The sequence below is a fragment of the Strongylocentrotus purpuratus genome, unplaced genomic scaffold (assembly GCF_000002235.5).
Source record: "Strongylocentrotus purpuratus isolate Spur 01 unplaced genomic scaffold, Spur_5.0 spur5_scaffold_11, whole genome shotgun sequence".
NCBI lineage: Eukaryota > Metazoa > Echinodermata > Echinoidea > Camarodonta > Strongylocentrotidae > Strongylocentrotus > Strongylocentrotus purpuratus.
The window spans coordinates 26,733,066-26,805,154 of NW_022145596.1; the positions used below are offsets into that span (position 1 = coordinate 26,733,066).

A 72,089-nucleotide genomic window follows, 5' to 3' on the forward strand; every position below is an offset into this window, starting at 1 on the left:
AAGCATGTTTTACATTTGCAAATATCTTTCTTAAAAAGAAAGCCATGGACTTCTAAGAGGTATCATTATGTTGCGCTTGAGCTTCTCTATCTGTTCTTGACATCGGTTTATCTCTCTCATCATTATTTCTTGCGCAATCGAAAGAACACGATTAAATCGCGTATATACTGTCATTTTGCGCTATAAAAGAGCCTATTTGAAGCATGTTTTACATTTGCAAATATCCTTCTTAAAAAGAAAGCCATGGACTTCTAAGAGGTATCATTATGTTGCGCTTGAGCTTCTCTATCTGTTCTTGACATCGGTTTATCTCTCTCATCATTATTTCTTGCGCAATCGAAAGAACACGATTAAATCGCGTATATACTGTCATTTTGCGCTATAAAAGAGCCTATTTGAAGCATGTTTTACATTTGCAAATATCCTTCTTAAAAGAAAGCCATGGACTTCTAAGAGGTATCATTATGTTGCGCTTGAGCTTCTCTATCTGTTCTTGACATCGGTTTATCTCTCTCATCATTATTTCTTGCGCAATCGAAAGAGCACGATTAAATCGCGTATATACTGTCATTTTGCGCTATAAAAGAGCCTATTTTGAAGCATGTTTTACATTTGCAAATATCTTTCTTAAAAAGAAAGCCATGGACTTCTAAGAGGTATCATTATGTTGCGCTTGAGCTTCTCTATCTGTTCTTGACATCGGTTTATCTCTCTCATCATTATTTCTTGCGCAATCCGAAAGAACACGATTAAATCGCGTATATACTGTCATTTTGCGCTATAAAAGAGCCTATTTGAAGCATGTTTTACATTTGCAAATATCTTTCTTAAAAAGAAAGCCATGGACTTCTAAGAGGTATCATTATGTTGCGCTTGAGCTTCTCTATCTGTTCTTGACATCGGTTTATCTCTCTCATCATTATTTCTTGCGCAATCGAAAGAACACGATTAAATCGCGTATATACTGTCATTTTGCGCTATAAAAGAGCCTATTTGAAGCATGTTTTACATTTGCAAATATCTTTCTTAAAAAGAAAGCCATGGACTTCTAAGAGGTATCATTATGTTGCGCTTGAGCTTCTCTATCTGTTCTTGACATCGGTTTATCTCTCTCATCATTATTTCTTGCGCAATCGAAAGAGCACGATTAAATCGCGTATATACTGTCATTTTGCGCTATAAAAGAGCCTATTTGAAGCATGTTTTACATTTGCAAATATCCTTCTTAAAAAGAAAGCCATGGACTTCTAAGAGGTATCATTATGTTGCGCTTGAGCTTCTCTATCTGTTCTTGACATCGGTTTATCTCTCTCATCATTATTTCTTGCGCAATCGAAAGAACACGATTAAATCGCGTATATACTGTCATTTTGCGCTATAAAAGAGCCTATTTGAAGCATGTTTTACATTTGCAAATATCTTTCTTAAAAAGAAAGCCATGGACTTCTAAGAGGTATCATTATGTTGCGCTTGAGCTTCTCTATCTGTTCTTGACATCGGTTTATCTCTCTCATCATTATTTCTTGCGCAATCGAAAGAACACGATTAAATCGCGTATATACTGTCATTTTGCGCTATAAAAGAGCCTATTTGAAGCATGTTTTACATTTGCAAATATCTTTCTTAAAAAGAAAGCCATGGACTTCTAAGAGGTATCATTATGTTGCGCTTGAGCTTCTCTATCTGTTCTTGACATCGGTTTATCTCTCTCATCATTATTTCTTGCGCAATCCAAAGAGCACGATTAAATCGCGTATATACTGTCATTTTGCGCTATAAAAGAGCCTATTTGAAGCATGTTTTACATTTGCAAATATCTTTCTTAAAAAGAAAGCCATGGACTTCTAAGAGGTATCATTATGTTGCGCTTGAGCTTCTCTATCTGTTCTTGACATCGGTTTATCTCTCTCATCATTATTTCTTGCGCAATCGAAAGAACACGATTAAATCGCGTATATACTTTCATTTTGCGCTATAAAAGAGCCTATTTGAAGCATGTTTTACATTTGCAAATATCTTCTTAAAAAGAAAGCCATGGACTTCTAAGAGGTATCATTATGTTGCGCTTGAGCTTCTCTATCTGTTCTTGACATCGGTTTATCTCTCTCATCATTATTTCTTGCGCAATCGAAAGAACACGATTAAATCGCGTATATACTGTCATTTTGCGCTATAAAAGAGCCTATTTGAAGCATGTTTTACATTTGCAAATATCTTTCTTAAAAAGAAAGCCATGGACTTCTAAGAGGTATCATTATGTTGCGCTTGAGCTTCTCTATCTGTTCTTGACATCGGTTTATCTCTCTCATCATTATTTCTTGCGCAATCAAAGAACACGATTAAATCGCGTATATACTGTCATTTTGCGCTATAAAAGAGCCTATTTGAAGCATGTTTTACATTTGCAAATATCTTTCTTAAAAAGAAAGCCATGGACTTCTAAGAGGTATCATTATGTTGCGCTTGAGCTTCTCTATCTGTTCTTGACATCGGTTTATCTCTCTCATCATTATTTCTTGCGCAATCCAAAGAACACGATTAAATCGCGTATATACTGTCATTTTGCGCTATAAAAGAGCCTATTTGAAGCATGTTTTACATTTGCAAATATCTTTCTTAAAAAGAAAGCCATGGACTTCTAAGAGGTATCATTATGTTGCGCTTGAGCTTCTCTATCTGTTCTTGACATCGGTTTATCTCTCTCATCATTATTTCTTGCGCAATCGAAAGAACACGATTAAATCGCGTATATACTGTCATTTTGCGCTATAAAAGAGCCTATTTGAAGCATGTTTTACATTTGCAAATATCCTTCTTAAATAGAAAGCCATGGACTTCTAAGAGGTATCATTATGTTGCGCTTGAGCTTCTCTATCTGTTCTTGACATCGGTTTATCTCTCTTATCATTATTTCTTGCGCAATCGAAAGAACACGATTAAATCGCGTATATACTGTCATTTTGCGCTATAAAAGAGCCTATTTGAAGCATGTTTTACATTTGCAAATATCTTTCTTAAAAAGAAAGCCATGGACTTCTAAGAGGTATCATTATGTTGCGCTTGAGCTTCTCTATCTGTTCTTGACATCGGTTTATCTCTCTCATCATTATTTCTTGCGCAATCGAAAGAACACGATTAAATCGCGTATATACTGTCATTTTGCGCTATAAAAGAGCCTATTTGAAGCATGTTTTACATTTGCAAATATCCTTCTTAAAAAGAAAGCCATGGACTTCTAAGAGGTATCATTATGTTGCGCTTGAGCTTCTCTATCTGTTCTTGACATCGGTTTATCTCTCTCATCATTATTTCTTGCGCAATCGAAAGAACACGATTAAATCGCGTATATACTGTCATTTTGCGCTATAAAAGAGCCTATTTGAAGCATGTTTTACATTTGCAAATATCTTTCTTAAAAAGAAAGCCATGGACTTCTAAGAGGTATCATTATGTTGCGCTTGAGCTTCTCTATCTGTTCTTGACATCGGTTTATCTCTCTCATCATTATTTCTTGCGCAATCGAAAGAGCACGATTAAATCGCGTATATACTGTCATTTTGCGCTATAAAAGAGCCTATTTGAAGCATGTTTTACATTTGCAAATATCCTTCTTAAAAAGAAAGCCATGGACTTCTAAGAGGTATCATTATGTTGCGCTTGAGCTTCTCTATCTGTTCTTGACATCGGTTTATCTCTCTCATCATTATTTCTTGCGCAATCCAAAGAACACGATTAAATCGCGTATATACTGTCATTTTGCGCTATAAAAGAGCCTATTTGAAGCATGTTTTACATTTGCAAATATCTTTCTTAAAAAGAAAGCCATGGACTTCTAAGAGGTATCATTATGTTGCGCTTGAGCTTTTCTATCTGTTCTTGACATCGGTTTATCTCTCTCATCATTATTTCTTGCGCAATCGAAAGAGCACGATTAAATCGCGTATATACTGTCATTTTGCGCTATAAAAGAGCCTATTTGAAGCATGTTTTACATTTGCAAATATCCTTCTTAAAAAGAAAGCCATGGACTTCTAAGAGGTATCATTATGTTGCGCTTGAGCTTCTCTATCTGTTCTTGACATCGGTTTATCTCTCTCATCATTATTTCTTGCGCAATCCAAAGAACACGATTAAATCGCGTATATACTGTCATTTTGCGCTATAAAAGAGCCTATTTGAAGCATGTTTTACATTTGCAAATATCTTTCTTAAAAAGAAAGCCATGGACTTCTAAGAGGTATCATTATGTTGCGCTTGAGCTTCTCTATCTGTTCTTGACATCGGTTTATCTCTCTCATCATTATTTCTTGCGCAATCGAAAGAACACGATTAAATCGCGTATATACTGTCATTTTGCGCTATAAAAGAGCCTATTTGAAGCATGTTTTACATTTGCAAATATCCTTCTTAAAAAGAAAGCCATGGACTTCTAAGAGGTATCATTATGTTGCGCTTGAGCTTCTCTATCTGTTCTTGACATCCGTTTATCTCTCTCATCATTATTTCTTGCGCAATCGAAAGAGCACGATTAAATCGCGTATATACTGTCATTTTGCGCTATAAAAGAGCCTATTTGAAGCATGTTTTACATTTGCAAATATCCTTCTTAAAAAGAAAGCCATGGACTTCTAAGAGGTATCATTATGTTGCGCTTGAGCTTCTCTATCTGTTCTTGACATCGGTTTATCTCTCTCATCATTATTTCTTGCGCAATCCAAAGAACACGATTAAATCGCGTATATACTGTTATTTTGCGCTATAAAAGAGCCTATTTGAAGCATGTTTTACATTTGCAAATATCCTTCTTAAAAAGAAAGCCATGGACTTCTAAGAGGTATCATTATGTTGCGCTTGAGCTTCTCTATCTGTTCTTGACATCGGTTTATCTCTCTCATCATTATTTCTTGCGCAATCGAAAGAACACGATTAAATCGCGTATATACTGTCATTTTGCGCTATAAAAGAGCCTATTTGAAGCATGTTTTACATTTGCAAATATCCTTCTTAAAAAGAAAGCCATGGACTTCTAAGAGGTATCATTATGTTGCGCTTGAGCTTCTCTATCTGTTCTTGACATCCGTTTATCTCTCTCATCATTATTTCTTGCGCAATCGAAAGAGCACGATTAAATCGCGTATATACTGTCATTTTGCGCTATAAAAGAGCCTATTTGAAGCATGTTTTACATTTGCAAATATCCTTCTTAAAAAGAAAGCCATGGACTTCTAAGAGGTATCATTATGTTGCGCTTGAGCTTCTCTATCTGTTCTTGACATCGGTTTATCTCTCTCATCATTATTTCTTGCGCAATCCAAAGAACACGATTAAATCGCGTATATACTGTCATTTTGCGCTATAAAAGAGCCTATTTGAAGCATGTTTTACATTTGCAAATATCTTTCTTAAAAAGAAAGCCATGGACTTCTAAGAGGTATCATTATGTTGCGCTTGAGCTTCTCTATCTGTTCTTGACATCGGTTTATCTCTCTCATCATTATTTCTTGCGCAATCGAAAGAACACGATTAAATCGCGTATATACTGTCATTTTGCGCTATAAAAGAGCCTATTTGAAGCATGTTTTACATTTGCAAATATCCTTCTTAAAAAGAAAGCCATGGACTTCTAAGAGGTATCATTATGTTGCGCTTGAGCTTCTCTATCTGTTCTTGACATCGGTTTATCTCTCTCATCATTATTTCTTGCGCAATCGAAAGAACACGATTAAATCGCGTATATACTGTCATTTTGCGCTATAAAAGAGCCTATTTGAAGCATGTTTTACATTTGCAAATATCTTTCTTAAAAAGAAAGCCATGGACTTCTAAGAGGTATCATTATGTTGCGCTTGAGCTTCTCTATCTGTTCTTGACATCGGTTTATCTCTCTCATCATTATTTCTTGCGCAATCCAAAGAACACGATTAAATCGCGTATATACTGTCATTTTGCGCTATAAAAGAGCCTATTTGAAGCATGTTTTACATTTGCAAATATCCTTCTTAAATAGAAAGCCATGGACTTCTAAGAGGTATCATTATGTTGCGCTTGAGCTTCTCTATCTGTTCTTGACATCGGTTTATCTCTCTCATCATTATTTCTTGCGCAATCGAAAGAACACGATTAAATCGCGTATATACTGTCATTTTGCGCTATAAAAGAGCCTATTTGAAGCATGTTTTACATTTGCAAATATCTTTCTTAAAAAGAAAGCCATGGACTTCTAAGAGGTATCATTATGTTGCGCTTGAGCTTCTCTATCTGTTAGCGTCATCGGTTTATGGTTTTCATCTTTATTTATTGCGCAATGTTTAAAACGATGTGTAGAGCTCTAATACCAAGCATAAACTGTCAAATTGCTCAAATAGAACCATTTGAGGCGTATTTGTTAGTTGTTCATCACATTTGCAAATATCTTTCTTTTAAAAGAACGCTGTGCTCTTCTGAGTGGTATCATTATGATGCGCTTGAGCTCCTCTACCTGTTAGCGTCATCGGTTTATGGTTTTCATCTTTATTTATTGCGCAATGTTTAAAACGATGTGTAGAGCTCTTATACCAAGCATAAACCGATGTCGCGAACAGGTAGAGAAGCTTGAGCGCAACATAATGATACCACTTAGGAGACCATGGCCTTCTTTTTAAGAAAGATATTTGCAAATGTAAAAAAAGGCTTTAAATGACTCTTTTTTTGCGCAATATGACAGTATTTACGCCATTTAATCGTTTTAACATTGCGCAATAAATAAAGATGAAAGAGATAAACCGATGACGCTAACAGGTAGAGGAGCTCGAGCGCAACATAATGATAGCACTCAAGGAGACCACAGCAATCTTTTTAAGAAAGATATTTGCAAATGTAAACTAGATGGAATTTTGACTGCGCGCAGTCGAAAATGATGCCTCCGCCATAGAGCAATTTAAACAAGTTTGGAGTTTAAATCTCCAGTGGTTCTTGAGATATCATGATAACAATCTCAATGTATGGAATTTCATAAGTTGACCTCTGTGACCCTTGACCTTTGACCTACGTGCTCCAAAATCTAATCAGATTGTCTTCCTATGGTGATACACACTATCATTAAGTTTGAAGTTTAAATCTCCAGTGGTTCTTGAGATATTATGATATGGTGATACATACTATCATTAAGTTTGAAGTGAAAATTCTCCAGTGGTTCTTGAAATATCGCGATAACGATCTCAATGTATGGAATTTCATAAGTTGACCTCTGTGACCCTTGACCTTTGACCTACGTGCTCCAAAATCTAATCAGATTGTCTTCCTATGGTGATACACACTATTATTAAGTTTGAAGTTTAAATCTCCAGTGGTTCTTGAGATATCATGATAACAATCTCAATGTATGGAATTTCATAAGTTGACCTCTGTGACCCTTGACCTTTGACATACGTGCTCCAAAATCTAATCAGATCGTCTTCCTATGGTGATACATACTATCCTTAAATTTGAAGTTTTTACATCTCCAGTGGTTCTTGAGATATGATAACAATCACAATGTATGGAATTTCATAAGTTGACCTCTATGACCCTTGACCTTTGACCTACGTACTCCAAAATCTAATCAGATCGTCTTCCTATGGTGATAAATACTATTCCCGAGTCTTAAGTTTAAATCTTAAATGGTTCTTGAGATATTGTGATAACGGTCAAACGGGACGGACGTACGGACGGACAACCCGAAAACATGATGCCTCCGGCACCACCTTCGGTGGCGGAGGCATAAAAAGGCTTCAAATGACTCTTTTATCGTTTTCACTATTGCGCTAAATAAATAAAGATGAAAAACGAAAACCAATTGTCGCGAACAGGTAAAGGAGCTCGAGCGCAACATAATGTTACCACTTAGGAGACCACAGCGTCAGAAAGATATTTGCAAATGTAAAAAATGCTTCAAATGACTCTTTTATTGCGCAATATGACAGTATATACGCGATTTAATCGTTTTCAACATTGCGCAATAAAAAAAGATGAGTAGACTTTACAACATTTCTTATATTTGCAAGATGAAGCTGAAAGTCCCATGCAGGTAAATATTAAACGACCACCTATTAATTCACTAAAATGGAAATGGAACTAAGTTGATGTTGCAAGCGTATAGTGTGGAGGGTATATTTTATTCTGGTTCTGCACTTAGCAAACAAATATTGATATCTTTCCTTTCTTTGTTTACAAAGGGAATTTGTCCTTATTTACAGGAGGTCCTGTGTGAAGAAGAGCGATGTCTAATGCACATTCAAAGCACTACATGATCATACATGTAGGGTAAAACAGGAACCCTCATCAATTTTTTTTTTTGTTTTTTGTAAGTGGTCCTTTTACTTCTTGAGCAATGCAGATGAAGAAGAACACAAAATAAAATTAATGAACGTCTGTTTATAGGATGTATTATGGTTGATGTGTATCCATTATTACCACTTTTAAATTGAAGTACCTACATTGTCTTCTCTCATGTAGGATGATGCTTCTCTACAGCGGATGATGAAGGCATGCTGGTTTACAAACTCAGGAGAGGAACAAATAACAGATATTGACAGGATCATATCTAGAGATGCGAGCCTACTATATACTTCATACGAGCAAGTGTGCTAATATACATGCATGTACCCCAAATAAACTATTGTGGAACACATATCATGTAGAAAGTTATAGATCTGACAAATATATTTTTCATTGTCCAATGACTTGTAAAAGAATACTTGACTGAATTGAGATCAATTGTGATTTAGATTAAAAATAAAATGTCAATATACATGAAATATAAGTCTACATAACGTATGTTTCAATAGCATTATTTCCAGTTCATTCTCTGTTCCAAGTTGTTTGGTCATTTTATGTCCCATACTTAAAGAGAAGGTTGAGTTCTGGGAAGAGGTGAAAAATAATTTGTGAGCATTACTCATTCTTATTATGCAAGTGTGGGAGAACATCAGTTAAGACATGTTCCCTGAAAAGCATGGCTCTTCAAATGCCTTCATATTCTAAATATGCATGTAACATCGTAAAAATCGGGGGGGGGGGGTGGCTTTTTACGCCACGTGTTCCTGTAGTCCCATATACATCTTTCTGTGCAAGTGTATGTAACTTTACCAAGACTTGGCCAAATTTCTTATCATTTTGATGATTCCAGAACCTTGCAATACACACAAATTCTCATATGCTAGATGATCAACCTTTTCTGGTCGGTTCCACACCGTTTCTTTCACAATGCAATCGCATGACCAGAAACCAACTTCATCTTTAACCGAGTATTATTCAATTATGACCACGAGTTTACATTGCAAGTAAATTGTACATGTACCGGTATTACTTATTTCATACTTTTCTGATCGAAGCTCCATCAGGCCTATTGTCTTAATGGGATCATCAGAAATAATCTAACATGTGGTCAGTAACTAGTCTTGTAGGAAAAATAGTTTAGGTTTGCCCACTAGAATCCCAAGTGAATATTAGTTCTTCCTCTTTTTGTCAGAGCAGGTATCAGGGTGTATGTTATTAGTTGTCGTTTATTTTCTTATACACTTATCTTATTTTATTTTTTTCATTTGAACAGACTTGGGTTATCATCACAGCCCTTTCTTCTGAAAACTAGCCTACAACTTCATCGATGAATGCAGAAGACATCTACATGAGACTACGTCTTAAAGATGCCACCCTCATATAATGAAAGAGGACAGTAGAGATGGGTTTAAACTTGAATATTTACATACTATTTATTTGTATCATATGTTTGTAGAATACCACATTTAAAAAAAAAAGCTAATGAATTTATCATCTTGTCAACTTTCAAATAATTAAAGATAACTAATCATCAATGAATAAACATTAACATTTTAACAATGTCAACTACCATCTTATAGGATGAAACTGAGGGCTGGGCAGAAATAAATTTCCTTGAAATTTGAGTGATAAAGATCTATCAGTCTATATCAAAGATTGAATTAATTAATGATATTTTAATTATAATTATACATGTTGAAATTCATTTACCTCAGTCTATGGACTTCTGTATTCTCCCAGTTGATAATAGTAGATAGAGGAGCACTGATCAGAAAGGTCCTTTGGAATGACCCTGTATCAAAGAAAGATGATGTATATGTGGAGGCAAATTATTTTGCAGTTTTATGGAGTAAAGAATGAAATGAGTAAATGAATGAAATGAATGAGTAAATGTGAAATGAGTGGATGGTGAAAGAGGGAATTGTATCATTTTGAAAATTCCTTTGAGCAGAGCTTTGTTCCTCTCCCCCATTGTCTCTCTCTTTCCCCTTCCTTTCACATCATTTTTCTTGCTCCATACCCCACCCCTCCCCCCTCCCATATAGGTATTACCCATAGTAAGAGCGCTTCAAACAATGCATCTACCTCCTTATAGAGAGAATAGAGGAACGCGATGGTCTGGATAGTTTTCCCCAATCCCATCTCATCAGCCAGGATATAGCTTCCTGAGTGAGCTCCTAAAGGGATTACCCAACCAAGTACCAAGTAAGAATGGATTAAGGTGATTGTATGCCGATTAGGTATAAATTAGCAGCTGAGAGTCAGAGGGGCGTTAACTCTCATCATTTAACACAATTAATGACATTCTGGCTCCCAGTACATCAATTATTCTGAGGCTGAGCAGCAAGCATCATCAATTACCACATGCTAAAAATGTACATCTGTCGTTGGCTCCAGCTTCTGTATGGCTCTTTGTTCTCTCTCTTGGTTCTTGCCTTTCTTGTTCTTGCCTTTTCTCTTTTTCTTCTTCAATGGCTCGCCAAACATCAGGGCTCTGGAAGAAGGATGACAAAGACATTTTTTTTTTTTAATTCCAAGTCCAAACAAAATTAAAAAGAGCAACAATCATATTAAACTGAATGGTCTTGGTGGGTCTAAGACAATGTTATGACTGTAAAATAAGGAATAAGGGTTCTTATCAATAATAATAATAATCCGGTTTTTTATATAGCGCTCAATACACCGATCCAACGATGTACCTAAGCGCTTTACAGATATATTATTACCCCGGTCATCGGATTCAGGCTTACCCGCACACAATGTGTGCACATTTTCCACTCCCTGGGGAGCATTCCAGCCAGTCGCCATTTTACAGGCGCACACTTATCAAATGATATATTTTCAATATTCCCTGAAAATAGAGTATGGCACTGGTTTTTTTAACTTATACCAAATGTGTCCACAAATGGGTCCAAAATGAAATTATGTTTACTCACTTCAAACTTGTATTTTTAGGATCAGGACTAATCATATTTTTGAGAAATGCAAATTCTGGACCTTAATCTATCTCCTTATTTATTCACCAGATATGAATACTTTGAGTTTTTACAATTTTATTGTGAACTATAGCATAACTTTAACTGTGATATTAAACTCATTTGCTATTAACTACACCTTAAAATATGTTGGGTCTTTAAGAATATGTTTCAGAGATTATTCATGCAAATTTTTGAGCGGACACTTTTTTTTTTGGGGGGGGGGGGGGGGGGGGGGAGTCCAAAAAAAAAATCGCAACGACTCAGCCAGCCGAAAAGTCGCTAAATGGGGGGGTAAGCGGACACTTTTTTTTTTTTTTTGGTCCCAAAAAAATCGCAACGACTCAACCGAAAAAGAAAAAAAAAAAAATTACCCCCATGGCTGACCTAAGAAAAAAAAGTGTCCTCTCACCCCCCCCCCCCCGCTTATTCAGCGGTCGGTTGAGTCGTTGCGATTTTTTTGGGACCAAAAAAAAAAAAGGGGGGGGGGGGGTTTTAGGGATTTTTTAGGGGGGTTTAACCCCCCAAACATCCCCCCCTGCGTACGCGCCTGTAGGAGGCTGTTTCAAACGACAACATTTTTTAATGCTCTTGAATAAGTATTTATTTATTTATTTAATTGATGACCGATTGATGAATGGATGGATTGATTGGTTGGTCGGTTGATTGGTTGATAGATCTTAACTCTTGCTGTGCCGATATCACAGGTGACAAACAATATACAGTGTAGGTTAAACATGTACCGTATTTGCCGGCGATAAGGCAGCAGCGCCGCACCCTGTTACACCCACAAATGTAATAATGCCCACAAATGTAATAACGCCTACAAATGTAATAACACTTTACCCACAAATGTAACAACACCCACAAATGTAATAACACTTTACCCACAAATGTAATAATTTCACCCACAAATGTAATAACCACTTTACCCACAAATGTAATAATTTTGAATCACCCACAAATGTAATAATGACTTTACCCACAAATGTAATGAATTTGAAGTGATATTTTGAATCACCCACAAATGTAATAATGACTTTACCCACAAATGTAATAAATTTGAAGAGATATTTTGTCGAATTTGTTCAAAACAAAAACCCTGTAATAAAGCATGGGTATAACTACCACCTAGCTAACTACCCCGGACATCTACCCCCAGTCAACTACTCCCTCCCCGGACATCTACCCCCAGTCAACTACTCCCTCCCCGGACATCTACCCCCGGACATCTTACCCATTCCAACTACCCCTCCCCCTGGACAACTAACTCCCCTCCAACTACCCCCCCCCCCCGGACATCTACCCCCAAGCAAATTAAGGTAGTTGGGGTAGTTTTCAGGGTGGGGGTAGTTGGCTGGGGGTAGTTGGAAGGGGATAGTTGGATTGGGGGGGTAGATTTCCGGGGGTATTTGACGGGGGGGTTGATGTCTGGGGGTAGTTGCAGGAGCGTAGCCACGGGGGGGGGGGGGGGGGGGGGGGGGGTCACGTGCCCCCCTAAAATTTCCAGGATCGGTTGAAATTTTGTAGACCACTTTTTTTGACCTCGATCGATTTAATTTATGTTCCCCTTCCCCCCCCCCCCCCCCCCCCCCCCCCCAATATCAAACTCTGGCTACGTGCCTGGGTAGTTGCCCGGGGATAGATGTCCGGGGGTACTTGACTTGGGGTAGATGTCCGGGGGGTATTGTCCGGGGTAGATGTCCAGGGGTAGTTAGCTGGGGGGGGGGGGGGTTGTCTTTCTAGGGGGTAGTTAGCTGGGGGTAGTTGGCAGGGGGGTAGGTGTCCTAGATTCTCGATTAGAGATTAATTCTGACATTTCTTTCGGGGGAGTCCCCTCTCTCGTGGTTGTACCTCCATGGTAATGAGCAGTGTCAGAACACTAAAGTTACAACAAATCACAGCAATAAACAAAACTGTGACGGAGACGTTCTTAATATTGAGCACTTAAATCAGGCAGATATATCAATTACTTCATTGTAGTACAATATCCAGAAAGACCAGAAGATATTGTAGAAATCAAAAGCATAGAACAATAAAAGCAAGTGGCAAGGACTGCTTCTTCTGTTACGAAAGTGTGTACTGACCAAAATCAGGTAGGTTCATGTTATTTATATACAGTGATCTATGGGAGTTGAGTGTTTCAGAAGTAGGGAAAACTGTAATATAAATGTGTTTTGTTTGTATTTGCCTTTGAATAAATTTCGTTCTCATGAATTCACACCGTGTACCGCGTACCAATTGGTAGTCTTCAGTATAAGTAATTGATACGTTCATCACATGAAGAAAGGTAATTCATTCACGCACTCATGAAAATATAACATCGCAATCCAACTTTCCAATGTCACTAATAGCGTACATAATTATAAATATATGTTACATATCGTGAACATATTTCATAATCACATGCATAAAACAATCAGCGACAATATTTAAATACATTTAAGGTCACTTATTCAATTACTTTTTTTTCTACGAACATTGAATTCCAGGATATTTGTGGGCGTTAGAATATTTACATGATTAAGTAATCGTTGACGGTCAACGAACCATCGAATCGGTCCCTCCTCTGTGTGTTATATATATGGACCATTTTGACTGATTCGTCAGTTCGTGTGACCGCCGACCAATCATTTATTTGTGACATGTTTTATCCACATATGTAATAATGTAATTTATTTTTAAATGAAAAAAAAAAGAGGAATAAGATGGTGGGTCTTAGTTTCGAAGATTTGTTTAAATTTCTATTTCCTTTGAAATAACCGGGTCTATAGGAAAGACTACGCTCAATACCCATACACATATACACAACTAGGCGTTGTGGCGTGCGCCTGTAATCCAGCTAAAAGTGGAAGTTACAAACTGATTCAGCCGAGGACGCAGGTTCGAAACTGAGTCACGTCTTTCGGATGTTGACGTTTAAAGGTCGGTCCCAGACGTAAATAATCATATCTGATTGATACACGTCTGTAAAAACCCAATACACACACACACACAAGTTATTCCACAGGAATGAGATGGTGAGGTCTTAGTTTGAAGATTTTCTTTTCTTAATAACCGAGTCTGAAGTAAAGACTACTTTCTAATCCCATGCTTTATTACCGGGTCTTAATTTGGAAGATGGAGGGGTCTTAGTTTAAAAGGTTTTTTTTTTTTTTTTTTTTTTTTTTGTTTTTTTGTTTTGTTTTTTTTAACTTTTGAAAAACCGGGTCTGGAGGAAAGACTACGCTCAATACTTATGTTCTTCCACAGGAATAAGATGATGGGGTCTTAATTTTGAAGATTTTTAAAAAGTTTTGAAATAACCGGGTCTGGAAGAAAAACTACGCTCTAAACCCATGCTTTATTACCGGGTCTTAGTTTGGAAGATGGTGGGGTCTTAGTTTTGAAGATTTTTTAATTTTTTTGAAATAACCGGGTCTGGAGCAAAGACTGCGCGCTATACCCATGCTTTATTACAGGGTTTTAGTTTTAAATTCGACAAAAATATCCCTTCAAATTTATTACATTTGTGGGTAAAGTCATTTTTACATTTGTGGGTGATTCAAAATTATTACATTTGTGGGTAAAGTGGTTATACATTTGTGGGTGAAATTATTACATTTGTGGGTAAAGTGTTATTACATTTGTGGGTGATATTATTACATTTGTGGGTAAAGTGTTATTACATTTGTGGGTGTTATTACATTTGTGGGCATTATTACATTTGTGGGTGTAACACACCCCCAACTTTGACATTTCGTAGAGGAAAAAACAAAAACGGACAGCCCATTTATATTTCACACTAGTGTCGGGTTGCGGTTCTAACAGATAATTCCTAGTACTCTTAACATAGAGGCAGCCCAGCAGACATGTTGTAGGATTGATAACTACTGGCTAACTGACCAGGTTTTAATGTGTAAAAGCATTACAGCATTCTATGTAGCATTCCACATACATTCCATGCAAAGTAGAAAAAAATCAATAAATATTCATATAGTCCCATACAAGTATAAATCAACATCACAAAGTATTCCTGAATATTCAAACATAAACAAAGGGTATATATTGAATATTCATAGTATATATTATACTATATAAGCTCGACTGTATCAGGTGAACATTGAAACCAATGAGAGAGAGAGAGAGAGAGAGAGAGAGAGAGAGAGACAGATGAAAGGATGGTGGATGAAAAGGGTGAATGTGAATGAGGGATGACCTATTAATATGAAAGGGATGAATCATGGATATGAAGGGGATTTTCAGAAGTTCGAAATAAATCCCTACACAAGCTTATACATTTTTTATGTATGCATACATTTGAGGAAGATACTACTTGTATATGTTTAGGATCATTAAATAAGGTATTACTGGTAATGCCCTTTTCTTTTATACATATATGTACTTTCTACACAGATTAGTTACGTGTACTAAGTGCCCTTTTTAAAAGGTATTTTCAAATGAAAATCCATATTTCCCATGTTGTTTTAGAAAAACATTTTAATTTGCTTGATTTTATTAACTTTATATACCTGTATCATACCCGTGTCATGTACATGTACATTGGGTATTGCTTAAGTGGGTGATTTTTAGCTTTTGTAACCTACCAAATAGTTTAGATTGACCATACAATCTTTGGTTATATGACATAATTTGGAACAACCTCTGTAAAAATGAAAACCTGATGATTTGCAAACACACAGCAATGTAAATAGCAAGAGGAGAGGTTGAAAAGTTGAAATTTGCTACTCTCACATCCATCTTTGCCCCTCATTTGAACTAGTTAAATTATGAAAATGTCTGTTAACAGTTTCATGTAACATCCGAAACGTGCTAACAGCATACCAGAAAGTGCTGTTAAAATGGCTGAATATTTTGTATGAGTCACTTTTATTAAGATTTTTTCTGATAAATTACAACTAAGGATATACTAAAGCAGCCAGCCATGCTTTGCATCACAATGAGTGGCTTCAATATTTTATGTTTTATAAGTCAATTTTGCAGACAATTCAGATATTTAACGGAAATTTGATTTTTCGCATCATATTTCTTCATATTTTTATATTTTGATCTAAATGAAATTATCAAAATAGTGTTTGGATTGTGCATTGTGAAATTGTAACTTGCACATATGATCGAAAATTAGTTGAAATTTGCAAACTATGTGTTAACAATCAAATAGTGTAACGTCCGAAACACCTTTCTTGAGCTTACACAAAATTATTGGATTTGAAAGACCCGATTTGTGTTTTGACTTGTGTTAAGACTTATAATAACTTATTTCATGATTTATTCACTCCATATACCCTCAAATATGAATTATCATTTATTTGGTATTTTTTGTTTCGGACGTTACATTTGTTTCGGACGTTACAACTGTTAACGGAAAATTGGTTTTAACTATAAAATAGTATTGTAATGATGTATTGCAAATTTCTTTTTTTTTGGTGGGTAGCCCCCATGAAATGTTTTTAAAAAAATACAAAAGATAGGTCCTGCAGTTCATATATTTTCTGCTACTTCAAATTGAAAGTTGTTTCGGACGTTACAAAATCGTTTACGGAAAATGAGACAACTTTTTCAAATTTAGAGTATATTTCTAATATAAGCGCTACTGAAATAAAATTATATTTTCTTATAATTTAATGACTTGGAGTAACTAATAAGCTTATGGTATTCAAACCATAAACAGTCTCATTAATTTATTGTTCTGGTGGGTTAAATGAGGGTCTACATTGTTTACGGAAAATGTAACGTCCGAAACACCATTTTCAATTGCACTGTTCCATCAAAATACAGGAGTTAATTCAAATTACTGTTAACTTTCTTTAAGATCCACCCATGCTCATCAAACATCAATAGAAAAAAAAACATTGTTTGTGGGTATATATTTTTTTCGGCTCCAACCAAAAAGGTATGTAAATTTTGTTACAAAATTCCATAAACAAATGGCTGTTCAGGGATACCTCATGCATATAAAGCAATGTTGAAAAGTTTTTATTAAGCTATGGGAGGTCAATCTAGGTCCATGCTACAATAAAAAGTTGTAATTGATTTCTAATTCTTTATCTTTGAAAAGTTTCAGGCTCTCAAAGGGCCATTTAGCTATTTGGTCAGAGTTAAAAAAAACCAGTGCCGTATTTCAGATCTTCGAGAAGAAATAACAAATTTGTTGGCCTCTTAGGTCTTCAAACTAATACCCTGATTAGGTGGTCTGTTGATAACAGACCACCTATTGATTTCGTCAGAATTTTCTTTATTTATTTTTATTTCTTCCCGTTTTTTGTGCCCCGGATAACTCAAGTTTGGTTTAGTTAATCTCATTAAATTTCGGCACAATTATAGGTCATTGTAATGAGACGTGACAGGAACATTTTCAAGGTCATTAGATTATCGTGACGTCATCCAGGCGCCATTTTGAGAAATCACGTTATCCATCATATCTTCATGATGCATAAACAATGGTCATTCATATTCATATTACATATACTTTAGGTCAAAGGTCAACAGGTCATGTCATCAAAGGTCACATAAAGGTCATGACGCGCGCGTACGTGTGCGTCAAAATTTTAAAAAGCTCAAAATCACCTAACTACTAAAGGAGAGTACGAATCAGGTCATTTTAAGCATTTCAAAATTTTCCGTCCGTACGTGTCCCCGCGCGCGTTGTGCGCGCTCACAGCACGCGGAAAAGGTCAAATTCAAAATGTTTACATGATTTGGATTCCTCTTACCGTAATTGACAATTTACATTAATTTCAGTCACTCTTGACCTTTCATAAGGCCGTGAGCGTGCGTCAAAGTTCAAAATCCGCGCGTACTGCTATGGGCAATATAATGCAAATTTGATCAAAAACATGCCATTTTAAAAATCGAAATAGCTCTTCAGATAGTCCATTGACCCCCAATTTTTATATCATGGTTGGAGAAAGCATGAGTTGGAGATATGATTTCATACCACCCTGACTCGTACAAAGTGAAATAAAGTCATCATATTGGCATCTAAACTCAAACAAATGCATTTTGTTGATGACGTCATTTTTGTCTTTGTTTATTTGAGATTATCTCACTTATCGGTGATCGATTTTCTCCCAGATTTTGATATGTTGTAGCTGAGATAATTCTCTATCAGAAATATGCCATTTATTTTTCATTTAGATGACGTCATCATAGTTAAATATTCGATTAAATGCGACAATGCATAATTTGTCATATTTGCGTGTTATGTCTATGGGAGGTCACTTTTTTCAAAACATGAATCTGCATGACAATGTGTTTTGACCAGTATCTCGGTTGTTATTCAACAGTTTTCTCCCAAATTTTAGTATGTTGTAGCTCAGACTATTTGCTATCTAAATATTTCCTCATTTTTTTCAATCAGATGTCAGGATCATGCTCATACTCATCATCGTCATCATCATCATCAATATCAATGTCACCATCATCATCATCATCATGGTCTGAAGATGATGATCATCAACATCACCATGATCATGATCATTATCATCATCATCAGTAACATTATCGTTTTTATCATCATATAACATTATCATTATCATGATCATCATCACCTTTACTATCATGATCATCATTATGTTCATCATGATCATCATTGTTTACATGTCTATATAACTTCTACCATTCTCAAATCTATCATAAGACTTAGACAGACCACCTTATTCGTCTTCGTGACGAATTAAATTTCTAGTTTGGTTTCACATGGTTATGTAGTTACATTTGACAATAATGTTCCTATTATAGAGATTATGTGGGACTCTGAAGAAAATATCACAGAAATTCGGAACAATGTAGCCTTTTTAACAAGGGGATGAGCATGTAAAAAAAAAATGTGCTAATAAAAGATGTAAATGTAGAAAAAAAAGTTTCAAATTAAATAACCCATAAAAAGAAACCAGTTCAAACCAGTTGAGTAACGTCACCTTGGAAGAAGTGCAACTCCACCCCTACCCTGAATTCAAAGGGACTCGGTTGGGCCACACATATTGACCAAACTTCATCCAATTACATGTAGGCCCAAATTAGAGTTATATGCAGCTACATGTACAGTTTATGGGACCCACAGCATAAGTCAGACCAGGACAAACTAGACATTCACAACGAGGGACTATGACAGGGAATCGAGTGTTACAAAGATGCTGGAAAATCTAAAATGGGAAACTTTGAAAGTCTGCAGAACCAAAGCCAGACTACCTGCATTGTATAAGGAAACACATTACACATGGATTAACAGTACACCCAGCAACATATCAACTTATCTTCTCATTTGAAAATGGCGCTACGGTACATACTTTATACTCTTTGCATTGCAGTTCTCTTGCATATTTATGCATCCACAACAACCATTGAACTGATAAGAGTTTTAAGCAACTACCCAAAGGTTGATATTTAAAAACTAGATATCTTTGAAACAATGATATTTCCACCTTTCAATTAACATCAAATACTCCACTTTTGAAATTGATCATGTCTGGTGACGTGGAGCGTAGTCCAAGACCAGAACATTCAAATTCGTTACGTCATACACTCAATTGTTTACTACTAAATGCCTGTTCCCTTGGTAATAAACTGAATGACCTGAAAGTGAGAGTTACTTCTGATGAAATAGATGGATGAATTCTGATTCCTGCGATGGTGAAATCTTCGACGTACAATAATATCAAATCTTTCGTAAAGACTGCAATCACAACGGAGGAGGTGTACTTTTTGCATGATAACGATTCACCGCCCCGAGTTTGAGATTCCCAGCTGCGGGTTGTTATGGATTCCAGGGAATAATTTTCCTCAAATTTTTGATTCGCAATTTCAGCCGATGGATAAATATTTCAAATGCAATTCTGTACATTTCTATGGAAGAAAACTGCTACACAAAAGATATTTTGTATAGCAGTCATGCAAAAATGCATAGCAAATTGCGATGCGATACCAGGAAAATTATTCCCTGGATTCAATTAAGTTTACCACGAAACAAAGGCAAGCTCTTTTGGGTGTATGCTATTGTCCCCCATCATCTAAATATGCTACCTTCCGTGATGCACTAAATAAGTCCTTTGTTCTTATCACCCCACATATTTCTTCTTTCAAATCCATCATTTTATGCAGTGGTTTCCATATTCATAACTGGGTTCCATTTGAATTGGACTGTAGTCGTGTGCCACAGTTGCTTCATAGGGTTTTCCATCAATTTCACAAAGCAGATAGCGTAGATTTACAGAAAACGATTGAATGTATTCCATAGAATCTATTTATTAATGAAGAGAGCATTGATAACACACTGACTTGACTTGTGTTGCAGGCAACAATCAAAGATGTATTTATCAAAGCAGGGACGTGATAGAGAAGGACTGGAATCAAGCCGCTCTCCTTTGACCCCATGCTCCAAGCCGCCGAAAAGTTATGCGCTAATCTGCAACTGTTAGATAAAAGAGCGCATGAAATTTCAGGATTTAGAATTCCTACATCAGAAAATGGTATCACAGCAACTGTTCGCTGTCCCTTCCAATGATTTCTCATCCATTGTTGAATGTGTACAAGTAAAACAAGCGAACACAAACTTGTGTAATTTTATCCTTTTTTAAACTTGAAAAATACAAAAAACACGCGAAAACACGCATTAGCAAACTTAATGTTATTGAAGATTGTAAATCATGGATCAAATAACGGGACATTAAAGCATGCACAAATTAGCGCATCATCCTAAAATATTGAATTTTTGACAGGATGTAATTTTTCTTTTACCAACTCTGGCACACAAATTAAAGGAAGGACGGAGTTCTAAATTTGAAGATTTGTTTGATGTACTATTCCCAATAAAATCCCCATATAAAGTTTTTGATTTACACTGAAATTTTGCTGGTAATTTAATGTTTTGTAATAGATGTAAAACTGGTGCCTGGCTTCGGAAAGTCCCCGCAGTGGAAGCGCGGTTCGGAGCATGGAACTTCAAAGCCAAGTGGAATGTTACACATCCCATTGTTACGCTTTAGAACTCAAGAATGCGTTTGAATAAATTACAAGAGTTTCGCCTCCTTTTCTTTCACCTCCCTGATCAAAGGGAATAGTTAGAATGTCCAGAAGAAAGAGAAGAGCTTACAGAAGAGCTTTTATACAGGAAAGCAAAGAAAGCAAATAATCACATACTGTACATGTAAAGAGGATTTCCATAACAATGAAACACCTTGCTCTATTGTGTACACTCCAAGACATTTAAATGCCATTACCAAATAATGCATGCCCAAGTCTTACCAGTATCATTCTTTGAATATTTAAATAGAGGAACAGCTGAAAAATCTATTCACACATTGAAAAGTGATTGTTATAACTTTCACTGATTGTGCATATATTAAGATGCATGGTGGGAAATCAATTGTTCAGGCAATGATTATTTATCAGCTCATCATGTTTATGCATAAGTCACAAGAAATGTTGGTGAGGAGGGGATAAGTTGTACTAACTGTCCTAAAAACTCTTCATCTGTTGGTAAGGTATATATGGAGGAGACTGCACTTGTACTGGATGTGACACCATGTTCACATGCAGGGCCAGATCATCAGTTGGGGGGGAAATGGGGTTAAAATTGGGGTAAGTATATGCTGTATATCTGGCCCTGTTGTCACAGTTCCATGTTAGTAGTTTTCTGCTGGCATGGATCTCCCTTGGATCTCCCCTGGTGGCATTTTTCGAATATGATAAATCAAATTATATACCTCATACATAGATTGTCATTCACTGATTGGTCAAAACTATATCACATGTCAAGGAGCATTTCGATCTATCAAGTATCATTACGTCATAGGACCCCCTAATAGGGTTGGGTGGTAAATACTGTCCGGTAAATAAGATGCGCGTCCGGTATAAAACAGGAAATATGATATTAATAATTTTACTTGTTTTTAGCCTCATAACTGAAAATATTGTTCTGAAATAATTAGCAGCACAATACTCATAGTAGGAACACAAACAGATTTATAAAATCCTCACTGCATACAAAATTGTACACACCCAACGAAATGGCATTTTGTGCATATGCTTATTAAAGGTAATACAGTTTTGGTATGGGGTCACGAATTTGGTTCAAATGAACATAATGGAAGCAAATGCGATTCTACAATTAAGTGATCGTTGTCGCGGTTGAAAATCGACTGATTAGCTCTGCCCGTTTGGAAATTATATATCACAACTACATATTCTGAGATTTTCATGGTCGCAGCTAACAGTGTAGGGCCGTGTAGGCGCTATTTGCAATTTATCAAAATTTACCGGGAGCACCGGTAAATTTTTATATTCAATTTTTCTCGAAAGCAGAAGTGTTTTAGGGGCTAATTTTTCTAGTGCTTATAATACATCCACCGGGGCATCCAAATATATCAAAATGGTAAAGAATCACTATCCACCCAATTTCAAAATTTCCCAAAACTTTGTATTACCTTTAATAGGTATTCATGAATATGGTAATTAGCAACTGGGAACCAAAACCTTCATACAAGTTGCTATTATTGTAAAGTTTAAGATATTTGAATAAAATCAGTGAAAATTTGAACAAAATCGGGCAAGGAATAAGGAAGTTAAAGCTTTTTTAAATGACCAGTCACTAGAGGGCGATATTCAATTTGTGAACAACTCTCCATGCCTTTTATACATCAAATTTCATGTTTTTCCTTCTTTCTTGTGATTGAGATAATAGAATGCAAAATGATATTCTACTTCACATGTTATGAAATCCGATCAAGAACACAAATAAATAGGAAAAAAACAAAAGACTTGCCTCGGGGGTGATAGAAAAACCGGTGTGAACACCACCTTGGGAGTGACAGTTCCCACCATCATCTTCACGAGCAGTCAATATTTGTATAATATATTAAAGCACTCGAAATATCTTGAGCATTTCTCTCTCCGTTTAACCATTATTTTCGTGCATTTGTTAGATGTGTTTGACTTTGAGACGGTTTTAGTAATGTAGCGAATAAAACGTGCTAATGCGTATTGACCTCTAGCGCGGTATACTTGCTGAGAGGCAGCACGATTTGAATTTTCAAAGGATTCTTTCTAACATCGGTAAGTTGAAACAAGGGAAATGGTCTCATCTGCATTATGCAATTCGATATGATGAAAAATTGAAGTTGGAACATTATTTATAGGCAGGGTGGTCCATTAGCAGTCCCCCAAAAATGAAATCCTTTGAATATAATCAGCATTTTGAAGTGAATATTGATTAAGAATCATGAACAAATAACAAAAATTGATTCATTTATTCTCATATTGTCGTGAAGACATAATCCAAGGCTACCGACCTAAAATGACCTTTGACCTTGTGACCTGGAATTTGTGTCGTATGATTTGTGATACTTGGAATTTGAACAAACACATCTTGATGTTGATACCACAAAAAAAAGTCTAAGTCTGTTGACCTGAAATGACCTTTGACATTGACTTTGTGACCTGAAATTCAACTCACATGATTGGGGATACTTGATAACCCAATAGTCCAAGTTTCATTGACTAAGGACTTATACTTTCAAAATTATATCAAAAATTAAAAAAATTAACCTTAGGTTACGTTTTTGATGTTGACTCCGTTGACGCTGTCGCCGTCACCGGAAAAGCGGCGCCTTTGTCTCGCTGTTTTGCTACGCAGGCGAGACAAAAATGTATAAGACATACACATGGCTGATTTAGTGAGAAGAATATTACAAAATATTGCAGTTTGAACTTTTTCATGTCATGTACATAACTAAGACACCGTTATGAAAAGACACCGAGTTATGCACGATAATACCAATCAAAAATTTGAAATAAATTATCATAAATAAATTTATTTATTTCTTACATCATGAATTGCACCCTTCTGCATTTTCATTTAAACAAACATTTATTGAATTTAAGGACCAAGAAATTATTGTTTGACTGTAAAACTACTCACTTTTGGTGTCCACAGTTATGTACGATTAAGTACAGAAATCTTACATTTCAGTCCTGAAATAGTAGTTTACAAACTATTTACACATTGCAAATTATGTTTCATTCAGGAAACACATCATTCCTTCAATTGAAGTCGTTATCAGACTAATGCAAAACCATATCTGACAATGAGGCAAAGAGAAAGCATGTAGAGAATAAGATGTACTGTACATAACTCGGTGTCCACATTTGTTTTGGCCATATTCTAATAACTAAATTGAAAAAGAGTTGATATGGCAATGGTTTTGAGTTTTGTTTACGGTATGTTTTAACATCTAATGTACTTTGTTAGAAAAAAAGTAAAATTATAAGGGAAATATCAGCATGAAGTGGACACCGAGGTATGTACGTAACATTTTTGATGATGTGATATTTAGCTACTGATTGCCGTTTAACAACAATTTGTTAAGGTCTGATTTTTTAGCTATAGCTATGGTCACAAATCAGAGCAGCGACCGACCGATCAGTAGCCTGCTCGGTCGCTGCTGGAATTAGGCATCGCCCAGCGATTAGGTCGGTCACCGAGCGTATTCTGGGCGGCGAGTGAAAAGTGAGCAGGCGCCGCCCAAATTTTAACTCCGAGCTAAAACTTCAGCGGCGACCGAGCGATGCCCTAAAAACGAGCGGTGCCTGGGCGGCCGCCGCTCGGTGGCCGGGCAGCCGCCGGGCAGAATTGGTTAAAAACTCGCTGCTTGGCCGCCGAGCAGGCTACTTTTGGGTTATGTGACCATAGCATTAGTGTTGCATAATGTTTGCTGATTAAAAAAATATTGTTGCCACAGTCTATAATTGACTTTTATATGTAACACTTTGGTGCCCTTGATCAGAGCCATGCACACATGTATTTATATTTTTATTACTAAATTTAATTGTTGGCTTTGCTTGTTTCGCTGTAGTAGTAAGTTACTTGAGGCCGTGAGAGAGTGGGAGATAAAAAGGGAAATATACAGTGTGTCCCAGAAAAAAACAAAACCGAGAATTATTGATGTTTTATCATAACTTAATCACATTTATAATTGATAAATGACACATGTTTGGAAAGCTTAGATCCTCCTCTTTCATTTGATGCAACTCATATAATACATATTTCACGCATGAGTGATTAAAATGAATTTGAAGAGAGGAAACCAAAAAGTCATTTGGTGGTCGGTATCTAAAAATCACATTTCTAGAAAGTTGAGTTTCTGCCCTTACATATGACACCTCAATCAGGAAAAATGAGCTAGGAATAACAAAGGCCTGTTTGTTTAAATTAGTGCTTGCATTTCCATAATTTTATCAAACGAATTCGTTTTCACTGGGTGCCTGCCATAGCAAAAAACAGAGTTGACAAAAGACTTAACTCCATTTCGTTGACAATCAACCGTAGACGAAAGACTTAAAAATATGACTAAGTTATGAAAAACATCGAGAGTGCGAGACAAATATGAGCGACGTGTAGGTGAACGTAGAACACTGGGCAGAGATAATGCATACACAAAATTGAACACATGGGACCAAAATATATTTAGGAACATGGAATGACGACTTATTATCGCACTTGTGTAAATATAATTAGAGATTGTTAAGAAGTGATCGTATCCATTCTAATTTGAGGGGAATCTACCCTAAATTGTAAGGATTAGAGAACGTTTTGTGGGCAAATACGAAGGTTGAAAAATGTGAAATGACGCCATTTAGTACGGACAGAGGGTCGGAGTGTACGAACAATGTGTGCGACTTCCACTCCAAAAGTAAATTCAACATCGGTATGTCTTCAGCTGGCTGCTGACCCATCTACAAGTCATCAAGTTACTATTTTACCATATCAAGTTATAAATCTGGTTAGTCTGGTTTGCCTGTGCATTGTTGATGATAATTGATTATAAATATGTACCATTTAAACGTGCAGATCTTATAATAATAAAAAAACACACACACAGGATGAATAATGACTGCTTATTTTGTGTTCTCTTGAATATGTAATAACATTTTGAAATCGCTTCATTCTATTATTTGTATCTTTTGTAAGACGTAATCAGGTTATTTTCAAACATGATTTTGTTTATAGAAGGTTTATGTCAAATCTTGTCATTTTTGTATTTGCACTGATGTGTGTTTAGATTTACTTATAATAGTTATAATTAATCGGGAGTCTTGCTTGAGGACACCGCGGTCATGATACTTGTTGATAATTTTCTCAATATTGTAATTATGTATTTTTTATTTTTGGATATAGAATTATGTTTTTTTGATATGCTCACTTTCTTGTCACTGCACGCTCACCCTTCACTCCTTCACTCTTGCGCGCTCCATGTTAATATGTCACTCAAATTAAATGAATCCTGATGTTCTAATAGAGGACCAAAATTTAGTTGAACACAATAGTGAATATTATACAATAAATGAATTTAATAAGATTAATTTCGATTTTAATAACATTCATGATCAATCTACCTTAAGACCAACTAATAACATTAGTAATCAATTTAGTCTATTTCATATGAATGCTCAAAGTTTGAATAAAAATTTTCTTCCTCTTGAAATATTAATGGACTATTAAAATTTTTCCCTTTTCGGCCATTGGTATCACAGAAACGTGGTTACATGAAAATTCACCCGAAATGTTTAATCTTTCTAATTATGAAATGATACGTAAAGACCGTAAGAATGGTAGAGGAGGTGGTGTTGCCATATACATAAATAATACATTTATATTCAAAATTCGGACTGATATAGAAATTGAAGGTTCCGAAAGTTTATTTACAGAAGTTAGTATGAGTTAAAATAAAAATATGATAATAGGAACTATTTAAAGACCACCAACTAGTGATGTAGATACGTTCACAAATCAAATAGATTCCTTTTGAATAAGATATCGTAGGAAAATAAACATATATATTTAATGGGTGATTATAATTTAGACTTAGTTAATAAAACAAACAATAATATATTGAAATTTTATAATACTATGTTATTATATTCTTGTTATCCCCATATTTCTAAACCTACTAGAATTGATAATGTAACAATAAGTGAAACATTAATTGATAATATATTCTCAAATGTCATACATGCAGAACATTTAAATGGTATTCTGTACTCAGATATATCAGATCATCTACCCATTTTTGTTATATGCTATAATGTCATTAGTGAGAAAACAAGGAAAAATATTTTCGTTAAAAAGAGGAAAGAAACAGAACAAACTATTGATTCTTTAATTTCTAATTTGTCCAAAGAACAATGGCGCGAGATATTCTCGGTTGAAGATGCTTATTTATCATATCAAAACTTTTTGCATAAACTCTCTTTTTATATAGATAAGAATATGCCATTTATTAAAAAAAAAGATAATATAAGTATAAAACAGCCATGGATTACTCGGGGGTTAATGAAATCAATTTTAACTCGCAATCGTATTTATAAAATATCATTGCGTAAACCAACTGCTCAGAATAAAGATAGATATAAGCATTATAGAAATAGATTAACAACTTTAATTCGTGTATCACGTAAACGGTATTATTCAAATAAAATAGAATCTAATCAAGGGAATGTAAAGGTATTATGGCAAACTATTAATGATCTCTTAAAAACTAAAAAGAAAGTATGCTCTGATATAATAGTTGAAAGTGGTAATGAAATCACGGACCCTCATTCAATTGCTACTGCTTTCAATAACTATTTTGTTAATATAGGTCCACGTTAAACCTTGACAATACACTCAAATGAAAACTTTAAGGATTATTTATTTGATGCTAATGAAAATTCATTATTTTTTATTCCAGTGAATGAAAATGAAATATGAGAGATAGTTCGATCGTTTAAAGGGAAAGTCCACCCCCAAAATAAGTTTGTTTCGACAGAGGCAGAATAATAAGAAAATCAGGTGAGTGAAAGTTTGAGCAAATTCTGAATGAAAATAAAAAAGTTATGAATTATTGAAGTTGTGATCAATCAAATACAAATTGGCAACTCTGTGACTTATTATACGAGCTCTCCTTCATTTGCTTTGTGCATAATACTCCATAAAATCATGTTTTCTTCGTTATTGATGACGGAATATATATTTGTTCCTTGCAGGGGGAGTATAGAAACATATTTGCAATTATTATATTTAGGGTGCATGTATGGTTGAAATTTTTCTTGAGGGAAAATGAAAATTTTAGATTTTTTTAGTACTCTGCAAATGGAAGTTGAGCTCGCATGATACGTCATAGAGTTGCCAATTTGTGTTTGATTGATCACAACTTAAAAAATCCTAACTTCCTTATTTTTAATCGGAATTTGCTCAAACTTTCACTGACTTGTTTCTCTCATTTTTCTACTCCTATTAAAACTAACTTAATTTCAGGGTGGACTTCCCCTTTAAGATGAGTAGATCATGCGGTTATGATGGAATAAGTGTGTATTAATTAAAGAAAATTATTTATTGTTTGGCCTCTCCCCTAGTTCTTATTTGTAATTTATCGCCCTATCTCGCTATTGCCGGTCATTTCCAAGATTTTAGAAAAAATTGTTTATAAACGCCTTTATTCTTTTTTACAAGAAAATAATACTCTTATTTGCAATCAGTTTGGATTCTGAAAAGGCTTTTCTACTGATTATGCTTTGATACAATCTTGTGATAAAATAACTCAAACACTTAATAAGGAACATATAATTGGGGTTTTTATGGACCTGTCAAAAGCTTTTGACACCATGAATCATAACATTTTGTCGCAAAAACTTACTCATTATGGTATACGAGGCATAGCCTTAAACTTGTTTAAGAATTATTTAGTTAATCGAAAGCAATTTGTTTCATTTCAGTCAGTAAATTCCCCTAACTTAAATGTGTTATGTGGTGTTCCACAAGGATCAATTTTAGGCCCCCTTCTTTTTCTTATTTATATTAATGACATAGTAAAGTCATCACCACTTCTTACTTACGTGCTTTTCGCAGATGACACTAACATATTTTGTTCTCATAAATGCTTGAATACTCTAATTTATACTCTCAATAATGAATTAGTTGAAAACTCAACATGGTTTAAATGCAATAAATTGTCCCTTAATTTAGATAAAACATGTTTTATAAATTTTTGTGCTTCCCAAACACACTTTGATCAGGTTATAAACATTGTTATTGATGATATTTCTATAGTTGAAAGGAAATAGACAAAATTTTAGGTATAACTCTGGATTCAAAGCTTACTTGGAATAATCATGTAAATAATATTACAACATCAATTTCAAGGGCAGTTGGGGTAATTGGTAAAATGAGGGATCTTGTACCCGAGAAAATACTTTATACATTATATAATGCATTAGTGTTACCTTATTGTACATACTGTAATGTAGTTTGGGGGAACTGTAGTATAACTAAGATTAATATAATTTTTCTCTTGCAAAAAAGAGCACTTAGGATTTGTACTCATTCTAATTACTTAGCTCATACAAATCCTTTAATTTATAGATTAAACATTTTAAAAGTGAGTGATTTGCACTTATTTCAAACAGCAATCTGTATGTTTAAATACACACAAAATTCACTTCCTCTTTTTCATGACGTATTTATTCCTAATTCCCATGTTCACTCATATCCAACGCGTAATTGTACTGATTTTCATTTACACAATCCTAAAACTTTGTTAGCACATAAGTCCATAAGATATCACAGTCCAGACATTTGGAATGCACTCCCTAGACATGTTAAACAGTGTACATCTCTCTATTCATTTAAAGCTACACTAAAAAAAAAACATTATTTCACAATATAATGTATAAAGATTAAAAAAAAAAAAAATTAAAAGCGTTCTTTGTAAAACTTGAGAAACTACTTTAAATTTTGGTCTGACGTTACTACTGATGATTCAACATTTTGGTGCATGAGGACACTTGCACTTGCACAGACACGCACCACTCGCACCCTTGTTTTTGTTTAGTTTCTCTCTTATCTCTGTCATAAACGTATAATTAGTAGCCATATAAATATGAGATTCATATGCTAATTCTATAATTATTTATATTGAATACAACTGTTTATATTCACATTTAATTGTAATATATATCATTTGAGTATCATGGCCCCCTCTTCTTGTTAATTTGCCAAAATTTCACAACTCATTTTTATCTTAGCTCGGTTGACCGTCTACTCAAGCTTTTACTTATAACGGCGACCTTCTGCTTTCTTTATACATGCAATGGCCCAATGTATAAGTTTACTCTTACTCATGTATTAAACATTTGTTTCTATATTTTGTACATTGTTTGTATACCTTATGTTTTATATAATTATCCATATTTGTTGTATAACTGATTTGTTTGATTGCAGAAAATAAAGTCTTTGAAATGAAAAAATAGTGTACGAAATCTATAGTAGATTTGGAACTACTATAGAATTTAAATCTAAACAAAAACACAAAGACTTTGTCTGTATATTTCAGACAAACGGACTCGGGTAATCGTGCCTTATGAATCGCTCGAAGTGTGAAAGGGAATAAGATACTATTTTGTAATTTACTGAGTGAATGAGTGGAAGACTTGATACACAGAAACGAATGAATGGGACATGATTATGGTCTAAATGGTGTTGTGAGGCTTGTTAGAGAGACAGAAACATGATTAGTTTCAACTTAATGATACATAATTACGGTATCAGGGTGAGAATAATACTCATCTATAAAAGGATGGAAAATATTGTGAAGTGGTTTGAGACTCTAGAAGCTAACTTTGACAAGAGACAGATTGGAAAAGGACGACAAAGTGCGTCACAAAAGGAAACAATTGCCATACGTCACAATTACTTTAAGCGTATGCTAGTAGAACGCATGTATGTGTATGTGTATGTGAGAGTGTATCAGATTACAGAGTGAATTGAAACACACAAACCGTGTTGTTTTGGAGATCCTAGTGCTCCAGATTAAAGACTAGGTGGTGGCAGCAGCCGCAACCGTCAGAGTTATGAAGTAACTCATGGTATAAGAGACTGGCATAAAAGTGGTTATTATTGTAGTCTTCTTTCCAGACCTGTTTTTACTTGTATTCCCTATATTGATAGATTTCCCTACAATGGTGGCAAGAGAAAGTTATACTAGCGATGGGGATGACTCGCTACAATGGTGGAATTCTATTACCCCCCCCCCCCCCCCCCCCATCCCTCGATTCCCTGATTTCATGGTGGCAGCGGTGGGATTACTATTAAGGCACCTTGGATTAATTCTCATGTGCGAAAAGCTGCAGCTTTTTAACCTAAGAGCGCATGCATGAAAGCTGTATTGAGTTAATCCCGGATGCGCGATTTGCCCACAAAAAAGCTGCATTGTGTGCGTCCGAAGACCGTGACGTCTTTTTCAAGCCAGAAAAACCGTGAACAATTTTCAACCCATTGAAAGATTCGTCAATATGTGGAGGCAAATTATTTTGAAGTTTTATGGAGTAAAGAGTGAATATGCATTTTAAAAAGAATGGGTTGTGAAATGTGAAATGATTGGATGGTGAAGGAGGGAATTTTGAAAATTCCTTTGAGCAGAGCTTTGTTCCTCTCCCCCATTGTCTCTCTCTTTCCCCTTCCTTTCACATCATTTTTCTTGCTCCATACCCCACCCCTCCCCCCCCCCCTCCCATATAGGTATTACCCATAGTAAGAGCGCTTCAAACAATGCATCTACCTCCTTATAGAGAGAATAGAGGAACGCGATGGTCTGGATAGTTTTCCCCAATCCCATCTCATCAGCCAGGATATAGCTTCCTGAGTGAGCTCCTAAAGGGATTACCCAACCAAGTACCAAGTAAGAATGGATTAAGGTGATTGTATGCCGATTAGGTATAAATTAGCAGCTGAGAGTCAGAGGGGCGTTAACTCTCATCATTTAACACAATTAATGACATTCTGGCTCCCAGTACATCAATTATTCTGAGGCTGAGCAGCAAGCATCATCAATTACCACATGCTAAAAATGATCAGTGTGCACTTACATGTACATCTGTCGTTGGCTCCAGCTTCTGTATGGCTCTTTGTTCTCTCTCTTGGTTTTTGCCTTTCTTGTTCTTGCCTTTACTCTTTTTGCCTTTACTCTTTTTCTTCTTCAATGGCTCGCCAAACATCAGGGCTCTGGAAGAAGGATGACAAAGACATTTTTTTTTTTTAATTCCAAGTCCAAACAAAATTAAAAAGAGCAACAATCATATTAAACTGAATGGTCTTGGTGGGTCTAAGACAATGTTATGACTATAAACTAAGGAATAAGGGTTCTATCAAATGATATATTTTCAATATTCCCTGAAAATACTATTTTGTTATTTACTGAGTGACTGAGTGGAAGACTTGATACACAGAAACGAATGAATGGGACATGATTATGGTCTAAATGGTGTTGTGAGGCTTGTTAGAGAGACAGAAACACGATTAGTTCCTACTTAATGATACTTAATTACAGTACCAGGGGTGAGAATAATATTCATCTATAAAAGGATGGAAAATATTGTGAAGTAGTTTGAGACTCTAGAAGCTAACTTTGACAACAGACAGATTGGAAAAGGACGAGACAGTGCGTCACAAAAGAAAACATTTGCCATACGTCACAATGACTTTAAGCGTATGCTAGTAGAACGCACGGTCCGGTTTCTTAGGAATCTGTGTATGTGAGAGTGTATCAGATTACAGAGTGAATTGAAACACACAAACCGTGTTGTTTTGGAGATCCTAGCACTCCAGATTAAAGACTAGGTGGTGGCAGCAACCGCAACCGTCAGAATCATGTGCGAGAAGCTGCAGCTTTTTAACCTAAGAGCGCATGCATGAAAGCTGTATTGAGTTAATCCCAGATGCGCGATTTGCCCACAAAAAAGCTGCATTGTGTGCGTCCGAAGACCGTGACGTCTTTTTCAAGCCAGAAAAACCGTGATCAATTTTCAACCCATTGAAAGATTTGTCATACTTGTTTAGCTCCCTCTGCGGCTAAACTAAGTTATTTTAGCTTAGCTTGAGTTCTTGTCTAATTAGCACTGTTCTCTGTATGTTTGGAATGGATCATATGCACAATCAAAACACCGTTTAAAAGGGTCATTTACAAGTAATAAGACCCGTTTAAAAATTCAACAAGCTGTTTCATTGTAATGAACTGTTAGAATTTTATACAACGTTTTATCTGTGTAAATATAACCAAATTAATTTTTAAAAAGTAGATTTTTTCGGGGAGGTAACTGGGAGGTGTCAATCTAGACACACGGGTTATGGGAGCCCCATTCAAATTTAATTCTCCAGCAATTAATGGAAATAAAGACTATAGTGTTGTTTTGTTCTCTCTCGCTGGTATAAACAATTGCGTGCTGGCCATAAAGCCAATGTGTTGATTCATGAATTCTTGTTTGGAGACTATGCTATTCCATTGTCATTTAACTCAGAGACAAAACATATTTTACGGAAGGTTTTAATATTATTTTTTTCTTTGAACTTGGTATAAAGCCCTGTCCAAAGAAAATATTTTCTCTTGCTCCTGTTCATCTCTTTTCCTCCCTCTCTTCTCTTTCTTTTCTCCCCTCTCTCTCTTTTGTTTCTTTACTGGCCACCCATTATGGGTGCAGTCTGCCTCCCTATCCGCATTCTGCCCTGTGCCCCCCCCCCCCCCCCCCCCCCCCCCGTACGCTAGTGTTTCTCCGGCTTATTATTATCATTATAATCATCATCATCATATTATTATTATCATTATTTAGATGGGGAGGGTGATGAATAATGAAAGGAAAGCAATGAATTATAAAAATTTGTTTATAATCATTTAGAAATGTGGGTTGATTTTACTCTTCCATTCAATAAATCTCATTAAAATGTGAAAACTGCACTCATTATTTTCTTCCTCCCTCCCCCAGGTGTCTCCCGCTTTTTCTGTTTTTTTTGTTAGGTGGGGGTAATGGAAGGAAGGTGACATTCGTTTAGAAATTTGCATTAATTTTGCTCACATCATTAACAAAATCAATACTCTTGCACAAGATTCAAGATTACGAAAGTGCTGTAAGTCAGACGCTATGTTCGTGTTCGGTTCGGTTCGGCAAAGTTCGGCAATTTTTCACCCGAACTTGGTTCGGTTCGGGGTTCGGTAATTTAAAAGCAAGTAGCGTTATAGCCACAGCGGTCAGGACTGGGCAGGCCGCCCGCCCTGCCGGGCCTGACCGGCACGGAGGACTTCTGCACACTGCTTCCGACCAGCACAAATTTCACATTAAAAAACTGCTCTAAACGTAATTATTTGTGAAGAAAAATACTACTTACATTCGTATTTCGGCGCTAGTGTAGTTCCGTATCCATTTTTTTAGCAGTTTAATATCCATTCTTAGCAAATGAATTTTAGCCCAATTTTTTACTAATTTTAATCATGATCATAAATTGCATTTTCAACCTGAATTTGGATCACATCTGACATCGGGAAACCTTCGTTTAGGGCTTCGATGTCGATGTCGTCGCTCAGTACCGTCTCTACGCTGTAGACCTGCACCTCAAACTGAAGCTATCAGTCCAAAATTATGCAGACTTCTTGTATGCGCGATACCATAAACCATACGAGAAGTCTGCATAATTTTGTAAGGTTTCCAGATGTCGAATGTGATCCAAATTCAGGTGGAAAATGCAATATACGATTATGATTAAAATTAGTTAAAAATTGGGCTAAAATTCCTTTGCTAAGAATGGATATTAAACTCCTAAAAAAAATGGATACGGAACTACACTAGCGCCCGTATTTCCGTCTTGAATCGTGTTTTATTTTCAATTTAAAAAGAATCATGTTTTCAATTTGTCAATAAATGATGTTTTTAAAAGATTTTCCGAGACGGTTGTTGTCTAATGTTAGAGTCATAAAAGGTGCCATCTTGAATATAGACTTTCAGGCTCGCCAAAAACTGTTTTTTATAATTTTTTATTTTCAATAGGAAAAATATAAAATTCCTATTTTTCCTGAATAAATAAATACCATACTATAATATATATTTATTTCATTTTTTATATTGTAAAATTTGTCCGATATGGTTACAATTAAAATATTAATATTTTGTTCAATGGGTTTGAGCAAATTGAGCTGAACTTGTTTTGATCACGCACATGTATTCTTGTTTATGGCTTGCGATCGCGACGTAGCGTGGTCAGGATTTGGGATTTAAATGGCGCCAGTGAAGTTGCGCCCACCACTGGATAGGCATAAATCACAAGGGCGGAAAATGGGAAAAAAGTAAATATAATATGAGCAATCATAACATGAAAATTAGGTACAAAATGAAAAGTTTATTAGCTTGCAAAAACGTTACATTTTTTTTGCCGAACATCCGAACCAGGCCTTTGTGTTCGGTTCGGTTCGGAAGTGCCATGTTCGGCGAACTTCCGTTCGGTTCGGCGGTTCGGCTACAGTACTAGATTACGATTTAAGATACTTTATTTCTCCAATCGTGCAAAATATAAACTAACATTATCAATTGCTTCTGTTTGTTGTACTTTCATATTATTCATTATAATCAGGTTTTTTTCATAAGCATGTCCATTTTTCTCTCACATGAAATTCTTGGACCAGCGTATTAAAGTCACATAGAAGTCAGCTCTCATGGGGAATTCGACACCGTTCGGGTGTTTACCCAAATAACAGGTGTTGTCAATCACCAGGGTTAGCCTTGAGTTTTATGACCATTATACCTTATGTAATGCTTTGCTTTTCCTTCGGCCGAATAATCTCCGAGCATGCTCCGAGAGACTAGGGGGTAATTCTTGACGGGCCAACGGGTTTGCTGTGTGCAGATTTGTACTCCCATTAAAGGTATTTCCACCAAGTCTGGTGTCAGCGAATTATAGCTTTCTGCACATGGAACCTGACTACCCACTCCCTTTAACTCCGCGATGTCTGTCCCACAGATATTGACTTGCGCTGAGACCTTTCCATACACAGAATTCTGATACTGCTGGTACTTCATTGGGAGCAGCGCAATCCGCACTCGCCCTGAAGAAATCTCATGAGGGCAAGCACCCTAGTACCTCATAATCTGCCCTTCTATTGTTCGAGTTTATAACCATGACAACGAACTCTACCTTTGGCCACGTTCATTGTTCCTCTTATGTAACATAGAAGTAGATAGGCCTCATACATAACTCTTTTCGTATAATCATTCGGTAGTTCTAAAATGCTTTCAAATATTTTGTATTGTTTTTGTTTGTTTATACTTTGTCAATATACTTACAAACTATTATTGTCAAAAATTGTCAATACTACCAAACTATTATGTTTTCCCTATCATCTTCCGCTCTAGAATCCTATTATTTATTTATTTTTTATTTTTTTGGTCCTTTTCATATTTTTCTTGTCTCTCTCTCTCTCTCTCTCTTCAAGATTTCTTGTTTTTGAAGGGGTATTTATAGTGTTAATTTTGGTATAAATAACAGAAAAATCGTTATTCTTTCTCTTATAATGTTGTCCACCTTCTTCTATGCTTAAGTATAATGTCCGATGTATATTACTTCTGTCAAGAACATACAATGAACATATAATTTTATTTTGATGCAACAGAGACTTTTATTTTTATTTAGGAGTACGTCAAATCGTGATCTTATTAAAAGGGTTGTTTAGAAATAATACGACCTGTTTAAAAATGCAATCAGTTTTTTTACAATATTATCTGAACAACCAGCCGTTTAGTTCATATTGTAATAAACTCTTAGAATTTTAAACAACTTTTTCTTTGTGTTTAACCGAATAATTTTTGTTTAAAAGGAGATTTTTATCAGGTGGGTAACTGGGAAGGTTTCAATCATGTCAATCAAAATGATTTTGTTTAAAGACTGTCACCAATATGCATTATTACATTTAAAGTATTGACACTTGTGGTACTTTAGGTGTATAATTATATAGACAAAAAAAATGAAGGAAAATCATTAAATGTTTCTTTCAAGGGCATCTTTTTTTTTCTCTCTCTCTCTCTCTCTCTCTCTCTCTCTCTATATATATAATATATATCTGTCACTCTATCTGTCTTTCTCTCTCTGTCTCTCCGTCTCTCGCTCTCTAAAAAGATGATATAGGGAAAACAAAATAGTTTGTAAGTATTGCTTGGAGAGCAAAATAAAAAATAAAAAAATACTAATGTAAAGCGTTTTGAGGATGTTTATGTAAAGGTGCTATATAAATATCAATATGTATGAATATATTGCCAAATTTTGACAATTATAGTTTGTAAGTATATTTATTGACAAAGTACATACAAATAAAAACGACACAGAAATGTCTGCAAGTATTTGGGACCTATATAGAATATGCGAAAAAAGCTATGTCTTTGTCTTTGGCCCATGATCATACAGCGAAGTTACGTAAGAGGAACAATGAACGTTGTGGATGGAGGGTACAGGTCGTTGTCGTGGTTATAACTTATAAACTCCAACAATAGAAGAGCGGAAGTAGGGTAAGGGTATAATTGAATGACAATGAACTAACTTTGTATACTACATGTATAACCCTGGTTTTTGTTGTTTTGGGGGAGGTAAGCCAGGGCCTTGTTGTTTTTTGCAGTTGTCGTTGCTGTTTTTTAATTTTGTTTATGGGATCACGTTCCGACATACTCATAAATAAAAATCGTATAACTTAAAGCCAGACTTTACCCTATCTGAAACAATCATTCAAAGACAACAATCATAAATTTTACAGACAAATAGATGATTATAAGAAACGATTGTTTCTCATTCTTTTTCTCTCTATTTATGTGTGTGTGTGTGTCTCTCTCTCCCTCTATCTCTCGGTCGGTCGCTTTCTCTGTCAGTCTGTCTGTCTGTCTGTCTATCTGCCAATGCTATTCCGCCATTTGCTTGTATGCCGGCACCATTCCTTCTTTGAGATAAATTATTATAACATAATGATGATGTACACCATTTATTATACCTTATATTTATTATAGAGAGCGAAATAGAAAACGAGCGGCTGATAATGTCTAAATGTGGAGAACATTAAAAACTTTTGAATGAAAATCTCTGTTGCATCCAAAAAAAATGTTTATTATGCTATATTGACAATACTATTATACGTCGGACATTATATTTCAGCAACAAGATATCTATATTTAAAAAAAGGACAACTAAAGGGGAAAACAAAATCGGAGCTGGGGGGGGGGTGATCGGAGAGACAAATACCATATAAATAAATACTGTACGGACTACGTCCAACTTTCTATCTCTCCCGCCCCCTCCCCCCCCCCCCTCTCTCTCTCTCTCTCTCTCCCTCGTTCTCTCTTTCTCTCTCTTTCCCTCTCTGTCTATCTGGCAATGTCATTTTCCATCTTCATCTTTTTTATAATGTTTTCTATTTCTCTATTTGCTTGTACGCTGGCAGCATCTCTTTCTTGAGATTAATTATTATAACATAATTATCCCTGATGATGTACACATTATACCTTATATTTATTATAGGAAACGAAATAGAGAACGAGCGGCTGATAATGTCGAAATGAGAAGAACATTACTATACAATAATTATGCAAAGTAAAACTATTGAATGTAAATCCCTGTTGCATCAAACTGATTAAAAAAATGTTTATTATGCTACATTGACGGTACTATTATACGTCAGAAATTATACTTTAGCCAAAAGATATAAACAAAACAAAACAAAAAAGTGGAAAGAAAAAAATTAGATTTAAGCCAAAAGAAATAAACAAAACAAAACAAACAAAAAAGAAAAATAATCGGAGCTGGGGGGGGGGGGGGGGGGGGGGGGGGGGTTGGGGAGCAAAAAACCATAATAATAAATACAGTACAGACTACATCCAACTTTCTATCTAGAGCTCCCGCCCCCCCCCCCCCCTCTCTCTATTCCTCTCCCTGTCCGTCTGTCTCTGTCTATGTCGTTATCCATCTTCATCTTTTATAATGTTGTCTATTCCGCCATTTGCTTGTATGCCGGCATCATCCCTTCCTTGAGATTAATTATTATAACATATCCTTGATGATATACATGTAGGCCTACGTTGGACATTATACTTTAGCAAAAAGATATAATCAAACAAACAAGGGAAACGCTCTCGGCGGTCTCGCCTGCATAACGCAATTCAATATGATAAACCAGAACGTCAATGACGTAGCGCTCATCCGCATCTCTCAACAACAAATATCCTAAATTTTATGTGGTACTACACTTTTGAACTGGTCAAAAAATAAAAATTTGATGCCCTGGAAGGTACATAATTTCATTTCATTTGCATAAAGTACCATAAATAATCAATGGAGCAAAATCTCACAATTCTGTGTAGAAGTTTAGTGTTCCAAATTTAGCTCTACCAGATAAGGCAAACCAAATCAAAATCGGTCAAGAAATGAGGGAAAAGAAGCAATTTTTGTTATTTTTGGAATAAATTTTGCATAAATTACCATAATTAATTAATGGAGAACAATTTCAAAATTTTGTGTAGATGTTTAGTGTACGGAGAGCAATTTTTGTTATTTTTGGAATAAATTTTGCATAAATTACCATAATTAATTAATGGAGAACAATTTCAAAATTCTGTGTGGATGTTTAGTGTACCAAAGTTAGCTCTACGATATAAAGCAAACCAAATCAAAATCGGTCAAGAAATGAAGGAGAAGAAGCCTTTTTTGTGATTTCGAATAAATTTGCATAAATTAGCATAGATAATGAATTTCACGATTCTGTGTAGAAATTTTAAATCCCCCTCCTAGCCCTATCATATGAAACAATCAGAATCAAAATCGGTTGAAAAATAACGAAGAAGAAGCATTTTGAAAATCTTGATGTTGATGCCACAACAAAGTCTAAGTTTGTTGACCTTAAATGACCTTTGACCTAACCTTAGTGACCTGAAATTCTACTCACATGATTGGGGAGACTTGATAACCCTATAGTCCAAGTTTCATTGACTAAGAACTTATACTTTCAAAATTATATCAAAAATTCAAAAACTTAACCTTAGGTTAAGTTTTCAATGATGATGCTACAACATAGTCCAAGTCCGTTGACCTGAAATGACCTTTGACCTTGACTTTGTGATCTGAAATTCTACTCACATGATTGGGGATACTTGATTACCCTATAGTCAAAGTTTCATTGACTAAGAACTTATACTTTAAAAAAAATTTTATCAAAAATTCAAAAACTTAACCTTAGGTTAAGTTTTTGATGTTGACGCCGTCGCCGTCGCCGTCACCGGAAAAGCGGCGCCTTTGTCTCGCTTTTTGCTACGCAGGCGAGACAAAAATACCGTCCACAGGCTTCGTCCAACTTTCTACCCCCCCCCCCATCACATATATCTTATATTAATTTAGTATAGGGAATGAAATAAAGAACGAGTGGCTGATAATGTCGAAATGAGAAGAATATTACTGTCCAATATTTATAAAAAGTAAAAAAAAAACTTTGAATGTAAATATCTGTTGCATCAAAATAAAATGAAACATTTATTACATGTCATGGACGGAAATGTTATACATCGGACATTATACTTTAGCACAAAAGAGTTATCTAGAAAAAGGCGGACAACGTTATAAGAGGAAGAATGAAACTTTCTCTTTTATTTACAAACGTATAAATAGCATAAATATCCTACATATACAGAAGGAATCATGAAGAGGGAGACAAGAACAAGTATGAACTAGACTTTAATTCGTCATTTTGACGAATTAGGTGATACGTATGCTCATGTGTAACATTTTGAAGAACGCATTTTCACGAGTTTAATCTTTCGTTTACTACTCCCATTATGGTCTATCCATGAGTGAAGTTTCAACTGTAGGGCAGAGGGAGACAGACCAAGAGAATAATAGGGAGGCAAGGCAAGAGAGAGAGAGATGGTGAAAGAGAAGAGAGAGATAGATAGATGCAGAGACAGACCAAAAAAGGAGAGGGGCAGTACATGAGGGGAGAAGGAAAACAGAGCAAGAGGGAGGAGAGAGAGAGAGATGCAATTGAGAACAATGCCTTCCAGATGACCATGATTAAAAGTGGTAGAGCGCCCCCTTAAGGTATTCGATTGAGGATTGTTATATATGATAATTGACATGTCACCTATGATTGAATGTTTGACTATGATAACGTCATGATAATGTTACATAGTCTACATGAATCTTGTGGAAACTTGTCTCAGCTACAACATACTCAAAAATCAACAAAATCCAACAAAATCCAAGCAGAAATATCAGCGATATTGCTCAAAACACAGGAATGTAGAATCCAGATTTGAGAAAAAGTCATCTCCCATAGGGATTAAACGCAAAAAGTAATGGATTAAGTGAAAAAAGGGTAATAATAAAGTAAATAGGGTTGTTTATTGCATTATTTGCGACTGTACATGTTTTAATAATCAAAGGAGATGGTACAGTGAAAGGTCAAAAAGAAAACAAAAGTGAAGACAAATATTGTTGGAGACACTCGGACTCGAACCATGGATCTCGAAGATGGAAGTCAAGTGCGTTACCGATATACCACAACATTTCCCATAGCGATTATACACGTAAATGGGAAATGGAATTCTCAAATCCTACTTTGCAAGTGAAATATGAGCATAATCCCAGCATCTGATCGAAAATAAAAGGCACATGATAGCTTATTGTCTCAGCTACAACATATTTGAAGCTCAGCGAAAACTAAGCTAAAACAACAGAGATTTTGCTCGCGAAAGACAGGAGTGTAGAATCCAGTTTTGAGAAAAGGTCATGTCCCATAGAGAATACATGCAAAATGTGAACAATTGACATGCCTCCTTTAATCGCCAAAATACGCCATGATGCCTTTGTCAAAATGAAAAATTGTGGATACTTTATTTGTAGAGAATTGTCTCAGCTAGAACATATCAAAATTTGAAAGAAAATTGATCAATATTTACAGAGATACAATCAATTCTCCAAAAATATGCTGACGTCATAATATGCAAATTGAAATTTTGAATTTGGAGGCCATTATGATGACGTTATGAGTTAATTGAGGGTCAAATGAGACATGAAATCATATCTCAAACTCATAATCTATCTAAATATGAAAAAATATTGGGAGTTCCTATCTATTCTGAACAGTTACAAAGAATTTTGTATAGGCATGTTTTTGCTCATGTATTGTGGATAAAGATAACGCAGGTCCGCGCGCGCTGTCAACTTTGACGGACGCTCATTGCGTTATTAAACTAGATGGAATTCGACTGCGCGCAGTCGAAAATGATGCCTCCGTCATAGAGCAATTTTACAAACCGAAACGGAAGAAATTTTTCAAATTCAAGTTCAATTGTAATCCATTAACATGTTCTCAGAATATCGTGATTACAAGCAATTTCTCATATACATATATGACCCTTTGATCTTTGACCTCATGACCCTAAAATCTACTCAGTTCATTGGCTCTGCAAGATTTCCTGAGTTAAATAGTAATCCATCTGTCAGTTCTAATGAGAATGCGTCCACAAGCTATTTTTGCATACATAATGAGCCCATGACCTTTGATCTTATGAACCATTCATTGGCTCTGCAAGATACATAAATGATCTAAGTTTGGCAGGAATCCATCAATCTGTTCTAATGATAATACGATCACAAGCTATTTTTGCATACATAATGAGCCGCATGACCTTGACCTTTACCTCATGACCCCAAAATCTAATCAGTTCATCAGCTCTGCAAGTAACATACATGACCTAAGTTTGGCAGGAATCCATCAATCGGTTCTTGAGATAAGGCGATCACGAGCTGTTTTTGCATACACAATGTGCGCTGTGACCTTTGACCTCGTGACCCCAAAATCTAATCAGTTCATTGGTATTTGCAAGATACATACATGACCAAAGTTTGGCAGGAATCCATCAATCGGTTCTTCAGATAACGCGATCACAAGCTGTTTTTGCATACATAATGAGCCCTGTGACCTTTGACCTTTGACCTCGTGACCCCAAAATCTAATCAGTTCATCAGCTCTGCAAGATACATACATGACCAAAGTTTGGCAGGAATCCATCAATCGGTTGTTCAGACAAAGTTTGGCAGGAATCCATCAATCGGTTGTTCAGATAACGCGATCACAAGCTGTTTTTGCATACATAATGAGCCCTGTGACCTTTGACCTTTGACCTCGTGACCCAAAATGTAATCAGATTGTTTTCCTATAGTGATACACACTATCACTAAGTTCGAAGTTTAAATCTCCAGTGGTTCTTGAGATATCATGATAACAATCTCAATGTATGGAATTTCATAAGTTGACCTCTGTGACCCTTGACCTTTGACATACGTGCTCCAAAATCTAATCAGATCGTCTTCCTATGGTGATACATACTATCCTTAAGTTTGAAGTTTAAATCTCAAATGGTTCTTGAGATATCGCGCTAACAAACTCAATACAAGGAATTTCATAAGTTGACCTCTGTGACCTGTGACCTTTGACCTACGTACTCCAAAATCTAATCAGATCGTCTTCCTATGGTGATAAATACTATTCCCGAGTCTTAAGTTTAAATCTTAAATGGTTCTTGAGATATTGTGATAACGGTCAAACGGGACGGACGGACGGACGTACGGACGGACGGACGTACGGACGGACGTACGGACGTACGGACGGACAACCCGAAAACATGATGCCTCCGGCACCACCTTCGGTGGCGGAGGCATAAAAATGAACAAGTTATTATAATGCTTGGAAAAATGTGCCAAATATAATGATATAGAAAAATCGGCGATTCTATGTTGCAAAATGTTAGTACGCGCAAAAAAACGCGCGCGCATGCGCGTGAGCGTGATTTTTTGTCAAATGCTCCATATGGCCTGAAACGTATGCAAAAAAAATTTGGGACGATTTAGAGCATTTTAAATTTTTGCGCGCGCGTAAACGCACGGACGAACACGCACGTTTATTGACCTGAAATTGACCGGACGGATATTAATCTTAATCATGATAATTATGAATGAGAAATACCTTTCCGTTAAGAAGATATGATCATAAGTTGATTTTCACAAAATGGCGCCTGGATGACATCACGATCATTTTGACTCTTTGAAAAGTCACGCAGTTCTAAGTTAGACTAAGATCTATCATCGTGTCAAGTTTTATGATAATGGCTTTATTCAGTTTTGAGATATCCTGCGAACAAATTCGAGGAAGAATAATAAAGAAATTTAAAAAAAAGAAAATCTTGACGATATCAATAGGTGATACGTAGACTTTGTACGTATCACCTAATGAAAAAGTACAAATACAAATATATATTACAACAATAGGATTTTAGAGCGGCAGATAATAGGGGACACGTGATAGTTTTAAGTATTGGCAAATGTTGACGCTTATAGTTTGTAATTATTGACAAAATACACACAAATAAAAATAACACAGAAATGTCTGCAAGTATTTGGGCCCTACATAGAATATGTGAAAAGAGCGTCTTTGTCTTTGGCCCATGATCCTACAGCCAAGTTACGTAAGACGGTAAGAGGAACAATGAACGTTGCGGAGGGTACAGGTCGTTGTCATGGTTATCAACTCCACCAATTTAAGAGCGGAAGTAAGGTAAGGGTATAACTAAATGACAATGAACTGATCCTTGTATGTACTACATGAAAGACCCTTGTTTTTTTTTTTTGTAGGGGTGGGGGGGTAGGGGGTCTTGTTGTTTTTGCAGTTGCCGTTACTGTTCTTCAAGAGTTCTAATGAGATCGCGCTCCAACGTACTAAAAAAACTAGATGGAATTTTGACTGCGCGCAGTCGAAAATGATGCCTCCGCCATAGAGCAATTTAAACTAGAGAGTTACTTGACCTATTGTGACCTAAGGTCAAGCCGAAAATTGAGAAATTTGTCATTTTGTGTACAAAATGAATGGCAAAGTGAAGTTTCTAGTTTGGTCTATAAATCAGCATAATTTTACTCTTTAGAGTTTAGTTATCATTTATTCAAGCAAAATATTGATACGTAACAACCTCAAGTATCAGAAGTTCATAAAACAATGAAATACATAAGAATTGAAATAGACATGGACAATTTTTTTATGTGATAATGCCCGATAGGCTTTTTAGAAACTTTTTGCTACAAAATCAACTCTGTAAAAGCTTTATTTATGTAATTGTTAATAAAAATCATTATTCATGAATTTGATTTGCATAAATTAGCATAATTGATAAAATAAGTAATTTTCAGCAAAATTATAGTGAGGTCTCTTCCTTTATGCAATTGCATAAATTAGCATAATTGATAAAATAAGCAATTTTCAGCAAAATAATAGTGAGGTCTCTTCCTTTGCGCAATTTCTCAAGAAGCGTGCCAAATTTCGAGGCAATCGGCCCCTCCCCCTCCCCAGTCAGGGAGGTGCTCAAAAAAGCCCAGTTAAGTACGGGTTAAGTAACGGAACATATTTCAAGTGGTTCTTGACAGATCATGACAAGTCCTATACATGTAGTCTGAATTTTTCAAGTTGACCTCTATGACCTTTGACATACATGTACTCCAAAATCTAATCTGATAGTTTTCCTATGGTGATATATATACTATCCTTAAGTTTGAAGTTTAAAATCTCAAATGGTTCTCGAGATATCGCGATAACGAGCTGAAGACATGGAATTTCACAAGTTGACCTCTGTGACCCTTGACCTACGTGCTCCAAAATCTAAACAGATAGTCTTCCTATGGTGATACATACTATCATTAAGTTTGAAGTGAAAATTCTCCAGTGGTTCTTGAGATATCGCGATAACGATCTCAATGTATGGAATTTCATAAGTTGACCTCTGTGACCCTTAACCTGTGACCTACGTGCTCCAAAATCTAATCAGATTGTCTTCCTATGGTGATACATACATGTACTATCATTAAGTTTGAAGTTTAAATCTCCAGTGGTTCTTGAGATATTATTATATGGTGATACATACTATCATTAAGTTTGAAGTGAAAATTCTCCAGTGGTTCTTGAGATATCGCGATAACGATCTCAATGTATGGAATTTCATAAGTTGACCTCTGTGACCCTTGACCTTTGACCTACGTGCTCCAAAATCTAATCAGATTGTCTTCCTATGGTGATACACACTATCATTAAGTTTGAAGTTTAAATCTCCAGTGGTTCTTGAGATATTATGATAACAATCTCAATGTATGGAATTTCATAAGTTGACCTCTGTGACCCTTGACCTTTGAACTACGTGCTCCAAAATCTACTCAGATCGTCTTCCTATGGTGATACATACTATCCTTAAGTTTGAAGTTTTTACATCTCCAGTGGTTCTTGAGATATCATGATAACAATCTCAATGTATGGAATTTCATAAGTTGACCTCTATGACCCTTGACCTTTGACCTACGTGCTCCAAAATGTAATCAGATTGTTTTCCTATAGTGATACACACTATCACTAAGTTTGAAGTTTAAATCTCCAGTGGTTCTTGAGATATCATGATAACAATCTCAATGTATGGAATTTCATAAGTTGACCTCTGTGACCCTTGACCTTTGACATACGTGCTCCAAAATCTAATCAGATCGTCTTCCTATGGTGATACATACTATCCTTAAGTTTGAAGTTTAAATCTCAAATGGTTCTTGAGATATCGCGCTAACAAACTCAATACAAGGAATTTCATAAGTTGACCTCTGTGACCTGTGACCTTTGACCTACGTACTCCAAAATCTAATCAGATCGTCTTCCTATGGTGATAAATACTATTCCTGAGTCTTAAGTTTAAATCTTAAATGGTTCTTGAGATATTGTGATAACGGTCAAACGGGACGGACGTACGGACGGACAACCCGAAAACATGATGCCTCCGGCACCACCTTCGGTGGCGGAGGCATAAAAATAAGTTGTTCTTCATCATAATCATAATTATATACCTCACTTAAGAAATCCAGCCATCTGATTGGTCGAATTGCATTCATAAACTTCAACTGTTCCTGTAAAATTCTCGGTAACCATGCATAAAACATTTCAATATTTTTAATAACCATGGTTATTAAAAAAAGTTGGTCAGCGTCCATGGTTACCCCATAGGTTTACATGTTAAAAAATGGTTTGAGCGATGGAGGATGCCGTATGTGTGCGAAGGATTGGTCGGTAATTTCAATACAATTGAATCTCGATCGATCTTACCGACAATTTTATCTTGCATTGTTGACATGAAGACGAAAATAAACTTCCAAAAACAAAAAACAACATCTGCCGATAGATCTTGATCTAAGTTCGTGCCAATATGCATTGCAAAAGTAAAAGAAGAGTCCGTATATGGAGCTTTTGCGAAGCATTCATCACACGCGAAGCCGGTTTCAATCCATTTTAATGTATATATTGGAGAAAATTGCCTAGCATGTTAACGGCGGGCCATAGCCGAGTGGTCTAAGCGTTGGTTTTCGGTACACCTTTTGTTGTACGCAAGAGTTCGAATCCCGTCTTCGACAAAATTGATAAATATTTTTAATTTTTCAGTTTTTTTTTTTTTTGGCATATAAAAGTATTAATGACTGCTTTAATATTCGAGAAATAGTTGTTTTCATACGCTCTCGGGAAGGTTAGAATTGGGCTATTCCCCTCGGCAAGCCTCGGGGAATAGCACAATTCTAACCTTCCCTTGAGCGTAATAAAACAACTATTTCTCTCAAAGCAGTCATTAATACTATACTATAACGTAGAACCAGACCATTTTATCATATTCATTTTCTGAGTCCGAGTCAAGGATCGCTTCTCGAGCATCTTCAACGCTAAAAAGAGGCTTTCTCGGATGACGAGACATTTCAAGATACTATCTTAACTCAGTCCAACTAAGTAGGGATGTTACAAAAAAATAGAATCTCAAAATTCAAGCTCTTGCATGCCACCAGAGCTTGATAAGACCTTTTATTTGGTGCCTCATTCATCCTAATAGCCCCAGTAATAAGACAGTTATGCCAATTTTAAACGCCCAGAAATCATGTATTTAATTGCTTTGTTTTTAAAACAAAAGTTGTGATCTCAAATGTGACCGAAAGATTCTATTTCAAAATAAAAATCGCCAAAAAATGTATGTAAGTATGCAAAAACCGCTAATCGGCCCGTCATTTTTGCATTACATTTTCACATTCCTTCTCCCCAAAAACATATTTGGGGCCTGTCACCACGAAATGAGTCCAGTTGGTCAAAAATTTTATTCCTGTTTTTAAGTATTATATGAATCTACATTAAGTAAGCTTTAAATTAAGGGGTCACACATTAAAATTGATAAATTATATCCAGAAATATGAACAAAAACCTAATTGGACTTTATAAACAATGGGATTACCCAGTTTTGAGATTAGGTGTAAAGTTAATGATGCGTAACATAGCCTATATTATTTGCCAAAAAATGTTAGGAGATATTTTTGTGACCTAAGCTCTGGGGACATAAACTACAAGACATTAAAAAGTCGATTTTTGGAAAAATCTTAAATGCGGTAGGTGGGTCAATTTTCAGTACATACACACTATACATCGCTATTACTACGATTGAGCCTAATGCGACACTGGACTCATTTCGTGGTGACTGGCCCCATTTCTCATCCATAAATTTTGCTGAAATTTCACCAAAAGCAAATTCACATGTTAACCAATCATCCTAAATCTAGATACCTTTTTTCTCATCCTGAATGCAGGATCAGGGTTCAGAATGGCACTAAACACGGCTCTTATGAAACGTGCAGCAAAACCACTGCATGCTTGCTGTGAGGAAGGTATTATTAGACCCATTACACTATAAGGGGATTCACTAGGTACAGACAGGAATTGGGTTAAAACACACATAGGAGCATCACTATCCTGGCTGTGTAGTAAAAGCTGTGCTTTTGATTCTCAACATTTTAAACACCACTGTACAAAACTCAACTGATTTCACTCAAAATCAGTACTTTAGTGACAATTGATGAAACCTAAATAGCAGTAAAATACATTTATTTCAACTTACTAATGTTAAAAAGAATAATTTAAAAATTCAAATTGTAAGTCTAGTGTCAAACTTTGCTTACAGCTGCATCGACACGATTGTGTAGAGTCTATGTGATATTGTGTGGTGTGTGTATTTGTGTATAGACTTCTAGGTCCCTGCCTCACACCATGTATGCAGTGCTAGAGGTCAATACGCTTTAGCATTGACTCTCTTAGACAGAAATAACCGTCTGATATGGGTCATTTCTTTAATAAAACTGACATTTGTTGACATTCCCCATATACAGACGGTAACCCAGAGCAGAGCTGCCAACCTCCAGAACAGAAAATCAGTAATCACAAGGCTCAAAATCAGTAATTTGGGGTATAAATCAGTAATTTCTTATGCGGCGCTATGAATCTAAAAAAACGACACGCCAACACTGCGCGGACGCATGATTATCTGAAATTTTTGGTGATTTTACTCACACAAAGATGTTAAGTATTGAATTTCAGGTCATCACAACACAGTTTATCATGAAAAATGGCTCCTATTCACAGCACTCGCTACGATAAATCATATTTAATTCATTAAAAAAAAAAAAAAAAAAAAAAAAAAATCTTTTTTTTTTTTTTTTTTTTAAATCCGTAATTTGAGACAACATTCCGTAATGGTCGTTAATTTCCGTACCAATTACGGGAAATCCGTACTAGTTGGCAGCTCTGCCAGAGGTCTCGCACCGAGGAGGTAATCTGGCCAATCCAGCTGCCACTTATGGAATTTGAGCTTTCTCCCCCGATTTTCACTATTTAGATCTAATTTTCTGATTTATAAAGCAGATGTAAATTAGGTCTATGTAGAGTCTATTGTACTCCTATTTACACTAAATAATAATGATTGACCTATTATACAAATGCGAAATTTATTGACTTACTTATATGATTTATCCAATTTTTTTCTCCGAAACGTGAAATGTACCGTTCATCCATTCAAACTAGTAATTTATGACATCACCCGGCCGATATATTTCCGGGTCAACCTACCAAAACATAGCGAATGGCCAATCAGAGCACTCGTTTGGTATTGGGTTTATGAATATTCATATATCACTTGGTTAACTCGTACGTAGCTATTGGACGTTCGAAAAGAAAAAAATGAATATTCATTAATTTAAACCAGGATGGATGACAACGAATCATGTCGACTACGAAACTTTCTCGGATTAATCATTAATTTTAGGATCTAAATGAGCAAGCTATCGTAAGTCAAAGCCATATTTGTTTGTTAATTTTTATATTTTTATAAGCCTACTGTAATATTGCAGCAAAAGTGCATTTATGAGGATGTAAAGAGTGAAAATCTTGTTGCATATCTCATTCATAGGCCGTACTTCAGTCTATGTAGATCTATAGAGGCGGTCAGTGGAGCCAGATGCAATCTCAGCGGAACCACCGTCGATATCAGAGACTGAAGCTTTCGGTCTATGACTCTCTATGCTTTGCTGGAGTGGGTTAAAACACCTTTAATAAGGCGACAACGGCCTTAGAAACAACAATCAGAATCATACAGACAACAGTCCATTTTCTAGTCTCCCGATCATATCGGTATCGGTTATAACGATATCAATCCCTATAGATCTAGACTCTAGACTTACAATTTGAATTTTTTAATTTTCCTTTTTAACATCAGTAAGTTTTAAAAAAATGTATTTTACTGCTATTTAGGTGTCATCAATTGTCACTAAAGTTTTATACAGTGCCAGCGCCATGCAGTGGTGTTTCATGTTTGAAATGTTGAGAATCAAAAGCACAGCTTTTACACAGCCAGGTAGTGATGCTCGTATGTGTGCAGCAAAACAAACTGCCGAAAACATAATCATAGAAAGTTTAGTAGATCTAGATCTATGAAAGATAGACAGAAATAACCATCTGATTTGGGTCATTTCTTTAATAAAACTGACATTTGTTGACATTCCCCAATAGTAATACAGATGGTAACCTAACTCCGGGAAGCTCCAACACCGGCGCCGCAGGCGTGTTGGAGCTTCCCGGAGTTATGCCGAACCGAACCATTTGTTCCACTAGTACGGCATAGGCCGTACTTCAGTCTATGTATAGAGGCGGTCAGTGGAGCCAGATGCAATCTCAGCGGAACCACCGTCGATATCAGAGACTGAAGCTTTCGGTCTAGAATCTAGGCCTATATGAAAGATAACAATGTCATTCTTCTCATCCAATAGATATCATGATTAGGCCTAGGTCTAAAACACAAGCAAAAGGTTTCCTACCTTACGACCGATGAAAAGCTCCCTTGAAGTACGCTGAAGTTGAAAATAGCTTTGGATTTCAGAATTGCGAATCTTGCAGGAGCAAAGAAATCTTATGACCTGCTTCAATGAAGATACAAGTCGAAAGAGATCGTATCTGTTCACTCACATTTCGTCCGCTGTTTCCGACAAAGTCCTGACTCTCGTACGTAATGTAACAACGGTACGCTACAACACGTGAGCGAATTGGGTAATTCCCTTTCCCCCCCCCCCCCCCCCCCCCCCCCCCCCCCCCCCCCCTCCGGAGAATTTGGATGAGCAGGGCATCCACCGCCCTAATTGGTCTATCCATCCCTCCAAGCCACGTCAAGTAAACGTGCGCGAATTTTGAATCACGTTCTCCTCAAGACTCACGCGCGGAGGGATATGGATGGAAAAGCGTAACCATAGAGATATATACTTAATAACCTAGTATATATCTCTATGTTAATAACACAGTATATATCTCTATGAGCGTAACCCACTGATCTCTACGGAAAAAGATCAGTGGGCGTAACCCAGCCATAGTTAGCCTAGGGGTTGTTGTTGTTGTTGGTAAATGTTTTGTGGCGTTCATTCAGTATTGAATATAGGTCTATACGCCATAAATATCTTCAATTTTATAAGAAAATCAGTTATAGTCTTCATAAGAAAACTGAGAATAAAGATTTGTAATGAAATAATTAATTAATAAGTAACGCAATTTATTAGGAGTCTTTGGATGGTTTGCAACTTCGTGTTTCTGCTTTTTTTAAAGTTTAATCTGGTCAGCCCGGTTTCGATTGCATGGAAACTAGCTTTGCCCGATTTGTGAAACAGGCTTCTCGGCTACTCGGCGTCCGTGCGCATTGATCTTTTCATTTTGTAACGCACGGTGCCTAGACCACTCAGAAACACAGAAACACTAAATTGAGACACATCGTACAGAGGCGCTCCTGAAACCGAATTTCCAATCCATTCAAGTAAATTGTTATACACAGAGGCGGCGGACCCGGGGGGCAGGGGGGCACAGTGCCCACCTCCCACTTTTTCAAGTACCCAAAAAGTGCCCCTTTTTCCATGGGAAAAGTGCCCCTTTAACATTGTAAGAAGCGCCCCTTTTTACATAAAAAGTGCCCCTATTACTTTGATATGTGTCCCTGTTAATTTTTTTAAAAGTGCCCCCTCTCCTTCCATCTTTGATATATGCCCCTTTTATTTTGACACGTACCTCTCTTTCCAGACAAGTTCCCAGTTTCCTTTGCAATAAGTGTCCATTTTCCATTCTCATAATTGCCCTTTTTAATCTCTAGTTAGTGCCTCTTTTCGGATACGGGAAGCGCCCCTTTTCACTTTTGTTTAGCGCCTCCTTCACCTCTGACAATTACCCTATTCAAATCTTAGAGGTGCCCCTTTTACTTTGACATGTGCCCTCTTTTCTTTCTAATAAGTGCCCCTTTTCCTTATGATAAGTGCCCCCATTTAACAAAGAGCCCTTCGCCTTTTCATAAATGCCCCTTTTCACCTATGAAAATAGTCCTTTTTCATTCTCCTTCTAGTGCTCCTTTTCATGTCTGGTAAATGACCCTATTCAATTCTGAGAGACAATCGTTTTATTTTGACAAGTGCCCCCTTTCCTCCTGATAAGTGCTCTTTTCATCTCTAATAACACCCCCTTTTATTTTGACACGTGCCCCTTTTCCTTCCTAATAAAGGCTCTTTTTCCTTCATAATTTCCGCTTTTCATAAAAGCCCCCTTTCACCTCCAATAAATGCCCTATCAAAATCTGATCGGTGCTCCTTTCCTTTCAACAAAATACATTTCCCTTTATTATTAGTGCCCCCTTTTCATTCTCATAAGTGCCTCTTTCATATATGGTGTTTGCCCTTTTTCAGGTGCGATAAGTGCCCCTTTTCACCTCTGATAATTAACCTTTTTTAACAATGATACGTGCCCCTTTTCCTTTCTTATGAGGAATCTATCCCTTTTTCATAAATGCCCCCATCAAAATCTGATGGTTGCCTCTTTTCCGTCGACAAATGCCCAATTTCCATTCTCATCAGTGCCTTTTCATCCCTGGTGAGTGCCCCATTTTCACCTCTGATAATAACCCTTTGTACTTTGGCACGTGCTCCTTTTATTTTCTAATAAGTGTCCCTTCGATAATTAGTGTCCCCCTTTCCTCACATCATTAAATGTGCCCCTAATTTGAAGCGACTAAGAGCAATATCTCCCAAAGCTCGCTCGCTACGCTCGCTCACATTTATAGATGTTATAATTATGTTACTTATCAAAGGTCTTTTCGGTTTGCTGTTATGAAAATGCAGGCGCGGATTCAGGATTTCTTAGGGGGGGGGGCCCAACTTTTTTTTTTTTTGCTCCCGAAAATTTGAAAATCGCGCCGGCCGAAAAGTCGCTCAGTGGGGGGGGGGGGGGGGGGGGGGGGGTGGGTGGGTACAGAGCACAATTTCTTTTTTTTTTCTTTTTTTTTTTTTTTTTTTGCTCCCAAAAATTTGAAAAACGCGCCGGCCAAAAATTCGCTCAATGGGGGGGGGGGGTAGTGAGCACATTTTTTTTTTTTTTTGATCCTCAAAAAAATTTCGATTTGCACCCCCCCCCCCCCCCCCTTGAGCGCCAGGGGGGGGGGGGCCCAACCCCCAAAAAAGGTAAAAATCACGTGATTTTACATGATTTTTTTCTCAAGGGGGGGGGCCCGGGCCCCCCGGGCCCCCTGGATCCGCCACTGTGAAAATGTGCTTATTTATAACCCGATGAGGATTGGTTTTTTTTCCTCTTTATAAGATGTAGTTTTCGCACTGTGACCTCACAAATCTTATATTTTTCCTCGCTCGCAAATGATTTTTTCGACCATCACACCCAACTGCAAGGTATGATGCTTTAAAAAGCAATATCTTATACGATGTATAAAGAGAAACAAATATTGAAATCATCCCTGATAATGTAATCAAATTTTAGGGGTATATACTGTGAGGTGGTCGAGAACTCGAAATGCAATGACAGACAGATCCTGTGAGAGGGCCAAGCAAAGAGTCTTTATTAGTAACAGACACATTACATATCACTAATGCCGATAATCATGGAGATCATGCATTCCCCAAAACATGTCATGTTATCAAATATTAAACGAGTAAATTGGCCCTTTAAAAACCAATTGCCACAGTACAATGTAGCTGAAACTCTCAACATTAACACAGGTAAATACCTGACCCAAATACTTAAACAACTCGAAGTAACAGTCAATATAAACCTCATATAGAGCAACACATTCATATATTTATCTTCCATACTTTTCTTACTTCCAAACAAACTCCAATAATCTCCTGGTCTAATCCTAAACATTGCTCTTACTCCTATTATTCCATCTCAATTTGACAAGTAACAATATTCTTTTATAGCAATCTGCAAAATAAGAAATAAGGTTTATAATGATAGAGGGCGCTAGAAACCCTCGAATGGCTACATAGTGTGTCATTATGTTCGTGAGGAAGTAAGACGTACTTTCTCGGGCCTCTCCCATCATGACTTCTCAAAGAGGAAAGGCCACATCGCAACGGGCTAGGGCGGCAACGCCGCCCAGCCCCGACGTGATACCATCCATACGTATACTCCTTAATGATCAGTGGGATAGAATAGAGAGCAGATTGGACCTTCTGGAAGAAATTTTTGGACAGAGGATGAGAAATTTAGAAGTAACGATAAATGGATTACAGGAGGCTGCTGAATTTCAAAGCAAAGAAGTACAGGAAGCGAAGGGAAAAGTGGACCGCGTAGAGAAGGAGGTAAGTTTAAAGGAAAAACTACTTCAGGATGAGATTGACAAGTTAAGTGCTTATGTAGCCAGGGAGAACTTGATTTATACTGGAATCCCAGAGGAGCAGAATGAGAATGTTAAGCAGGTCCTTCGGGATCTGCATGTTGAACAGCTTCAGATTCCCGTCGAACTTGCCGACAAGATAGAATACCAGCGAGTATATATCGCCTTTTCGGGAATGCTGAGGCGAGAGGGATACCAAGAGCCATCAAAGCCCGTTTCGTGAGCCGTGAGGTACGCGGATGTGTTCGTGCAGCAACATGCTAAAAACTTAAAAGAAACAACCATGTATATATCCGAAGATATGCCAAAGAGAGTACGAGAGGCGCGGCAACCTCAAATTGCTGCTTTGAAAGCCGCGAGACGAGTCGGGAAGTTAGCCTTTTTCTCGCGGGCTGATCCCGCAAAACTTTTTATCGACAAAGTGTATATGCCTCCAAATCAGCAAGAAGCCTTTGTCCGTTAGATGCAAGGGAATTTCGAACGATTGGAAAAATGAGCTATTCAAGCTCTGCTTTAATTTCGTGGGAAATCATAAGGTGAAGCTCTATAAAGTGTGCTTGAATTTGCAAACATCCGCAAACATATAGGAGCCATGTGTATGATTTTCATCCAGTCCTGTGATTGGGACAAGGTGAGGCAAACATCATGAGCGGTAATCTTTAAAGAAGGGACATAACTCCAGCTGTTGAGGACTGTATGGTTCGTCAATAACCAAGAGGAGGAGCAGGGAACAGATACTACAAACGATAAGAGTAACACCGCTGGATGAGAAACGATGGAGGTAAATGTATACCAGAAAAAAAAAGAAAAAAATAAGAATAAGCATGATAAAGAACTGTTAGAAAATAAAACTTTAAAGAGACAAGTGACTAAGAAAACACGATGAGGTATTGCCATGACTTTAACATGTTTAAAGGAAGTGTTTTTTGTTTATGCAAGCTATGCTTTAATTTCATGGGAAATCACAAGGAAAAATGAGCTATTCAATTAGCTCTGCTATAATTTCATGGGAAATCATAAGGTGAAGCTTTATAAAGTAGGGTGGAATTTGCAAACATAGTAGCCGAGTGAAGGAAAATGAAAGAAAAGAGGGAGAGGAAATCCTTCTTTCCTTTTTTTGCCAAATATGCTATTTTGTTTACATGTAAGGTATTGACCCTTCCTCTGCACTCGGTATGTTTTTACTGGGTAAACTGATACTAGCATGTTTCTGAGTCTTTCTTTTTTTTTTTTTTTTATCTTGGAAATTCTTGTGTCAATTGTCCGTCTGGGGTAAAAGGAGGAAATGAAAAGCAAGTTTTTTTTTTTTTTTTTTTTTTTTTTTTTTTTTTTTTTTTTTTTTTTTTTTATATCTGCCGGTATATAGTTTGTTTGGTAACTTCAATTTGAGGGAATGTCAACTTCTCATAAAAATCTATTATATTCCTTATTTCTTTTCATATAAAAATACGCATTCACATTTGAAAACGTTGAAAATATTGTGGTACCATTATTTACTGGGGCTAAGATTGGGAAGGAAAATTCACTTTGCTATTGAGAAAGGGGCGTTGACATTCCCTTGATGTTGTGAGAAGTGTGTTTATTGAACGTTGAAAGAAAATGGTAATTATAATGGATTATGTAACAGATAATGAAAATGAGATGAAAATGTCTCTTTTGAACTGCGTATACAATTTAAAGCTAAGGGTGAGTAGGAATGCCTCATCAACAAATGAGCTATAGGGATCTGAGAATGAAGTCAGGGTAAAGTAAGAGGTCATTACTTCCCCTTAGTCTACATCACTGAGTGGAAATCATATAGCAACATGGGGGTGTTTAGAGATGTATTTAACTCCTGCTGGAAGTATACAGTATAAAAACTGTAATTATATTAAAAGTACCATCCCTGGAAATGTTTATTTTGGAAAAGAACTATTGTGAGAACTTTTGTTTTGCATAAATACATTTTCCAAACGGTAAAATATTCAGGAATGTAAAGTGAAAACATTTCCCGCCATATCGTATTTGTATGTATAGATTTTACGAATCAAGAATTTAAGCCTTCATTGTGACATTCCATGAGATGTAATCTGGTTGAAAGTACATGTACCGTAATTTAAAGCACCAGTCACATAAATGAATAACATATAGTGACGTCAGGGGCAGCATTTTGAGGGACAAAAGGCCGTGTCTAACAGTTCATGCAATTTGAGGGATTATCACCTCCTTACGAAGATGGATTGTACTCCTTATTTCTTGATATATAAAAATACGCATTCATATTTGACATAGTTGAAAATATTGTGGTGCCTTTAACTTACTGGGGCTACGTTTGGGAAGGAAAGTTCACTTTGATATTGAGAAAGGGGCGTTGACATTCCCTTGATGTTGTGAGAAGTGTGTTCATTGAACGTTGAAAGAAAATGGTTATTATAATGGTTATGTAACAGATAATGAAAAGAAGATCTGAACACACCTGTGAACCTAAGATGAAAATGTCTCTTTTGAACTGCGTAAACATTTTAAAGCTAAGGGGGAGTAGGAATGCCTCATCAACAATTGAGGTATGGATCTGAGAATGTAGTCAGGGTTAACGGAAGGAAGAGGTTATTACTCCCCCTTAGTCTCCATCATTGAGTGGAAATCTATGCAACCTTGGTGGGTTTAGAGATGTATTTTACTCCAGCTGGAAATATACTTACAAAAACTGTAATTATATTATATTAAATTTCAATCCCTGGATATGTGTATTTTGGAAAAGAACTGTTGTGAGAACTTTTGTTTTTGCATTAACGAATTCTCCAAACGTCGAAAATTCAGGAATGTTAAGTGAAAAAAAAAATTCTCCGCCATGTCGTACTTGGAGGTATAGATTTTAAGACTCAAGAATGTATAAGCCTTGCGACATTCCATGAGATGTAATCTGGTTGGAAGTACCATGCAATTTAAAGCACCAGTCAAAACTCATGAATGTAAAGAGAAAATAGTACCCGCCAATTTGTACTAATATAGGCATAGGTTTGCCTTATTGCATTCCATGAGATGTATAGCTTGTTACATAATCTTTAAAATGTGTTATTAGAGGAATGTGAACACTGTACAACGCAAATCATAGAACAGGTTCCTTTTAAAGATATTTACAAATGGAGAGGGGGAGTGGTTTGATGTGCATGTGTGTGTATAACTTACATACATACATGTACATCGCATTTCTCTTTCCTTTTCCATTTGGTAAGCAAAGTAATCCAACTAATCAATAGCCATGAACACGTGAGAGGCTTCCTCAGCTATGATTGGTCAGCGAGAGCTGGAGGGCGAAAGTGTTTCTTTTGTTCTTTTCGTCACCGGCTTCTCGTGGTCACCAACACCGGACATGCTGATTGGCTGAATGGTCTTTGCGACGGCAGGAGGGCGGGACGTGTTTTGAGACAAGTCTCGTCCCCAGCTGGTCCTAGACACTTCAGTTGATCGAGACAAAAGGCACCTGAAATATACAACATAATCGTCGATTTGTTTCTGCTCTTTCCCCCCCCCCCTTTTAATAGTAAATATATGGATATTTGGATATTTGTAAATATATGGATATTTGTAATCTTACAATCTTAGCAGGAGGATTAACGTTAATGCCTGGTGAAGCACAGCTGATGAATTGAAATATTTTTGGAAAGCATAAATGATTTGGACGCGTGAGATACTTTTTCATCTATGATTGACCTGCGAGAGCTGGAGGACGAGAGTGGCTCTTTAGATCTCGTCACCGGCTGCTTGTGGCCACTGTCTATGACGGCAGGTGGGTGGGACGTTGTTCTTTTATTTAGAAAAGTCTCGTCCCCAGCCGGTCTTAGACACCAGCGAGGTCTTTAAATTAACTATACATTTTATATCTAGACTCTGTTTTGAGAGAAATTAAAAGGGGGAAAATAAATAATGCCCTTTTACGATTACCTTAAGCCGGTCGTTAACAGTAAAAAAAGAAAAAAAGAAGAGGAATAGTTCAGAAGTTAATTAATTCATTTTCTTAAAATAAAAATAAAATAAAAAGATGGGAGGGGAAGAAACTCCTTATATACTGTAAAGTTTATAATGGTATCAAAAGCCATGAGTTTACGATCGGCGATCGTGATCGCCGTTTTTCGGTGATTCTACAAAAGTGAGCATGAACGCAAGCGTGTTTTAAACTAAACGCGTAACAGATGCCTGATTCTGGCCGTCAAAATCAAGCATGAACGCGCCCTTGGTGGGGTACAAGCTGTTGAAGCTTAAAGTATGCACGGGGTTTATTTATTACGTTCGTTTATTACGTTTTTTCTTTTAAAATATTATATATAGCCGTTTGAGCCTGGGGCGAAAGTATCATTAGTTACACATTATCTGAATCCGTTAATTATGAGGTCAAGTTATATCGTCTGGAGTTATGATAAATTGCTCTGTTTTATTTTCGGTGTTTGTTTTTTTTTGTCACAGTAAGAAGACTGTTTTAATACTTTGTGTAAAAGGCTGCCACGCCATGATTTAAAATAAGTGATGGGAGGGGTTTCGAACATGACAGCATGTATTATGCTTATGTGTGTGAATGTGGTTGATAGTGTTGAAGGGTTGGGTGATGGTATGTGTGGTATGTTTTCCGGTTCCGATGTCTGCCTGTACTTGTTTAATTTGCAATCTAACTTGAAAGTGTTTGTTTTTCCTAGAGTTGGAAATGCATCAAGCTTCCCATCTACTGTGAAACTGTCACCACTATGTACATTTCTAAAGGTTCTTTGTTACTGGTATAGATTCATAGTTCTCGATGTCGGTTAATTTAAAATTACTCTCAGTTAATGTCAGAGGACTGAGAGATAGAGTCAAAAGAAAGAAGATTTTTCAGTGGTGCAAAATGTCGGCAAATATGATATTCTTGCATGAAACCTTTAGCACAGAAGACATTGAATACAGTTGGAAGGGTGATTGGGAAGGCTCAATGTTTTTTAGCCACGGGAGTAACCACAGTAGGGGGGTTATTGTAATGTTTAAACCAGGTATTACTTTTGTGGTGGAAAAAACCTTAATTGACGAAGGGGGAAGATACGTCATCATTAAAGGCAAATGTCAAGGCGAAAAGCTAATATTAGGAAGCGTGTACTTTCCCACAAGGAATAAAGAAAACGCCCAATGTGATTTTCTGTCTGATCTAAATAAAATAATTTGTTCTGTATTTAGTCAAGAATATTCCTTGATAATTGGAGGAGACTTCAATGTTATTATGAATCATAATTTGGATTACATGGGTGCAAGTAATATTTCGAAAAGCAAATATAGGGACTCATTATTAGACTTTCTAGATAAGCTTGATTTAATTGATGTGTGGCGTAAGCGTCATCCTAATAAGAAAGAATTCACTTTCAGACAGAAGCAGCCATTAGTTCAGAGTAGATTGGATTATATCTTCATTTCTTCGAAAGTAGACAAGTTGATAAGAAAGTCTGAAATTTTGCCTTCTATTACACCTGACCATGCTGGAGTAAGAATAGAATTTAACAATTTAGTCGATAGTTTTGTTTATGGGAAATCGTATTGGAAGTTTAATAGTAGTCTATGTAATGAAACAGATTTTGTAGATGGGGTAAAAAAGAAGATTTCTGAAATAGAGGAAACTTGGCGGAATCAAATAACGAGCAAAATAAAATTTTGGGATTTTATGAAATTGAAATTAAGAGAATATATAATGAAATTCTCCCGTGAAAGAGCAAAACTCAGAAGAGTCCACATGGAAAAATTGGAAAAAGAAATTAAAGACCTGGAATATCGATTGACGATCAATATTAATTGTCATAAAAGTATTCAGGATGAAATTGACATGAAAAAAATGGAATTAGAGAAGCTTTTCGACTATTCACGTCAAGGGTTAAAAGTCCGTTCAAGGACAGAATGGTCTGAAGAAGGAGAAAAAAATTCAAAGTTTTTTGAACAATTACTAAAGTCAAATAAAAGGAAAAGTGTGATTAAGGAGATATATAATGAAAATAAGGAAACTGTGAGGGATGGCAAAGGGATTTTGAAGATTATCAGGGAGTTTTACGAGAATTTATATGCAAAAGTGTAAAAATGGTGAAATTACAGAGGATATTGAAAATATGTTCTTAAATGAATTACCCAAATTAAGTAAAGAAAATAAAGAGTATTGTGAAGGCAAAATAACACTGGCAGAATGCTATCAGGCAGTAAAGGAAATGAAATGGAACAAATCACCAGGCAATGACGGCTTCTCGACTGAGTTTTATTTCACGTTCTGGCCAATTTTAGGGAAAACAATAGTGGAGGCTTTTAATGAAGGTTTTGAAACAAAAATGTTATCAAACTCACAGAGACAGGGGGTAATTACACTAATTGAGAAAGAAGGCAAAGGCCCTTTGTACATGAAAAACTATAGGCCAATTACTCTCTTAAATGTAGATTATAAAATATTGTCGAAAGTATTAGCTACAAGGGTAAAGGAGGTATTGGAGGATATTATTCATTACGATCAGGTGGGCTATGTTAAAGATCGGAATATTGGGGAAGCGGTTCGGTTAATTGATGATACATTCTTTCAGTCCTTGTATCAGCCTGTAGGCTTTTTAATTGTCGTAGATTTTGAAAAGGCTTTCGATTGCATTTCCCATAAACTTTTATTTAAAGCTTTGGAACAGTTTGGGTTTGGTAAAATTTTGTGTTCTTGGGTTAAAACCCTCTACACTAATGTTAGCAGTTGCGTGATGAACGGGGGACACTCAACAGGATATTTTGGAATTAATAGAGGGGTAAGACAAGGCGACCCCCTATCTCCATATTTATTTGTAATAGTTATCGAATTACTAGCTCGTTATATTAGGAAAGATGAGAGCATTAAAGGGGTAGGATTCGGGAATAAAGAAATAAAGCAAGTTTTGTATGCAGATGATATTACATTGTTTTTAAAAGATATGGATTCAATTAATAAAGTGAAGAAAGTTTTCAAAAACTTTGAAAAAATAAGTGGATTGAAGATAAATATGGATAAGACAAATTTTATGTGGTTAGGAGAGGAAAGTGATAGGCCGGGTTTACCTTTTTTTGGACATAGGGTACAACATATAAAGATCCTAGGGGTATATTTCGCACGTCATTCCAAAATAAAAGATAATTTGAACTATAAGGAAATTTTGAGCAAAATCAAAAGACTAATCGGTTGGTGGAAGCAACGAGATTTAACGATGTTTGGCAAAATTAAATTGTTGAAGATATATGTATTTTCAAAACTAAATTATGTTTCGTCTCTTATGACAGTCCCACAAAACATTTTTGAAGAAATCGAAAAGATTTCTTTTAATTATATTTGGGGAGGGAGAGACAGAATAAAACGGAAAATATTATATCAAGATTACTGCGCTGGGGGACTCAGAGTAACGAATTTTAAGATATTTACCAAGACTCAGAGAATAATGTGGATCAAACGATTGCTCTATGGAGAAAAGTATTCAGGTTGGAAAGTAACCTTTGACCACTTTTTCAGATCACTCGGGGGTCGAATTATATTTCTTTGTAATTATGATATAAATAAAATGGACTTGAAGGGTATACCATCTTTTTATAAAGACATGTTGAAGGCATGGCAAGAATTAGATAAATGCAGACACTTTGGAGAAAATAAGAATAATCCGATTATATTTAGCAATAAGTGTATATGTCTCAGCAATAAAACATTTTTTGATGTCGAACTATTTCAGAAAGGTATACTTCAAGCATCAGATATAATTGTCAGAGGTCATTTAAAACCGATCTTACATTTTTTAAATTTGGGTTTTGCAACTAAAAGCTTGCTTAGAATTCAAAAGATCTTTTCAGCAATCAGAAACGAATGGATACAAAGTGATTTTATGGAAGTGGACACTGAAAATTTTGAAATAGAATTGATGATATTTGGACGTTTACAGAAACTATGTGATATAAAATCTAGGCGGCTATATGATTACTTCATTGAAGACCTTCAAAAAGAGTATACATTACATGTTACAGATGGCAACTGTCAATTTGATCTTGGAATGACGGAGTTGAAAGAAACATTCACAAGGATGAAAGGTGCAATGCTTTGTAATAAACATAGAGAGTTTCAATACAAACAATTACAAGGGGCTGTATATACGAAAAGAGAGCTCTTTAAATTTGGTTTTGAGTCAGACCGTTTTTGTTCCTTTTGTAGACTAGAAGTAGAGACATACCAACATTTATTTTTAGATTGTCTTAAAGTTAAAAGATTATGGCAGGAGGTAATTCAAAAGTTACATTTAATCGAAATTGACATTGATGATTGGAAACCCATATTTATGGGAATATCCGGCAATACTACTAGAATATTTGTAATAAATTGTATCATATTTTTAGTAAAGTATATCATTTTTATTTCTAGAAAAGAAGGAACTTTGCCATCTGTACAGAAAACAGTACATTATGCTTAAAAATTACAGAGACGAGGAATACAAAATAGCCTTCAAAAAGGGGAAACTGGGGATGCACTTACAGAAATGGGAACAAATCGATGCATTTTTACCTTAATGGATGTGGGTATTATGTGGGTATTATTATTATTATTAGTAGTATTATTAATTCTCTCTCGTGTACAGGTGGACAAACCGGAACAGGTTGCATGCAGCGTGTGTGTCGGCGTGAAGTGGGTGTGAGATGGGTGGGCTAGGGGGGGGGGGGGGTGAAGAGTTTGTGTGGTGTGAGTTGAGGGAACAGGTTGCATGCAGTGTGTGTTTGTGTTTGTATGGTTGTTTATGTGTGTGAAAGGGGGTGTGGTGTGGGTGGGCTAGAGGGGGGGGGGGTGGGTGTGAGAGTGTTGTGATAGGATGGTAATATGTAACTTTAAACCTTCCTTTTCCTTTTTTTTCCCTCTATGTTCATTGATTAATGTAACTTATGAAATGTCTTGTATCAAAGATCTTGTTTTATATTGCTTATCTTGATAATTTCTTGTTATGTAAATTTCTTGCTATGTGAAATTATGAGGAAGGAAATAAAATTTCATTTGAAACAAAAAAATCTACACTTTAAACCTTCCTCTACTGTTATTTTGATTATACACTGTTACATGCAAGAATTTTTTTCCCCTTTTTTTTCTATGTTCATTGATTGATGTAACTCATGAAGTGTCTTGTATCAAAGATCTTGTTTTATATTGCTTAATTTGATAATTTCTTGTTATGTGAAATTATGAGGAAAGAAATAAAATTTCATTTAAAACAACAACAAAAAATAGTCAAAGTTCGATCATCAATTGTTTCAATGGTAAAGTTCAAACAAAAAATAGAATATAAAATTGCCCAAAAGAAAAATAAGTTACAAGTCCATTTTAAGAAATGGTCTATCAAGTTTAACTGAAATTTAGGAGTAGTCTTGCAAAGCTCTGTTGTCATTAACATCTTCATTGGCTTTTTGAACTGTAAACTTGCCCTCTGGGAAAGTATATGAGTGTGAGTGTGTGTGCGTGTGTGTGTGTGTGTGTGTGTGCGTGTTTATGGGTGCATGAGTGCGTGCCTGTTTTGTAGTTTTAAGATTATATTATATGTTATACTGCTGCTTTTACTCTGTTAATTTTTCAGAAAAAACAATAAAAACAGAAAGAAAAAAAAAAAAAAAAAAAAAGTTCGATCATCTTTGAAGTGCCATAATTAATATCCCCTAGCTTAGCAACCAAAATACAAACAACATGCAATACTTTTAAACACTCAACTTCTACTATAAGCACTTCTTTTCTATGCTCCCTACCGTTCTTACTGACCTCATTCCTAAACCAAGACTTACTCATCACATCAATTAGAGCGTACCCTGGTCCTGGGACCAGGCACAACATTAGCGCGCACGCACTACACCCAATTTTGGTACCGCGCGTTCAACTTATTAGTGTACATAACCACTTTGGAAGTCGCTCCGCCGCCTCTGGTTATACAAATCTTATCACAAAGTCATTGTCATTATTTGTAAGCAAACATTAAAGTGGGCTTTTTGTTAGTATCAATGCATAAAAATAGAACAAATTGAAGTATACGAACGTCTTTCTTTCATCCTATTATATAGGGCCTATATATATATATATATATATATATATATATATATAGGCCTATAAGGAAGGTAAATTTCTTTCACATCATTAATCTATATGACATTGTTTTTTAGCAGTATCTTGCTTATTTTTGCTCTATTCTGTGTCAAATTTTAGTTGACCAGCCCACCTATACTTGTTCCAAACAAGTATTATATGTCTAGTTTTTTGGGTATCTTCCATTTTTTTAAATAATTAATTTCCAATATATTTGTCATGATTGTCGTGTGGATGAAAGAGTCGAGCTAGTTACGTTTAAAAAAAAAAAGATCTTTGGGGCCCATAAAACATATTAATTTCCATGATAAATGATGATTATATATTATTTTTGCATGATTTTGAAATTGAATAAGTGTTTTTTGCACGATTGCAATATTCAAACATTAACAAAGAAAGATGTTATCGTGCAAATGTACGAATTACACGAGACACATTATTAACTTTTTAAACAAATCAATAAAACATATCTATTAATATTTTTATTTATTTGTTTTAAATTTAAAAAATGATAGACTAGATAGGGAATACACTGACATTAACACGTGAACAATACAAACAAATTGTCTTACTATTTGCAAAATTTAACAAGGGCAAAATTTCAACGATAGAGAGTAATTATTATCAATTTCAATGTTTCAATATAAAATCTTTTTGGAATGTTAACATATATAAATCCCACCACAAGAGGGCAGTAAATATCATACTGTGTATGATCGAATCTCTTTGTGCGCGGACTTAGGTTACACTTTTTTTACAGACGTCGGTAGTGGTAAGCCTTCCGATTTTCTCGTGTAATCATTGGTTTCAAGTAAATAAAGCCTTGTAATGTTATAGAATCTGATTATATGATAAATTACGATTCTTATGACGTATGGAACATGATATATGTTGATCTGGATGTTTTGTAACGTGCAAGAAAAGAAAAATATCCGCAAACTTTGGTCACCCCTTCATACCGTGTCCGAGCTGGTCCTTGGCCCAAGGCTTGGGCGTCCTACATGTACCGGTACGGTATATAGTCTAGGCCTAGGCCTAGCCGATAAGCCTTTTGCTCGCCAGTCACTGAATTCTTCAACATTAAACAAAAGTTTAGCTTTTAAAAATCCAATTTATCCAAATATATATATAGGTCTAGATCTAGACCTAGTCTAGATCTATAGGTCTATATTTATATAGACTATAGATCTAGATCTAGGTCTAGATCTAGTCTAGACTAGATCTAAATTCTAGATATAAAAAAAAGTAAATCTAGACTCTAGACTAGAGTCTAGACCTAATTTTAAAGGAATAAAAATCCTAAGAGTAGCCTAGATCTAAGAGAAGAGGCATAGATCTAGGTCTAGATCTAGGCTAGATCTAGATCTAACGTTAGACTCTAGATCTAGATCTAGATCGATCTAGATCTAAATAGACCTAGAATCTATTCACTTCTGAATGAGAAACGCCTAGATCTAGATCTAGATTTTGCTAGCCTATAAACTAAAACAACAACAACAATCTACTCTCTCTACGTCAGTGCGCATTTCATGATTTATCAGTGCATAGCCATAGATCTAGACCCTATATAGTCTAGATCTAGATTCTAGATCTATGTGCGCAATATTGTGTACGCACGCGCCTTAACAAGTTACCTCACTTGTACTTGTAACTTAGTTAGATTCTATTTCTAGCCCTAGATCTAGAAATTGTAGATCTAGACTCTAGAGGTCTAACAAGTTAGATCTAGAGTCTACTTCGACATTTTCATCTACTAGGTCTAGATCTAGATCTAGACCTTATGGCCCGAATTCACAAAGCAAGGTTTGAGCTCAGACCAAGGTTTGACCTCAAACCTCCTTTTGTTTCGCCAAACCTCCTTTTGTTATTTACAAACCTGGTTTGTGAATTCGGGCCTATAGGTCTAGACTAGCTCTGGCCGGACGGACAAGAGTAACAAAAAGTTAGATCTACGACTACGAGTCGTGTAGATTCTAGGCTAAAGCAAAGGCCATAACATAAGAGAAATAGACCCAAGTCTAGGTCTAGATCTAGTGAGCAAAAATCATGCTTGATAATAGACTACTTATAAGATAAACTTTAGTAGGCCTACTGGTAATGCGATTGCATTGAGAAAGAAAAGGTGTGGAAAGGATCAGAAACAGTTGATCATGTAGCATGTAAGTATTGGTGTGCACTGCAAGGTTCTGGAGTTATCAAAATCATAATAAATTTGACCGAGTCTTGGTAAAGTAACAAGCACTCACATAGAAAGCTATATATGGGACAATACACATGGTGTCGGGGCTAGTACTACCTTGATTTCCTTGTCTTTCTATGCTCATTACTCAGCCAGTATACATTTTCTTCCAAAATTGTTTGGCACATGTCATTTATTTGTAATCTTGAACATTCAGTGTAAGTTTCGTTTGATTCTGTGAGAATTTTTAAAATTTTTATGCCTTCCGCCACCGGAGGCATCATGTTTTCGGGTTGTCCGTCCGTCCCGTTTGACCGTTATCACAATATCTCAAGAACCATTTAAGATTTAAACTTAAGACTCGGGAATAGTATTTATCACCATAGGAAGACGATCTGATTACATTTTGGAGTACGTAGGTCAAAGGTCAAGGGTCACAGAGGTCAACTTATGAAATTCCTTGTATTGAGGTGTTAGCGCGATATCTCAAGAACCATTTGAGATTTAAACTTCAAACTTAAGGATAGTATGTATCACCGTAGGAAGACAATCTGATTAGATTTTGGAGCACGTATGTCAAAGGTCAAGGGTCACAGAGGTCAACTTATGAAATTCCATACATTGAGATTGTTATCATGATATCTCAAGAACCACTGGAGATTTAAACTTCAAACTTAGTGATAGTGTGTATCACTATAGGAAAACAATCTGATTAGATTTTGGAGCACGTAGGTCAAAGGTCAAGGGTCACAGAGGTCAACTTATGAAATTCCATACATTGAGATTGTTATAATATCTCAAGAACCACTGGAGATTTAAACTTCAAACTTAATGATAGTGTGTATCACCATAGGAAGACAATCTGATTAGATTTTGGAGCATGTAGGTCAAAGGTCAAGGGTCACAGAGGTCAACTTATGAAATTCCATACATTGAGATTGTTATCGCGATATCTCAAGAACCACTGGAGAATTTTCACTTCAAACTTAATGATAGTATGTATCACCATATTATAATATCTCAAGAACCACTGGAGATTTAAACTTCAAACTTAATGATAGTGTGTATCACCATAGGAAGACAATCTGATTAGATTTTGGAGCACGTAGTTCAAAGGTCAAGGGTCACAGAGGTCAACTTATGAAATTCCATACATGATATCTCAAGAACCACTGGAGATTTAAACTCCAAACTTGTTTAAATTGCTCTGTGGCGGAGGCATCATTTTCGACTGCACGCAGTCAAAATTCCATCTAGTTTTACCAGTACTGGAGTTTATCTTTAATAGTCTAGGCCTGGATCTAGATATAGAGTAAAACCGCCAAACTTCAGACATTGCCAGGCTTCGGACAAAAATTACTTCAACAGCTCGAACGCAAAATAGGAGCCTAGCTCAGGCGGGTAACTTGCATGCATTTGATACTACTAACCTAGATCTATATCGTTAGTATGGTGGTGTGACCAAAGTTCGCGCGTGACCAAAGTTCGCGTACTAACACTAAAAGCGCTTGTAACAGGAGAACGATACGCGATGCCTGTGTGGGACTGAGACAACGAAATCTTTGAGCACCGTCGAAAACTCCAAAGGTCAAAATGCGATATAAAAATGTGAATAAGCACGCTTTTTCACGCTTTTTATCATAAGAAATTGTGTTTTTTTTATATGAAAATCAGTTTATTAGAGGTATTGGGTCCGAAAAATAATGATAAAATTCCAATTTCTTACACAAAAAAACGGAACCTGCGCGCCTGCTTCCACCGTATCTGTGTTTGTGAATTACAATGAATCTATGGGTTTCGTAAGAATACAATTTAAAAGGGGAAAGTGGAGAGACAAAGAGAGAAAAGAGCGAGAACTCATGTATGGCTGACATATAAAAAGGAGACACATGATAAGCTTTTTAAACAAATAAATGACATGCAGATAGGGACTATATTGTCATCAACACATAAACATTGAAAAATATTGTCTTTTATTTGAAAAATTTAACAAGGTATTTTTTTCGGGCAAAATTTCAATGATAGAGAGAATTATTTATCTTTTTCAAAGTTTCAATATAAAGTTCGGCTTCTGATCGAAGCTATGTCCCTTTTTGGAATGTTTAAATATGTAACGCCCATCACAAGAGGGCAGTAAATATCATGTGCGAACTTAGGTCACACTTTTTGACAGATGCCGGTAGTGGTAAGCCTTCCGATATTTTCGTCTTATCATTGGTTTGAAGTAAATACAGCCTTGGAATGTCATTTTAATTTGATTATATGATAAATTACTAATCTTAAGACGTATGAAACATGATATATGTTGATGTGGATATTTTGTAATGTGCAAGAAAAGAAAAATATCCGCGAACTTTGGTCACCCCTTCATACACAAAGTTAGGGCAGGTTGCCGTCTGCAAAACTCACAAAAAACATTGAATTCAGAGACAGATTTCAGGTATACCGGGAACGCAAGTACCGGTACTATAGATAGTCCGTAGGAAAAACAATTTAGCCTCCGGGTATAGAGTCTAGGGTTAAATTTGTAAATATTGGGACATTTAATTTTGTCGGTGATTGGGGGCTAGTTTTGTCGGTAATTGTTGGCCTCTACACCCCCATTGAAAAAGGTCTAGCGACGCCCCTGGGTGTATCTTGGTATAATCTACAAGCCTCTAGATTTTGGTGATGCTGCCTCCAGTGTTCCGTCTTTTATAGGGTCAAAGGTCATATTCTGATAGATTTCTTTGTAGCATTCTAGTTTGTGGTCTAACTGCATCATTCCTTCCTTTACGGATTTCTTTCAAATTTTGTATGGAGGTGTATCTTGGTATAATATACACACCTACAATTTTTGGTGATGCTGCCCCCAGTGTTCCGTCTTCTATATAGGGTCAAAAGGTCATATTTTGATGGGTGCATGTCTAGTGTGCGCTCTGCAGGTCATATTTCATGACGGATTTCCTTCCAATTTTGTATAGAGAATTAGAATTGTATCTTGGTACAATCTACACATTTACACATCTATAAATCGCTGCCACTGCCGGGGGATACATTCGCATTGCGCAGCAATACAGATTGCGATATTTCTAGTCAGGTGGGCTGTATAACGTACAGACCACCTTATAATTTCGTTAGAATTGCCTTTATTTATTTATTTATTATCAGGTGGGCTGTATAACGTACAGACCACCTTATAATTTCGTTAGAATTGCCTTTATTTATTTATTATTAAATATTTTTCTTATTTCTAACCACTTTTTTGTGAACAAGATAACACAAAAATGGCTCAATCAAATGCCTCGAAATTTGGCACACATATGTATAGGCATGTGTACAAAGCACAGTAACGTTTTCAACATTGATCTTTACTGATGACGTCATCTAGGCGCCATTTTGTAAAATTTTACGAAAAATCAACTCATGATCATATCTTCATAACCCAAAGGTATTTCTCATTCATATTTATCATGATCAAGGTCAATATCCGTCCGGTCAATTTCAGGTCAAATAACGCGCGCGTGCGAGTACGTCCGCGCGTCAATGCGCGCGCAAAATTTTTAAATGCTCAAAATCGTTTCAAAATCATTTTGCATACGTTTTTTTAGGCCATTCTAAGCATTTTATAAAAAATCGCGCACACGCACATGCGTGCGCGTTTTTGTGCGTAAAACTATTGCACAACATAGAATTGCCATTTTTTTTCTTTCATAATATTCCACATATTTTTACAAACAAATTGATAGCATGTTTATCTCTTTATGACTATTAATAACGGAATGATCGACCGTTTAACATAAATTTCCGTGCGCGCGAGCTCTTGTAATACATAGCATATATGGGCAAAAACATGCCCATACAAAATCCATTGTAGCCCTTTAGGATGCAAGGTGACCCCAATTTGTTTTCATATTTTGATAGAGTATGATTCGGAGATATTTTTTCATGTCTCATTTGACCCTCAATTAACTCATGACGTCATCATAATGGCCTCCGAACTCAACATTCCAATTTGCATATTATGACGTCAGCATATTTATGGAAAATTGATTGTTTCTCTGTAGATATTGATCGATTTTCTTTAAAATTTGTATATGTACTAGCTGAGACAATTCTCTACAAATAAAGTGACTACGATCCTTCATTTTGGCATAGTCATCATGGCGTATTTTTTGCGATTAAAGGAGGCATATGTCAATTTTTCACATTTTGCGTGTATTCTCTATGGGACATGACTTTTTCTCAAAACTGGATTCTACATTCCCGTCTTTCGCGAGCAATATCTCCGTCGTTTTAGCTTCGTTTACGCTGAACTTTGAGTATGATGTAGCTGAGACAATTAACTATCTCAAATGTGCCCTTCATTTTGTCTAAAATTTTAGCTGGACCAGCCCACCTATACTTGTACCAAACAAGTATTACAAATCTAGTTTATTTTTCTTATTTCTAACCACTTTTTTGTGGACAAGATAACATAAAAATGGCTCAATCAAATGACTTCAAATTTGGCACACATATGTATAGGCATATGTACAAAGCAGAATAACGTTTTCAACATTGACCTTTACTGATGACGTCATCTAGGCGCCATTTTGTAAAATTTTACGAAAATAAACTCATGATCATATCTTCATAACCAAAAGGTATTTCTCATTCATATTTATTATGATCAAGGTCAATATCCATCCGG

At 36.1% G+C, this 72,089-nt stretch overlaps 1 protein-coding gene and 1 long non-coding RNA gene across 2 annotated transcripts in view; one reads left to right on the forward strand and one right to left on the reverse strand.

Annotated features, from left to right (window-relative positions):
* Positions 1 to 10,759: 10,759 nt before the first annotated feature.
* LOC115922315 lies at positions 10,760 to 51,565 on the reverse strand. The gene is made up of 3 exons (XR_004063421.1): positions 51,331 to 51,565; positions 32,166 to 32,301; positions 10,760 to 10,789 (listed from the first exon to the last, which is right to left on the reverse strand). It is a non-coding gene; the product is annotated as an uncharacterized LOC115922315 (long non-coding RNA).
* Positions 51,566 to 65,962: 14,397 nt separating this feature from the next.
* The window catches only part of LOC753547, a 12,761-nt gene continuing 6,634 nt past the window's right edge, over positions 65,963 to 72,089 (forward strand). Inside the window, exon 1 of the mRNA XM_030981043.1 lies at positions 65,963 to 66,010. The gene's annotated coding sequence lies outside the window, so the exon portion shown is untranslated. The remainder of the gene's footprint in view (positions 66,011 to 72,089) is intronic.